This window comes from Juglans microcarpa x Juglans regia, chromosome 2D (assembly GCF_004785595.1).
Source record: "Juglans microcarpa x Juglans regia isolate MS1-56 chromosome 2D, Jm3101_v1.0, whole genome shotgun sequence".
Lineage (NCBI taxonomy): Eukaryota > Viridiplantae > Streptophyta > Magnoliopsida > Fagales > Juglandaceae > Juglans > Juglans microcarpa x Juglans regia.
In genome coordinates this window covers 5,779,695-5,850,061 of record NC_054596.1, presented here as the reverse complement: position 1 = coordinate 5,850,061, position 70,367 = coordinate 5,779,695, and the positions used below count along the sequence as shown (strand labels likewise).

Sequence of the window (70,367 nt, the reverse complement as noted above, 5' to 3'; positions counted from 1 at the left end):
TTCGACAAATCAAAGATGGTGCCAATTGGAAGTGTTCTCAATTTACGACAACTGACCAATACGCTGGGGTGTAAGATAGCCTCACTTCCTATGACTTACCAGGGCCTTTCTTTGGGGGCTCTTTTGAGAGCATCCTCTTTATGAGACATAGTGATTGAGAGAGTAGAGCGGAGATTGACGAGATGGAAAAGGATGTATTTATCGAAAAATGGTAGGATTAATTTGATTAAAAGTACTTTATCTAACCTACCAACTTATTTTTTATCATTGTTCCCTATACCTGCAAGTGTGGAGTTTCGAATCGAGAAACTTCAACGTGATTTCTTGTGGAGTGGAGTGGGGGAGGAGTTCAAGTTTCACCTAGTCGAGTGGGAGACGATATGCTACCCCATTTCTAATTGTGGATTGGGCGTTAGAAATATGAGGATCTTCAACCAAGCGTTACTTGGCAAATGGTTGTGGAGATATCATAAGGAACCAGAAGCCGTGTGGAAGTTGGTGATTGAGAGCAAATATGGAGGTTTATAGGGAGAGATGGTGCACTAAAAAAGTAAGAGGGGCGCATGGAGTAGGGTTGTGGAAACACATTAGAAGAGGATGAGAGGTCTTGACTCGACACACTAGACTTCATTTGGGGGAGGGCTCCAAGATTAAATTCTGGAGAGATATTTGGTGCAGTAATAATACTCTACAAGAGGTATTTCCTTCACTTTTCCATATTGCTAGTGATAAAGATGCATCAGTGGCGGAAGTCATGGAGATATCAGGGGGGCAAATCCGTTGGAACATCATTTTTAGTAGGGCGGCACAAGAGTGGAAAATGAACAGCTTTGCAGATTTTTAAAACCTTTTGTACTCCATAAAACCAAGCAATCAGTAGGAAGATGTATTGTGGTGGATACCTGCTGGTAAAGAGGTATTCTCGGTTCGCTCTTTTTATAAGACTCTCACAAAAGAATCCAAAATTCAGTTTTCATGGAGAAGGCTTTGGAGACATAGGGCGCCCCCCAAAGCTGCTTTTTTTGTGTGGACAGCCTCGTCGGGGAAGATTCTCACAACTGACAACCTGAGGAAACGAAGGGTAATCATTGTAGATTGGTGTTGCATGGGTAAAGAAGGGGGCGAGTCTGTAAATCATCTTCTACTACATTGTGAGATAGCTAGGGTATTATGGAATGAGGTGTTCAGTAGAATAGACTTGGCTTGGATTATGCTGAAGACAATGGTGGCAGTGCTGGACAAATCTAAGAGGCGTGCAAGAGATTAAAACTGTTTGGAAGATGATCCCTATATGCATTATGTGGTGTTTGTGGCAGGAGCGCAATGACCAGACATTTGAAGACAAGAAGAGATCGCTAGAGGAGCTTAAAGATTTATTTTTTAGAACACTATGTACCTGGGCCATTGTTGTTGACTTCAATGGCATGGACCTATATGATTTTCTTGTCTATAATGCACCTACTTAGCTTGGGGCCTGCCTTTGTTTTCTCTTTTAGAGTTCTGCACATGGCTTTGCCTATTCATTGATCAATAAAATTTGTTTACTTATAAAAAAATATATTTAAAATATTCAAAAAGTTCAACATTCCTTTCCCAAACCTCTTTCATTTTTTTGGAAAAGAAAAAAATCCATACTTCTTTGGCATACGAAAAGATTTGTGAGCATCCGGGCATTACTCACAAGTTCCCAACATACATGCATCCCATATATAAGCAACACTTTCCCTCAAATCCAGGGACTTAGAGCTGCCTAATAAGCAAAGGTTCACCAAGTTATTCTAACCTTTTCATATTTCAAGCACCGAGAAAGAAAGCTCAACAAAAATAGGGGGAAGAAGGGGATCAAAGTGTATCTGACTGCCAAACAGTCCACCTTTAGTTTGTGGTTGAGATGTGAGAGAATCATAGAAGGGAAGACAAAGCAAGGAAAGAAATGAGAAATCTTGATTATCTTTTTTTTGATAATGAGGAACCTTGAAGACAGTGAAAGCATAACATGTCCTTTTACCCGGTTTAACCCCAAACCCATGTAACGCGTCCCATCACACAAGGTAGGTAAATCGGCTTTTTACAGATGGGACGTGGCCCCCAAAAATTGTTTGCACCCAAAGGTTCAAAGTTTAGACCTAGAGGGAGCATACTACCAAGATCCAGACCTCACTTGAGCCAACCCTTAGGGATTGAAAAATATTTATTATATAATATATACACTTTTTTGTTCTAATCTTTGGAAAGTTGACATGGCACATCAACACAGTTCACCATCAAATTGCGGTATTAAGGACATACAGGTTATCAGTTTTCCTACAAGAACACCCTTGTGCTACTCAAGAATGACAGCAATATTATCTACCAATCAAATACCATGAAAATAGATTACCTTTTGAACTGGTTTTGTCAACTCCAACCGTTTCCTATAGAATAACAAAGGACAATGTTCAATATGTTATCACATATATATGTATGCAAATACCACATACAAACATACATAATATGCCAATGTTTTTGTGACATGAAAGTGATGAGAGAAATAAGAAAAGCAGACATATTGATGACAAGGACCCATCATAACTTATCCTAAGAAAGAGCCATAACAACACTATTATGATTAAAAATAAAAATGGCACCTTGATAGCAGCATCCTCAGCCGCTCTTTCAGAGCAATGTGATCAAGATCATCATCAACAAAGTCACCGGGGATCTCATTTTGCTCAATGGATACTGACACATCAGCAGCGGCAAGACCATTTATTCCATTACCCGATGAAACCAGCAAGTTGTCAAAATACTCAACCTTAACTTTGGCAGGAGCCACCAGCAGTGTCTGACATTTGGGCAAAGTGCAAGCGTTGACATTGAGTTTATCTTGCCGAGCAACATCAGCCTCAACTCCGGTACATCTAATCTGCTAAGAACAATCATGTGTATTTACTTGAGTCACTTGGCACTTGCAGTCTCCAGGAATACCCATATCACTGCCACTTTCTAAACACTAATCAATCCCAGACACTACCAGAATGCTACAGCACGGATCTTCAGGAGTCGCTCCCCCTGAGATCTTTACCATCACAAATTTGTACCTTTGACAATAGTGTATCTCCTAATCTGGCAGAGCAAGGAGAAGGGAAAGAGAGACCACCTTACAGAATAAGTATACTCTACTGACTAAAGAGAAAAAAAAAAAAAAAAAAAAAAAAAAAAAAAACAAGAAAAGAAAAAGACAGGAACCACATGAAGGTTACAATGGATACAAAACTCAAACTTCTCTGTGAGTAGTAATCCATAATCTCTCTTCTTTCCTCGATTCATCAGTGGTCAATTTATTTCCAAACAAAAAGGTTCCTATCTATCAATGGAGTAAACTATCACCCCCGATTTTCTCCCCTTTAAACAAATTCAGATGAGAAATTTTGAGTAACCACTGTTATCTGACATACAGACACCAATATAATTTTCTTCATATCAATGCATCAATTGCATAATATACGCTAATTTTAATCACAAACTTTTCCAGCCAAAGTGACCATAACCACTCCCACGCTTCATGTCCTAATTGACATCGATAATCAATGAGTAGGTCATTTTTTTCAACTAATATTATGAAGCGCACCAAATAAATGGAAAACAGAATTTCCACGATGCTGAATCACCTGTGACGAATTACAGTGCCCATCTTCTTCTTCTTCTTTAAAGACGACACCAACATGGGGCCTGCATGGCATTCAAAATTGAAGCCTTTATCACTAAGACCAAGAATTAAACGCTAACAGGTAATAGTAAATTTTAAATAATAGTAATGGGATAAAGATAAGATAAATGTCGGAGCTTACATAGATTTGTTTTCACTTCCCTTTTCAAGAACAGGGGGACTAGGATCGGCCGAACCCAAAAGCTGTCTGTTTTCCCGTAACAATTTCCGCCGTTGCGTCAAGGGAACATGGTCGAGCTCATCGATTCCACTCTCGGAATTAGTTGATTGTACATTCGAGCCCCACAATTCAGCCATTCCGGAGCTCTCAATTTCACGAGTTAACGGCCATAATTCTCCCCCTAAAGCAGCGTATAGAATAAATAAAATTTGTCCAATTAAAGAAGTTTCTGAATTTAGGGTTTTGAAAAATTGCAGAATTGGTTTAAACAATCGGATAAAGGGGAGGGAGGATGCGTTTGAAAAGCCGAAGGAAGCTGCGAGAGATGAAACCTGAGCGTATGTGCCCGTGCAACTTGGGCTAGCTAGTCAGTCCATTTAGATGGTTGGACTTGGACATGTATTACAGCTCGATTATCATATTACTAGTGAGGTAAAGGATTGCCCGGGTTCCGTCCCGGATATCCGGACCGCGATCCAGGTTTATCCCAAGTTAAAGGCCACGTTTATACGTCAAGTTAATCTGAGCTGAGCTCAATTATTTATAAATAATAATAAATTTAATAATAGATGGAGTTATATAGAACTCATTTAAACTGAGTTAAAAATATATTTTAATATTAAGATAAGTTTAATATTTTTTATAGAAAGTTAAAAAAGATTGTAGGTTTCACGTATAAATATGTGTTAAGTTGAAAAAAATTACAGGTCCCACGTGTAAAGAGATTTTGAGTTTAGATGAGTTTAGTAATTTAAGAATTATGTGTTTAGATGTTAGATTCATCTTAAAATTAGATTGAGCTCAGCAAAGTCTTGCAACCAAACGTAGTCTTAAAACTAATTGTAACTCAGGTGAAATGAATTTTTGAAATCTGGAAATTCATTTAAGGCTGCGTTTGGATGTTAAGTTGAGCTCAGCTGAGTTAAATTCTTTATGAATAGTAGAAAGTTGAGTAGTTGAGGGAGTTATGTGGGGTTCATCTAAACTGGGTTTAAAGTGTGTTTGGATGTTAAAATAAGTTTAGTACTTTTTATGAGAAATTGAAAAAGGTTGTAGGTCCCACATATAAAGATGTTTTAAGTTGAAAAAGATTATAGGTCCTATATGTAAGAAGGTTTTGAGTTGGGATGAGTTTATTAATTTGAAAATTGTGTGTTTTGATGTTAGATTCAGTTTAAAATTAAACTGAACTTAGCTAAACTCAGTTGAGTTTGAGAACCAAACGCAACCTAAAAGTCTATATTTTAATACAATTTTTTCAAGAAAAAAATGTTGCCCAAAATCATATATATATATTTTTTCTATAAAAGTTTATATTTTATTAAAGTTTTTTTCAAGAAGTCACGTTGAAAACCATAATACTAGAACATTGTCTATAATAATACAGATATATTAAAATAGAAAACTAAATTTATGTCAAAATAAATGGAGCTAGAAACATCTAATTACCTTTTTTTTATTAAATGCATGTCAAAAAAAAAAAAAAAGAAATCCAATATATATTTTTTTTTTTACTTAAAGCTTAAAACTTTTTTTTTTAAATATATAAACTCAGGTACCAGGCTTTAAACCTGTAACTCGTGTTTCATACTCGGTTGGACCGGGTAGGTAATCCGGTATGGAGGAACGGTCTCAAGGCTATTATGGTTGATTTAAAAGGCTATTATGAGTCCATTTCTCTCACCACGGCCAATTTCTGAAACTAAACAACAACATATATCTATGTCACAATGAATACTTCAATGTTGAAAACTTGAAATAATATGAAATCCAAATAATACGTCTCAACGAATATTTCAAGATTGAAACATCTTCATATAGTTTGAGCAACAAATAACAGGTACAGATAAATGCTAACAGAAATCCTAAAATATTTTTTCTATTTGAAAACAATAGAGCTGTCGATTGCCAACTTACCGACGGGGATCTCCAATTCAGCTTGAGGAGACAGAGAGATCTCATAGGGGGGGGGGGGGGGGGGAGAAAATATGAAAACCTTAGTGGCACAAAGAGCATGGATTTCGGCCTGTCGGAGAGAGAGAGAGAGCGAATTGAAGGAAAGATAGTTGAATTGGAGATTATTTTGGTCTAATCACTCCTACAGTAATTATGCTATGCTGAATACATGTCACCCACCTATTGGATGGTATAAATCCTATAAACATACCACGTACGGTCTGGAGGACCTCTTTTGATTTAATTAGTTCTCCTGCTCTAAAAATAAGGTTCTTCCGATTTTGAAAAAATGAAATGATTTTTTGTCCAAAAAAATTGAATAAGGGAAGTATATGGTAACTTGTGAAACTGCTAGAAGTGCTCCGGCGATTCAAGGCGATTTCGAGTAATCGCTATTAACTGCATTTCAACTTTGGTTTGTGTGGTTTCTTCTCTCTTTGCATGAGAGTGTCATTCTCTCTTAATGAGAGTCTATTTATTATTTTTTGAGCGATTGGGTACGGATTTTCGCTAGCGAATCACAATTATTTGATGTTTGTTTCTCTGTTCGATAACAAAATGGTGGAAGATATTTATGAGAAATGGAAGGTATTGTCCTTATCTGAACATGAGAAAACAACGGTTAATCTATCTGATAGTTGAGACTCAAATAATACTTTTGCCACGAATCAATGCTTCCTCTTCGAACTTCTAACTCGGAAGTTCTATAAAAAATAGGCCTTCAAGACAATGATGTAGAATTTATGGCGTCCTTTTACTGGGTTCATAATTTATGATATGGGGGATAATTTATTCTTGACTACATTTGCAAAACAAGGTGAAAAGGAGCTTATTATGAATAATGGTCCATGGATGTTCACATTGTTCAGCAAAAGCTTGGTGGTTTTGGTAGAATATGATGGCTCGTTATAGATCTCAAAGGCTCCTCTTTCTATGGCTTTTTTCTGGGTTCGGTTTTATGATCTCCCAATGGATGGGATAAATGTTAGGGCAATATGGAAGATTGCATAAACTTTGGGTTTTGTTGATGATATTGACTTAAAAGGAGTCTCGGTCAAGGTGAGGAGAATTTGTAAGGGTCACTCATTGGATATTAAAAAGCCATTGTCGCGTGGTAAAAGGGTATCGATAGGAAGCCAAGATTATGTCTGGATTCATTTTAAATACGAGAAGTTACCACAGTTCTGTTATTGTTGTGGTTTACTCGGGCATGGTGATTGAGATTGCTTGTTGTGGATAAAAAATAAAGAGAAGTTTGAAAATGAAGGATTTCCTTACAGTCCTTGGTTACGGGTTGGGGTGCATCAATGCGGAATGGACTTAGAGTGGAAGCTAAAAATAACATGAATAAAGGATCTTTTTCTGGTGAGACAATGCATGTTGAAAATCATGGTACTCCATCTCCAGTGAAGTCTTTGGCCACAATGAACTCTTCAGGTCCTCTATCACAAACGGTTTTTGGTGGGAAGCAATTACAGGATGACCCAAAATAGTTGCTGAAAATTTTTGAAACTGCTGAGAGGCCTTTTGGGCTTATTCCAAGTTCAAGTGGGCCTTGTTTATGGCTTGGCCCATCACTATCTGTTGAAGCCCTAGCAAAAACATAATCACCTGTTACGCCTAAATCGCGAAGGGGGAAAGGAAAGGCTCTGCAGCTTGGCGATTGGGTTCAGCGTGGTGTATCTCAGCGAGTAATGGTGGTTCCATCCAAACGGCACCACAGTCACGGTGAGTCCTTTTTCACAAGCTTCTGTTAGTTTGGGTCATAGTAAGAAACTGAAGTCTATTGATGAGGAAGTTATGGTGGAGATTCTGATTATATTGGCGGAGGTCGAGGCTCAGCCCCCCGGATGTCATGAGGATAATGAGTTGGAGCTCCCTAGGGCTTGGGAACCCTCAGGGAGTTCGTGTACTCCGAGATTTAATTCGGAGGGAAAATCCCAAAGTCGTCTTCATTATGGAGACTCACTGTGATGTTCGTCGCATGGAAAGGCTTAAGTTTTAACTGGAGTTTTCTTACTTTCTTGTTGTGGCTAGAGATGGTAGAAGTGAAGGTCTTTGTCTCTTTTGGCGAAGTGAGATAAATGAGACGGCACGTAGACTGGTCCCTCATGCATGGGTTGTGGCAAATACTTTTCAATGGTGGTTTCATCTTCTTGGCTTTATTCAAACTAGTTTAGAAGTGGATGCTAAGGGCTTTTCAAGGGTGTAATGCAATGACTAAATAGTGTATTTTATTTTTGTATTTTGATGTACCTGCTTCTTTATAGTGAATGAAGCAATATTTGATTCTTAAAAAAAAAAAAAAAAAAAAAGACGTTCTTCCAAAATATATTATTAAATTATTTAAAATTATTTAGTATGTTTTATTTATGAATCAATTATTTATGTCATGAAATGTAAAAATATGATAATTATATTTTACCGCACCACAATACGCGAGGATAGAAAGTGATACAAGTATAATGTTTCCGTATTTTAAAAACATCTAATAATGTTTTTATTAAATAATCTATTATATGGTCCAAATAAAAGCTATTAGGGCTATTTTGGATACTGAAATGCGACGACAAGTTATAGTTTTAGATGAGTTGAATAAAATATTATTAGAATATTATTTTTTAATATTATTATTTTGAGATTTAAAAAAACTAAATTATTTATTATATTTTGTGTGAGAATTTGTAAAAGTTGTAACGATGAGATGATATGAGATGATATTATTTCTGTATCCAAACAAGCCTTTAGACACTATTGGTGAGTTGAGATGAAAGTTAAAAGTTGAATAAAATATTGTTAAAATATTATTTTTTAATATTATTATTGTTTTGAGATTTAAAAAAGTTAAATTGTTTATTATATTTTATATAAAATTTTGAAAAAAAAATATAATAATGAAATGATATGAGATGAACAATTTCACCATCCAACTGGCCTTGATGAAGTTTTGATAATTTAAAAGATAAGTAGTGAAAAATATAATTTGATAAATTCCACCCGATTAGTCTTTGTTCGGTAGCTTATAAAATTTTTTCAAAGACAATAGTCAACCGTCTGATGCGGCTTCTTCCTAATTTGATTTCTATGGAACAATGTGCGTTTGTACCTAGGCAGAGCATATTTTAAAATATTACCCTCACCCAAGAAATGGTTCAGTGTCTTCACAGGAAGACTTGTGGGGGAAATGTTATGGTGAAAATTGATATGGCTAAGGCCTATGATCGGGTGGATTAGGCATTCCTTTTGAGGGTTTTGAAGTGTTTTGGTTTCTCAGCTAATTATTGCATACTGGTGGGGGAGTGTATCGAGTCACCTTGGTTTTCGGTGATGATGCATATGGCTTATAAAGGTTTTTTCAAACCTTCTCGTGGTTTGCATCAGGAAGATCCTTTAGCTCTTTAATTGTTTATTTTAATGGATAAAGTGTTGACTAGACTTTTGCGAAAAAATTTCGATGAGGATCATATTAAAAGTTTTTACTATCCTACGGGTGCTCCTCTTATTTTGCACTTATTATATTATGATGACTTTTGGTCTTTGTCAATGGCAGTAAGAGATCGGTGAAAAGGCTTATGGACACTTTGGAGACTTATGAGCATTGGTCTGGTCAAGTTATGAGCAAAGAAAAATCAGCTTTCTTTCATTCTAAGTTGATTAATGTTTCAAGGGTGCGTAGCCTGGTGAGAGCTACAGGTTTTAATATTGGTCATTTTCCTTTATCTTATTTGTCCTTTGGTTTCTGGTTGAGTTACAGCTCGCATTCTTGAACCTCTTGTGAAAAAAATTTGAAAGAAAATGGCTGGTTGGAAGTTCAATTTACTTTCACAAGGGGGCATCTTATTTTATTGCGTCATGTTTTGTCTTCTATTGCGATCCATATTCTCGCTATGATGAATGTCTCGTTGGTGACTATTCAGAAAATTAATTCCATTTTGTCGACTTTATTTTGGAGTAATGTTGATGATTCACCTAGATCTAAATAGAGAGCTTGGAGTAAGATTTGTAAACCTACTAATGAGTGAGGCCTGGGTATTAGAGATTTAAAAGAGGTCCAATGTGTGTTTCATATGAAAATGGTTTGGAGACTCCCTTCGATGGACAATTTATGGTCGTCCTTTTTTCGTGCGAAGTATATTAAAAGGAAACATGTATCTACCGCTAGTCCGAAGGGATTAAATTTATGGAGGGCTATGATTTCTGTCTTACTTGAGATTTGTGATAATGCTAAAGTGTTGGTTCTAGGCAGAAATTCCTCTTTCTGGTATGATCGCTAGCTAGCTTCCAGGCCTCTCTCGGATATGGTGGATGTTGTCCATAATCAAGATTGTTGGCTAAATAATAATTGGGATTTTGACTTGTTGGTCGATTTGGTTGGGGAGAACATGGTAGCTAACATTACTTCCAATATTGGCCGGTAAGGAGGGGGAGGATATCTTTATTTGGAAGCCTAATACTGACGGTAAATCTTCTTCCTCTAGTGGTTAGGAGATCATTCGGGTTAAGGGTGAGTCAGTTCCTTGGATGGATTGGATATGGCATAATAGTATTTCTAAGAAGATTTCAGTTTATACTTGGAAAGCGAGATTTAAATGTCTTGTCGTTGATGCATGAGTGCAAAATAGGGGAATTGCGTTAGCTTCTAGTTGTGACTGTTGTAAGAGAAAATAGTGTGAAACTTTAGATCATATGCTTTGCTCTAGGGATCTGGCCAGACAAGTTTGGGAGATTGCTAGTATAGCTTTCGGAGTTTCTTGTATGCAGACTGTCACTTGGTGGGCTCGTGTTTTGTCTCGGTTTACTTGTGCAAAAATATTGGTTGGTTTGATGCCATGTCTGATTACTTGGAAACTCTAGCATAACAGGTGTAATGTTAGGATGAAAGGAAAACCACAAAGTGCCCAGAGTCTTTGGGTTGCAGTTAAGTTCTGGCTTCATAGGCTAGCGAGAGATATAAGCAAGACAAAGACTTTGTCTCTGGCTGAGGAGCATTTTCTATCTTCTCTTGACCTAAAGGTTGTGCCAGTTTCGGTTAGGAGCTATAAGTTGGTGGCCTCGGAAAAACCACCTGAGGAGTGCTTTAAGTTAAACTGTGATGATAGTTGTCGTAGTAACTAGGGAATAATGGTAGAGGTGGTGTAATCTGGGATAAGACGAGGAGAGTTAAGGGAGCTTTTTTAGCTTATTTTGGGATTGGCACCAATAATGAAGCAGAAGTTATGGCAGTTAGAAAAGGTATTGCTCTTTGTAAAAAGCTTAACTTAGTAAACATTATTATTGAGAGTGACTCCAAGTTGGTTGTGGATTGGCTCTGTAGCGGAAAGTGCATTGTTTGGTATTTATGAAATTTTTTGGAGGAAATGCTAAAAGATCTTGGGGGGCTAATGTTTTTAATTTTACATCAATTTCGTGAGGGTAATCAAGCTGTAGATCTTCTGGCCCGTCAAGGTGAAGAGGGGCGTAATATTTGTTATGAGGATGATCGGAAGTTACCACGCCTTTTGAAAGGTATCATTCGGCTCGACAAACTGGGTCTTCCACGCATTCGTCTCTAGCCTTTTTCATTTGAATGTTTGTATATACTAACTTTGTTTTGCAGGTGGTTTAGGCTTTTATGTCTTTGCGGTGTATTTTTTGGAGTTTTCCATGGACTTATTTTTTACTGGAGTTTCCATATTTTGATGCCTAGGTTGGGGTATTTTCTATATATTTGTTCAATTTTGCTACATACAAACGCCACTGCTCAATCGGCATATAATCTACGAACGTGGCATAACAATCTATGATCTAAACAGTCTTGGTGAACAATCTGAAGCGAAGAGAGGGGCAACCATACTTGTGCAGTGTGACTCTGACATGGCCACCTCTGCAGCTGCCACAAAAGGCGTCGTAACAGCTTTCCGGTCTGTGCTTCGACGTGCCCATCTAGCCACTGAGCGATCTGGTCGTGGGTTTGACCTTGTCTGAGTGGTGGTTGTGAGCAAGACCAAACCGGTCTCTCTTATCCGCCAAGTCTATGATGTCAGGCATCGGTGTTTCGGAGAAAATTATGTTCAAGAGCTCATCGAGAAAGGTCCTCAGGTTTGTTTCCTTTCTTTCTTCCTCTTCTCTCTAGGATTATTAATTTTCTTTTTAATTATGTGCAATTGGCCCGCAACCAAACAGAGCATGAGTATAAAGGTATATATCTCTGTACGAATTATTCTTTTGGTTTATTTAAAGATCCCAAATTATGAAAATTATAAAAATTTCTTTTTTCTTTAGGTCCTTTTATAATAAGAGTTATTAACTCTAGTAGTTTTTCGTCATTTACAACTTCTAGACGATATCGAATGGCATTTCATTGGGAATTTGCAAAGCAACAAAGCCAAGCCTCTTCTGGGTACGTTACTAATAATAGACCGTGTTGTTTTGGGTGAGAAGGAAGCGAACCATCTTTTCCTAGTAAGTAAATCAATCATATAATAAGGTTTCTCTCTAGAAACTTTAAATTGTTTTAATTTTGCATTTTACTATTCTCTTTGTTGTGAGACACTGGGCAATTGAGTCATTTTCTTTTTCTCAATTTGAAGATTTATATTCTTCAATGTAGCTTAGAAGTTTCTGTAACGATGTGTTATTGTTCATTAATTATCCAATTATGCTAGATACAACTGGCCATATGAAACCAAGATGTAACCAGCTAACACGTCAGCATCTATCTCAAAAGCAATCATGTGGCTTGCCATCCAGTGGGTCAAAAGCAGAGTTTCGATGATCCATGTTTTCAGAAGTCCTCACATCATCTCCATCTCCATCTATTTGGTCCTCTCTCTCATTCTCTCCATCTCCATCTCCATCTCCATCTCCATCTCCGTCAGACCTTTCCCTCACCCTCTCCATTTTGTTTTATTCTCCCTCTTTCTCTCCATATCGTATCCTAAATTCATCCATCTCCATCTCTATATCACCTGCTTTTTCAGCTTTTGGGTGTTTATGGATAAGTTTTTGGACTTTGTTTTCTCTGTTTTTTATGGTGGCATTAACTCTGACTTTGGCCTCTTGAACATGAGAACTTAGAATCTAGGATAAGCTTTTAACAGAACAATCTGGGGCTTGGAGCTGGGCTCAATTCAGAGGATTTTTCTTCTGGAAATACTCCGTTGTTGAATGAGATTTTGGTACTTCTTAATGTTATGGCTACAGTAATTTAAAAGAACAGAGTAGATGTTTTGGGTGAGTGGCAGAGATTTTTTTACAACCATGGCAAGTTATTTTCAACATGATGGAGCTGATTTTCTGGTGGGTGTTTGTTTATAAGGAGAGGGAAATGAAATGGAAAGGGGGGGAGAGAGAGAGAGAGAGAGAGAGATCGGTTGAAGGAGAAAAGAGATGGAGTGAAATCAGAGAGGGATCGAGTTCCTTTCCTTTCGTTCTCTTCTTTTCTTTGATTTCCATTTCCTGTTTGTCATTTCTTTACTTTTTCTATCAATATGATTTGTTGATATGGGCATAGATAAGGTTGATGTTGCATAGGAAGCGAAAGGAATATCCAGTTTGGGACCCAAGATTTCTAGTTGAAAATGGGTCCAATCAACCTCGGTCATTCAAAACATCTAAATTTTATTTTTGTTTTGTTTGAGCTCATCCCATTTATTTTTGCATAAGAGTTGCTTGTCGTATAAATCAAGTTAGGATTTCCTTGAAGTGCCATCATTTTGGATATTCACCATTTAGTGGATGATATTTTCTGGCTCCATGGCTCTGGATCTGAGTTAGAAGAAGAAGAAGAAGAAGAAGATGCAAAGACGAATCTGCAAAGATGAAGGACTCTGTTTGGGAGGGATGCTTGAAGGACGCTAAAGAAATAGCATAGGGAAGTTTGTTCGGGTTTGTGGCTGGGGGAAGAGAAAATGAGAGAGTGTGGAGAAGAAAAAAAAATCGAGAGAGAGAGACAAAGTCTGAAACTAGATAAAATTGAGAAGGAAGATGGTTGTCTGTCAATGGCTGGGAGAAAGAGAAAATGAGAGAGTGGGGAGAAGAAAAAAACATCTGAAGGAGAGAATGAGAACGAAATAATTGAGAGAGAGAAATGAAATGAGAGTGGAAAAAAATAATATTTTTTATGCAACTGATTACGCGGGGTTATTCCAGCCGGTTGCAAGTAAAGTTTTTCCTAATTATCTTCTAATACTATGCAGTTGGTGTACTGAGCCTTGCAATGGTTTTGAGGAGGCTGCGCTTTGTGCGTGGAAGGTGCATAAACAAAAACGTAGAGAGCATGAGAAACTGAGAAAAGCATCAATACGGTGCACTCTAGTTTTTCGAAACGGTGCGTTTGCATTTTTTCATATCAACCGACGTTTACGCACTGCTTACACGAGGCGCTTGTACTCAGCATTTTTCATATTTATAACTTTCAGGCATCAGGTTTTTGTAACCACAGTTTTCATCTATTATAAGTAAAGTTTAATCAATAAATTTAAAGTATCGTTTAAAAGAAAAAAAAAAAAAGTAGTGAAAAATATAGTTTTTCCTAAAGAGAATATATTGGTTATCCGACAGAAGAAAGGGAAAATTACGTTCTGGTTTTGACTTTTTCAAAAAGTGGCATCTGAAATTTAAAAACAATTTAAGTAGTACTGTAATTATGGCGGAACTTCGAAAAATTGATACCTCCATCAAGAAAATACTCACGTGGCAGTTATCTGCCATATCAACACAATAGAAGACGACGCATGAGCATGAATAGTAAAAAATTTAAAAAAATAAAAAACTATAAATAAAAATAGAAAAACTTAATAAATATTTTTAAAAATAAAAAATCAAATAAAAAAATATTTGTTAAATATGATACCTTAATTAAATTTTACAATTATGGAGCATAATAACGGTCTATCAATTTGACTTATTTCCTTACGAATCAATCATTTATTGTTCACCAAAGGAAATTATTATGCTTATAAATACCATACGTCAGTTTACACTATTAAGTACCGAACGTAATAATAACAACAAAATAAAAGGACGGTAAATATGACCGTTTGAGGCAACCTGGGTCATTTCGTTGTCCTCAGTGATGCTGTTCCTTATCAGCCTGTCTGTACACTGTGTGAGCCACTTTCTGAGTCTATCCTCGTAAAAAAAGACAGATATTCAATGCCCAAATGACTACTGTAATGTACCAACAAAACTGAAAAAGCTTGCAAACGGCTATCCAACCACAGATTGTCCGTCCGGGGCCTTCCCTTGCCCCTTGGGTTGGGTACCGCTTTCTAATATACCTATTCCCTTCACTCTTCAGAGCACTGCTTTTGCTTGATTCCCTGAAAAACCCCACTGATAATTGATTCCTTAGCCGGCATCAGATGGAGCAGAAAAACTTTCCACGTGATTTGTGGGCACCACACTTGTCTTTCTTCCTTGCATCTCCCCCACCTTTATTACCCTCACTTATTTCTTTCTTCATTTAAGCGTTTTCCACTCTCATACTCTGACTTCCACTCTCTCTCTCGTTTTATTGTTGGATTTCTTCAGATTCTCTGAACGCTAGCTTCTCTTGTCTTGAGGGTTCCCACTATAGAATCAATGGCAGTGCTTATTCTTCTTCTTTTGCTAGCAGCTTCTGCAGTTGCTGCTGAGGAAGGTGGCTTTCTTTTCTCTGACGCATGCGTGTTTTTTTTTCTTGAATAATCTTTCTCTGTTGATAGTAATTGATTTTGGTATTTTCTCTTTTGATTAGTTCCGATCTTAGATTTCACTTAAAATTTTGGTATCTCGGTCGCTTCTTAGAGGTTGTAATGACTTTGACATTGTCTGTATGTGTTCTCTATGATGTCTTAGTCACCCCACCTTGCATTAAGACTTTGGAGGATTTCATATTAAGGGCATATAAATTGAAGTTATGGGCCAAAATAAGGAAAGAAAATGGTCCCTCTCTCTCTGTATTTACTGAGTAAGTGTATGTTTGTAGGTAGTTTGTTTATTTATCTATTTTTTTTGGTTCCAAAATAAGTCTTCTTGCATATGAGGTTTGGTAGCTCATCATTAATAGTGAAATAAAGGAGGACATAAGGGGGTTGCGGAGTATGAAATGTTACCTGGAGCCATATTGTTGAATTATTTTATACTTCTATTATGAAGCAAGGGGGTTGCTGTTATTTTCTTTTATATTTTATTTTTTAGCAAGTCCGACTAAATATGTTTAGAGAAATGCTTTGGCCACAAAAATATTTCACAAAAATGAACTCACAAAGTGAGGTAGTTTAATATGGTTTAAAGTAGATCTTACCTATTGGATGGAACTGTGTTCTCTATGTTTATGCATATATAAAAACAGATGGACTTATGAGTCTTGCGGTGAATGCATGAATGATTACTTTTTTTTTTTTCATTGTTATCTACTCTCTATTCAAATTGAAGCAATAACACTAGTCTGAGAAGCCCTTAACAACTATAAAGGACTGGGGTTGTTCACCTTTGGAAACTTAGTTGCTTAGGTACTACTCAATACTAACAAGGCGAATGACATTCTATTTTGAAATGAGATGTTTTCCTTTTTTCATTATAAATAATGAATGGTTTTTTTTTTTATGGAAACTATATGCATAGCCCATGTATACAAGATGTATACAATAATAGTATGGGTTGGAGTTGTGGTATTTAATATTACTATGATCTTCTCTAGGTTTTTAACCCATAGCCATAGGAGTTGCATGTTCTGTAAGATTTTGTGCTTACCAATCTTTGTTCTGAACCAAGTTGCATGTGCTTTGCCAAAACATTTTGATTTCTTTAAATCATGTTCTTACTAATGCAGATACTTCAACATTTAGAAGCCCTAGTTCTCTCACCATCTAGGAAAAAAAGAGCAAACATTAATTTAACAGGTTGTTTGGTGCTAATTGTGGGTGTGGTCAGTTCTCAGTACCAGAAAATCCACACATTTGTTGAGCATGAGGATACTTAAGTTTCAATTGATCCATACTAGTGTACGAACATAAATATGGGGACATCATAACTTATTAGTACTATGGATAAATACTAGTTAACTTTTTTTTTGGATAAATAATAGTTAACTTGTTACAAACAAATTAAAAAAAAAAAAAATCAAATTTCCCTCCCAAATGTTCTATGTATTTGTTTCTATGCATGTTACTTGCTACAACCTTTGATTTTGTTTCATTTTTTGCAGATGCGTTTATTGGTGTGAACATAGGAACGGACCTATCAGACATGCCACACCCAACTCAAGTAGTAGCCCTCCTCAAAGCCCAACAAATCCGACATGTCCGCCTATACAATGCCGACCGTGCCATGCTCATTGCACTTGCAAACACAGGCATCCAAGTCATGGTATCCGTCCCCAATGAACAGCTTCTTGGAATTGGCCAATCAAACTCCACTGCAGCTAACTGGGTCTCCCACAATGTCGTAGCACATTACCCAGCCACCAATATCACAGCAATATCTGTTGGTTCTGAGGTGCTAACAGCCATTCCAAATGCCGCGACAGTCCTTGTCAGTGCCCTCAAGTTCATTCATTCCGCTCTCGTGGCATCCAACCTCGACCATCAAATTAAAGTTTCGACACCTCTCTCTTCCTCTATTATCCTTGATTCATTCCCTCCTTTCCAAGCCTTCTTTAATCGCACATGGAATCCAGTTTTGGTTCCCATGTTGAGTTTCTTGCAGTCTACTGGCTCGTTTTTCATGCTCAACATTTACCCTTATTATGACTATATGCAATCCAATGGCGTGATATCCCTAGATTATGCACTCTTCAAGCCTCTCCCTCCAACTAAAGAAGCTGTTGATGCTAATACTCTTCTCCATTACTCTAATGTCTTTGATGCAATGGTTGATGCAGCATACTTTGCCATGGCTTTTCTAAATTTTACTAACATTCCTGTCATAGTGACAGAATCAGGCTGGCCCTCAAAAGGCGATTCTAATGAACCTGATGCAACATTAGAAAATGCCAACTCTTATAACAGTAATTTGATAAGGCATGTTCTGAACAAAACTGGAACTCCCAAGCACCCTGGAATTGCTGTTAGTACCTATCTATATGAGCTCTATAATGAGGATATGAAAAGTGGACCAGTCTCAGAGAAGAACTGGGGATTGTTTGATGCAAATGGGTCGCCCATTTACATCTTACACTTGACAGGATCAGGAATGGTGTTAGCAAATGACACTACGAACCAAACTTACTGTACTGCAAGGAATGGTGCTGATCCGAAGATGCTTCAGGCTGCATTAGATTGGGCTTGTGGAGCAGGCAAGGTGGATTGCTCACCTTTGTTGCAGGGAAAACCATGCTACGAACCAGACAATGTGCTTGCACATGCAACTTATGCTTTTGACACTTACTATCATAAGATGGGGAAGGATTCTGGGTCATGTGACTTCAATGGGGTGGCTGCAATCACCACCACAAATCCAAGTAAGATCGCTTTTGTACCTGTAAAGAAGGCAACGTGTCTTTCTTTCATTTGATTCTCTTATTGGTATTTAATGGGTCTCAGGTAGTGTGACCAATAATGCATTTGCAAGTTTTAACACTGTTATTGGTTCAATGATGTAGGTCATGGTTCTTGCATGTTTCCAGGAAGGTAAAATTCTAATTTCTTGATGACCAACCCTTAACATCTTTTTTAAGTTGATTATAGTAACGAGATTTGTGACAACAATAAAGAAATTTGTGTAGAGCAATGTGCTAGATGATTAATTAATATGTTTTGTTTGTTACATATGTGCATGCAGTGTTGGCAAGGATGGCTCCCTGGTAAATATCACAGCTCCATCCATAAATTCCACAAGTTCGGACTCTTCAGGCTGCAATAGTTACGGTGCTGGTTTACCAAGTATCTTCATCGTTATCAGAGTTTTAATATGGAGTGTTGTATTCTTGTAAATGGTAGTATAGGATGGAGTCTGTCACTTAAAAGTTTCGAGGTAGATGGGTGCTTGGAGGAGCTTTTTGCCCTTGGAGATCGTTCAGGGAGTGGATGATGATCAATTCAATCTTGTACAAAATAAGCTGTATGGCTTGGAATGTAATGTGCTTCATCTCCCCTCGCTCTCAATCTTCGTGATATGACCACCATTATCCTTCTTATATGGCCAGCATACATGTTCCTCCTAAAACATTGCTTCAACTGCTTCTATCTTTTCTTAGTTTATCTTATGAACTGCTGACTCCTGTGAATGATCTCAATTGTCTAGCTCTCTCAGTCTTTATTTCTAAAATTCCAGAGCGTTCTAATCTATTTCGGAGAGAACAGCATTCTCATTTAATAAATATAAAATTTGAATCTTATAAATTAAATCTTGTAAGCGATGTGGATAACACTATCTTTTAAATAGAAGAACTATCTTATAAAATGAATATCTGACTATCTGTTTCAAAATTGAAGGCATAACCAATTCAAATATTCGTATTTAATTCGTTGAGTATCCATATAAAATTTCACAATATCAATTTAGAATTTTTATACTTTTTTTCCTCATGATAGCTTAGATAGAGATAAATATTTTTTTAGGACTAAAGTGTCCCTTTGAAACGGCTGCGGTGCCAAGGAAGGGTTTACACACGTTATATTCCTTGTGCTAGAAAAATTTTACTCATAATTCCTTCATCATACTTATTTTTTATTTATTATTTATTTAAGTAGTCACATGTCTTTCACCAAAATCGAACCAGATATTTTATTTTGTTTGTGGATATTTGGTTTTGTTCAAGAGAGACAGAGTGCGATGATGAGTCTGTGACTTCAATGGAAGACATCAATGAATTTGTACTTTTGATTTGCGATTTTTCAAGCTTGATAGATAGATTTGTGAAAACTTATGAGTGATGAGCGTTAACCCAGAGTAGACATGAACCAACTCGACCTCGGCCTCATCGAAGCAGTTTGTATTTTGTCTTCTGGCCCAAGGCCACGGCAGTCAATCGGAGAAACCCCCCACTTACTCTAGCTCTAAACAACACTAGAAAGAACGTTACTAGAATCTAGCTACGTCTTGTATATTTAGAATTATGCCTATCATCGATACAATCATTTATTTGTATGAAAAATAATTTATATAAATTTCAAATAAACAAATTTCATATAAATCTTTGTAAAAAAATAGATCTCACAAAAATAAAAATATAAAAAAATAATTATTTATTAGTGAGATCCACTTTTTTATAAAAAAAATTTATAAATTTATCTATTTAAAATTTATACTTAACATTATCCTATTTATATAGATATGTAAAAAAAATATTAATAACAATGGCTGTCATGTCCGTTTCACCATCTCTTTTTTCTTTTTTTTAAAAAGTGGATAAAATTGGACAGAAAATGAGAAAATATTGAACTGTTTGCCATCAAACAGTCCAGTCTAGAGACTGGAGGGTTGGGACTGTGAGTTCCCATAAGGTTCTCGATGATTCCGAACTGGTTAGAAGAAAGGGAATAGAGAGGGAAGGGGAGGGTGAAAACTCAGAAGAACAGAGAACCTTGGATTAAATTCGGACAATTAGACCTCTTGTTTTTATTGGATGAGATGGGAAGAGATTAAAATTAAAAAATTGAATAAAATATTATTGAAATATATTTTTTGATATTATATTTATTTTAAATTTTAAAAAAATTAAGTTATTTATTTTATTTTATATAAAAAATTTAAAAAATTATAATAATAAGATAAAGATTTTCAAGATTTTTAAAATTTTCAAAGTGTGGCACAGGAATACTTTGAATTATGTTAGTTGCTTATTTAGTTAGTCACTGTAAACTGGAAAAGGCCGCTACATCTGGTTAGAAGATTTTCTTTTAGACGCTGCTACTGTGCCATCTGTTATTTTTTTATTTTAAATATTTTTAAATATATTTTTTTAATATATTAAATATTTTTAATACATTTTTAAAAAATATATCGATACAATTTTTTTAATTATTAAATAAAAAAATATGAACTGTGAAAATCAAAACACACACTATCATTTTCTTTTCCTCCAGTCACTAGGTTTTATTTAGGTATAGAAACGGTTTTATTTCATCTCATTTTATTATTATAATTTTTTTAAATTTTTATATAAAATATAATAAATAATTTATTTTTTTAATTTTTAAATAAAAATAATATTATCATAATATTTTATTTAATTTTTATTAAAATTATCTTATTGTTTAGTTTCAGTTACAACCAGTGTGCACTGACCGTGTAATTTTGGAGAACATTGTGGTCAGACAATTAGCTTATTTAACAAACCCTAGTTTCCCTTCTATATAAATTAACTGCGATCCTCCCGTTACCAACAGCTCTTCCATTTGATTCCAAATTTCTATCTTCTCAGATCGCAGCCCTTACTCTCACACAACACTGTTTTTCCTTGAATTCCTGCAAAATTTTGTTTACCTTGCGGTTTCCAATATTCATTCCGAGAGAGGCATCTATACTATGATTCCCTGTGCTTAATCGATGGCAACAGGGGATACGAAGAGATGCGAAATCAAAGTTTCCGGGTACCTATGGACTGGCAGATTCTTTATTCTTGGTGGATTCTGACTATTTCTCGTAGGTTTCACACCCTCTCATCTTCTAAACACCGATCCGTCTCGGAAATCGCCAATTATTTTCTCAAATTTGTTTTTTCTGGGTTTGTGCCTGAGTGCTCAATGATGATTGATTTTGCTTTAACCACACCGAAGAGAGGCCGAGTCTGGTTTCGATTCTCTTGGGTATAAGCCCAGGGAAGAACTTTTTGTGCTTGGTAGGTGCCTGATGACTCTCTTTTCTATGACTAGGAGGTTAATGCCCCTTCTTATAGAGAAAAGAGGAAGGCTTTGTCAAGCATTTGAAGTATCTTTGGCTTAGATCGAAGAGGGTTACCTGCTCCAAGTTCTCTCATGTGGAAAACTATGGCCTTTATCTGAGAGCAACCGCAATTGTTTTTACTTCAATAGATCGTGTGCATCTGGAATTTCTTGGGTTGATTATGCGCGAATCAATCTCTAGTTAAATGTTGGGTAGAGTTCTGTCTCAAAATGAGACTTCAATTTTTTTTTTTTTTTTTTTTGCTTTCAATTTTATGTTTTATTGGCTTTACATGGGAAGGAAACCATGATTTTACTTGAAAAACCACATGTTTCTTCTTCTTTTAAGTCATTTTTCAATTCACAAGAACGGTCATGAATACTATTGATTCCTTGTATTTGAATCTATGTTTTTTACACCTCTACATTTTGAATAAAGAGCTAAAAATTTTATATTGAAGGCCATTGGTCGTGCTGTATCTGGTCAAGTTACTTTTGTATCGGCATGATAATGCAATTACAGTGATGTAATTACCGCACGAAAGAGATTTTGCAGTGTCAACAGAGTACAAAGACATGTCAAATACCATCTAGGCATTTTATGTCAAATTCCATCTAGGCATTCAGGAATTCTATAATTAATTTAGTACTATTTCATTTATATTGAGATACGAATCAGGGCGACGGAGCCGGTGCAGGGGAAAGAGCAGCAGAAAATAGGCTGGAAAAAAGTTTTTCAGCAAGCACTGCGTTTGCTGCGTCCGAGGGATGGAATGCATCCCAGAATACATATTCACTGCGATTGCTGCACAACTTGGAGTTAGGCAAGCATAGCCCTCCGATGTTCGAGTCAACATTGCAACACGATGTATTGGAAATCTTAAATCCTGCAAAAGAAAGAGTCACGTTCAAGACATTGCTTTGTTTAACCTTGTTGATTATTCTGAATTGAGGCTTTTGGGTTTTACCATATGTGGTGGGATTATCGATCAAATCCAGAACTGCTGGATATGTATCTGCAAATATTAGTTTTGCATTTGGGAGGCGCTCGTTTAGAGAGGCTACTAGCTTTTGTGTTTCGGAGTTGAATTCCTGAATCCATTGATTTACTCTCTTTAAGCATTGGCCGTTCTTTGATTTTACCCTCTGAGAGGGAATGCAGCCGAGTGGGCCAAGACCATGCATGACCATCTTTCGCGCACCGAGTTGATACAGCCTCTGGCATTTGTAAAATCCGAATCATCACATTTTTGGAACAAATAAAGAGTGAGAGGGTGTTAACTGTCTTACAGATAATTGTTGGTCTAAGGTGGAGAGCAATAGATCCATAAATTCGTCATGTGTGTACTGCTGACCGTCTGGTAAAAAGGGTTGCAAGAAATTGTTGACATAATCATTGCTTCCTACAAAAATAAATACAAAGAAACAAGTAAGCATGGAAGATGGGAAGATGATGTCTTTTTCTTCCAAAAAATTTGGAAAAAAGTAGAGGATTTTCTTAATGGGCCAACGGTCGGGTATTGGTTGCGTTTTTATGAGAATGAATTTGAAAATTCAAACATGGGAGACTTCAAGTACCGATTCCAATGAAGTACGTGGCTTCATTGCAAAGCTTGTTGGCAGCCACTTCTCCTATTTTTGACTGGATTCTCTTCTTGGTCTTTGCGAAGTTATTTATTTGATCATCGAAGGACAATCTCTGTATCTACAACACCCGTAATAAATCGAGAAGAGGGAAAGTTGAGAAAGATTATCAGTAATGTATGCATGTACTAGTGCTCGAATCAAAAAAACAAATTAAATTGGATGGGTTATTACAAAATAAAGTCCAGTGTCATTGAGAATTCCGGCTCCACCGGATGCATAATTCACCCCTTCAAGGAGAGCATCATCGTTTTGTGACAGAGACAGATAAGGTGGTGGTGATGAAGTCCCAAGCTTTTCCGCTGCAAATTTATAACAAAAAGAGTTTTGCTTGAACCATGAAAACAATTCATCAGTACACAACAAAGATAATAATACAAGTTTAAGATAAATAAAGTACATATAATGTCACCAATTGTCCTCCCATTTGTGAACCTCCCGGAGGCCTGCCCACCAACGTAATCAACACCATACCAAGGGTAATTTGATTTTGCAAGAGAATATTGCAGATAATTGTTGTTTCCAACTTCTGTTAAGGAGTCACCAAAGACAAATGTCACTGGTGCCGCTGCTGATGCGGCGGACGATGCAGCTGCCAAGACCAATGCGGCAAAAGCCAGCCCTGGTAATGCTATGGCCATTTTTTTTCCTCTTACTTGTGGGTTCTAAAAGGAGAGGCCCTTTTGTGAGGAAGATTTCATATGTTTTCCAATTCTAGGCAGTGACACAGAATTTATAGTATGGTTTAGAAACAGTACAGGATCACTGTTTTAGGTCTTGCCCAATTCTCCAAGTTTGCACATATTAGGTGATGCAAAGTGGTGTGAGCCTTTTTTTCCACTTTGTTCAGTGTAGCCTGTTGGAAATTTCAGGATCTAAGTAGTCTCCCTTTCTAGGTGTTGGCCAACTCACCTCGTTAGGTCAGCATGGTTAGCTTTGTTAGGTTTTGCGACGTGAAAATGGCAATGATAATCAACGACTTCAAGCTACTCAACGGGCAAAACAGATGCACGTGCATGTTCAGTTCATCCCCTATTTTCTTTTTCTTTTTCTATTTTTATAATCAATGATGCACTAAAAGCAAGTCAAGAAGATGCTGTGGCGCTCCATACATAAAACAAAATTTACATCATCATAGATAATAATGCATTTTAATTATAATGTCCTGCAATAAAATAATTTTATAATTTTATGTATCACATCAAGCCAATTTAATTTATAGATTTATTTTTATAGAATCTATTTATGGTTAAAATAAATCTTTTTAATATAATATTCCTAAAAATCCTATTATATTTGAAGAATAATACAAGATACGATTATGTATTATAAAACAATTATGCTAGGGGCAGTCGGCCCTTGCAAACAATGGGCAGTCGGCCCGACATGGAAATTGCCACATCAATTAAAAAAAAAAAAACAAGAACAAGAAATGCGGGAAATATACTATTTTAGCTTCTTCTTCAAGTTTTTTTTTTTTCTCCTGAAATATTCTGAGCTCTGGGTTGGAGTGGAAAAAACTTTCACATTATGCTTGATTTGATTGTTGAAAGAAAGTGAAAAAAAAAACTAGGAAAAATGCTGAGTTCAATCGCATGGGGTAAATGTCATCATCTTCTTCTTCTTCTGCGTTTAGTCTTCGGCATCGTCGTCTTTAAACAAACCGGTAAGAAATCACGGTGGGTCTTTATCTTCTTTTTCACATACTCTACTATGTGGGTCTTCGTCTTCTTCCTCTCGGAGACAACTAAAGATGGAAGTTGGATCAACAATGGCACACCTACTCCCTCCCCGTGTGAGTCTGTTAGGGACCTTGGTCAAGTCCTTAAACACTATGTTCTTCACGCCAATAATAGTAGTCTTGTAATGACCGAAACTTTGTTCCTCTCTTGCTTGGTTCTCGAGCAATGGTGGTCAATGTGACAACTTGGGTATGGTGAAGTTAGGTGTTTAGGCTAAGATGGATGTATGGAGTGGTGGAAAAGGTCAATGAATTGTATGAGGTACAATGCGGGAAGGGCGCACGACACTAGAGTGGGTTAGGGTTGGCGCCACTTGGATGATAGGATTTAGGGTTTGGAAGATGGGTGATGGACGGCTAGGATTTAGGTTTAGTGTTTTGGAGTGGAGCGGCTAGGGTTGGTCGAGTATGGCTAGTGAGAGATTTTAGGAAGTTTCCTAAAATCTTGGAAGATAAGGGTGATGTGTATGGCCGGCTATGGAAGTAAGACTTTGGTCAATTAGGATTCCTAGATTATAGGAACCTTAATTAGGCAAGTAGAGTGTTCGGCTAGGACCATTCAAATTAGGCAAGGAGTGTTGGAATTTGAATTCAAATTCAAATGGAAGTAGGGTTCGGCTAGGGCAACAAGGATGAGCAAACAATTTATGGAAAGTTGACTAACACAAGTGTTGGTCGACTTTATGGATTGGATGGATTAGGAAGAGCAAAAATATGAAGAACTTCAAAAACAATGAAGAACACTCAAGAACAAAAGTAAAGTACTTATGAACTTGAATGAACAAAAGCACAAACAATAATAACCCAATACTTGATTCACTAATTGCACAAGAATTGAATAAACCTCATATATTGATAAACTCAACTTGGATTCACGAATTGTACCAAGTTGCAAATAACAAGATAAATGAATCACACTTATTCAAAGAATTGTAAAGTATGATTTTCTCTTTGGGATTCACGAATTTCTCCAAAAAAGCCCAAATGCAATGGCATCGGTTTGTGATCTCTCAAACAATAGTCTTCTCTTTAGGAATTTGCCAAAAGATTCTAAAACAAATGAAAGATGTTCTATTTATAAGCAATACAAATTGGAAACCCCCAATAGGTCCCTTGAAAATAAATAAATAAATCAAATCAAATAAATAACATGATAGTGGTCATGGACCAAGGCTAGCTGTGGCATGCATGGCTCATGGTGGGCTAAGTTGGTGCACGGTGGTCTTCGGGCTGGTCTTTGGTTAGGTGGTGCGGCATGGCTTGCTGATGGTGAGTCATGGTGGTGCACGGCATGGCCCAGGCTGGTGGCCTAGGCGCTGAGTCTGCAGGGTATGGGCTGAAGCCATGCGCTGGATGGCATGCCTGGTGGGCATGCCACTGACCTGCTTTGCAAGGCACGGGCTGGAGCCGTGCGCTGGATGGCAAGTCGTGAGGCATGCCACTAACCTCGCTGGTGTGCGACAGGGCTGGACAGGTGTGTGCACGCACACTTGGGTTGGCTGGAAGTGTCGTGCATGGCCTTGCGGCACATGGGCGGGCGTAAGGGCCACACGGCCCATCAAGGTGCACATGGGCCTACGCACTGCGACTCGCAAGCGCGTGCGGCTCGCTGCTACTTGCAATGTCATGCGCGTCCAGGGTTGCGTGCATGGCTGTGCGCATGGGCACGCGACGCATGGCTACGCGCGCAGGCAGGCTCTCACTAGCCTCGCTAGCCCGCATGCTAGGCGTCCCGTGTGTGCCAACACGTGAGCCAAGGCATGCATGCATGTTAGGTGCCCCGTGCGTGTCACCCCATGAGCCAAGGCATGCTTGTGGGCTAGCCGAGGTGCTTGTCCCCACCATGATTAGGACATGTGCAGCGTCTCTAGAGGCAACTCGACATGGGGGTCTAACAGAGTCTCCCTGCAGCTGAGAGTCACAAAGTTTCTTCGAAGCCACTAAAATTTTCCAAGAGAACACGGGAGTCCAAGACACCTATTTACAATCCTAGAAAAGGTGAAAATGAAGAACTTCTTACTTGGTTCCTGAGAATTTAAGAAAATGAACAATTGGGTTCCCTTTGGAAATTTAAAAAAAAAAAAAACATTCACTTCAATGAGTGTTATAATTACCATTGTGAGAAGTTTAAGGTCATATTTACTTTTTTTTTCCCAGCAGCCTTAAGATGGTGTTTTTTAGTAATTGGTTTCGTTTAAAGCTAACGAAGAAAATGAAAACTTCTTATTTGGAAAGAAAATCGTAAAGAAGGAAATAAATTTGGTCTGAAAAGTCGTAAAGAAATGAGAATGCGGGAAAGTTTGGAAGAATAAAAACAATTCAAAACGGTGCGTTTAGTCATGTTTGCCACATCAACAGCCGTTTACCTTACTCGACTTAACTCAGCGTTTTTTATTATAAAACACTCTTTTTGAAAAAGAGTGAGATCTACTATTAAAAAACAATAATGCTAGATACAGTCAGTCATGTGTTGTAAAACACTATTTTTGAAAAATAGTGAGGTCTACCATTAAAAAATTAACTTTTTCATGTAAGTTCCATATTAAAAGGAGTACGTGACGCTTACGGACTCTATAATTGTAAATATCATTACTCTATTTGAATATAATGGAGAAGATTTCAGTGATTTTTTTAAGGAAAAATGTCATCATCCATTCATCAGATAAACTTACATCCATGATCGGATACATTCTAGGATGTCCTCATGTTAAATATGACATCATAACCAAAATAATACATTTGGGGCTCTATTAGTATACTATTTCCTTTTGTGATTGGTCTAGTCTTCAATATTGCTGAAACTCTCTACAAAGAAACGTCCAAGAGACAATATTCTCTGAATAAAGTGAGACTCAATCTCAGTCTTCATAGAAAGAGATGACTCAACCTATACAGACAAACATCCAATAGACGAACTCTTTTTTTTTTAATTTTAATTAACAATAAGGAAAAAAAATGAAAACAGTAAGATAGATGCAAAAAAGAACGGATTACAATTTGGATCAACTCCGATAGACTTTGAAATCTGTGACGGCCCTTAAAGGCAACACACTTGTCTCTTTTCAACTATAAAGGTCAGATCTGAAAAGTTTGGTGAGGGCGAGTCTGGTGATCTGGCGTGTGTTTCGAGGAGAGCTGTCGAAAAGAGTGGCGTGCGAGGACCACACGCAAATGTGGACGGAGCATGAGAACCACGCACGGTGATTTTTGCAAAACCACCACTTTTCTCCGAATAAGTTTTAACCTGCGAATCTGCTTATGCCGCGTGTGTCTCTCGAATTACTGAAAATTTGTAAATCTGTCTTTTTCAGTTTTGAAGAAAATAAAATATAACTAATCAAAAGAAACGTTGATAGATAATGTGGATGAATGGAGGAATGAATGAATGATAAGGATGAGAACGAGGAAGTCGATGCCTCATTTCTTTATGGCAAAAAGCAAATTTGAAACTCTTGAATTTTTTAAGAGAGAGAGAGAGAGAGAGAGAGAGGGAGGCAACTAGGATTTTCACTAACAATACTGACCATTCTCAGTGAGAAAGACTACGAAAATGAATTATGAATTTGTCACGTCTCCTCAATGAAAATAAATAAATATAATCCTTAGATTAATAAAAATAATGTGATACGATTTTGATTATCAACTAAGTAGGTATAAATTATAAAGAAAAATCTCAAAGTGGGTATAAATTATAAAGAAAATACTAGTTTGATACTAAAATGAAAATTTTGATATTTATTGTATGTTCAACAAGAGTAAATATATTATATTTTCTAAAATATTTATAACTCTCTTTTTTTCTTTCGAAAATATTTGTTAAGTTTCCGTGTGCGCGTGACAATTTACAAGTAAAATAAAATTATCCAAAAAAAATTAAAAAAAAGTAGAGATTCTTCGATTTGTATTCGCAAGTCATCTCAATTCATTTTAATTTATCTCAATTTATCTCACTACTATTTATTATTATTCATTAACTTTAACTCACAAATCTCATTATTATTCACAATCTATCTTATTACTATTCACAATCTATCTCAATTCATCAACGAATCCAAACGACACCTTAAGAGGGATTTTAACTTTTCCAAGCCGGGCTTGGGTACACTATTCTCACAGGACTCGTCTGATAAGCTTTTATTCTTACCTTTGATTTTTTTTATAGCAAGTACGCGTATGAATCTGTGATGGTGTATATCAAAACCGTGCTGTCAAATTAGCAGTGCTCAATCCTTATTCCTTGCAACTACTGCCTGCAGAGTGACGAGTGATTATTTGAGAGACAGAGAGGGGGGAGACTTGGGGCCTAAGTTTAGTGATCTTTTTATTTGATGAGTTAAGCCTAGAGATTTATAAGAAAAACCCTCTTCTCGACGGTCCGCGAGTTTTCTGCATTCGCAAACTCTGGTGGTGAGTTTAACGTTCTTTTCGATAACTGGTTAGTATTCTGATTCGATTTCTCTACGATTTTGTGTCCATAATTGTTATATAGTGATCTGTGTGTGTAATCGTCGTTGCTTTTGATAATACTCGATTTTAGCAGTGAATAAAGGTTCTCTTGGTTTTGGGGGCGGTAATAGTCTTTGCCATCCTAACTAAGGTTTTCTATATAAGATGACGTGATAGTTTTGGATTTTTAATTTCAATATGTGTAAGGTTCTTGATACTTCCCTGCAACTCAAACCAGACACAGAGCCCAGAAAGTAACAAGAATTCAGAGAACTAACGACACAAAGAAGATACCAAGAATTCAGAATCTAAGGCATCTTGGTACCACACCAATGCCTCCCCTTCCATGTGATAAGAAGCCACCAACAGTTTTTGATGAAAAGGTTTTGATTATGGTCAAAGTACTGAGTGGCTTTAGAGATCCACCCAGCAGGGTCACTACCCCCCAAAACGTGGAAATTCCAAATGAAAACCCCTCTGAACAACACTTCTATCATCATGACCCATCCCAGGCCTAGGTTCATTAGTATTAACATGCGAAGATTCAACTAAAGAACGTAGCATATCAGTAAGTCAATCTAATCTTTCTAATATACCAGTAATCGCTTGTTGGTGATTCTCCAGTTGCCTCTGAACTACTTCTTGCTGCTTTTGTGACCCATCTTGCTGACCCTTCAAAGCACCTTTGTTAAAGACTCAACCATTGATCCAAAAGCTCTAGGACTGTTGGATATTAATTTAGTTAAACGTTTAACCCTCAGGATCATAACATTTCATCATGCTTCCGAATCCGACGTCCACGGCGACCCACTCTATCGACACTGACTTGGTGGTAACCATTTCCTTTTTGGCTGCTTCACTCATCTATCAGTATTTAGTGACTTAACACTATGTCCATACATAGTACCAAAATTTTTCAATCCAGTCTATAGGTCAGTCACCCCTTCCGTGACTTGAACCCATGACGTGGTCCTCGCTCTGATACCAATTGTTAAAGACCCAACCATTGATCCAAAAGTTATAGGACTATTGGATATTAATTTGGTTAAACGTTTAACCCTCAAGATCATAGCAACCTCTCGTACCTTCTGCCATCGTAGGATCGACCACTGCCGATACCACTTGTAAGGTTCTTGATACTTTCCTGCAACTCAAACCAGACATAGAGCGCAGAAAGTAACAAGAATTCAGAGAACTATCGACACAAAGAAGATACCAAATGACCAAGATTTCATTGCAAATCTTGTAGGGAATTTTCGAGGAATTCTCAACCTCCAAGAAACTCCAACTGATCTCACAGATTGATTTCCTCAAGGATCACCGTCTCTGCTTATAAACTCGCAGAAATGAATCCCAGAACATCAAAACACACTGTTTAATGCAAAACGCTAGCTAAAACAACCAAAACGCAAATTAAAACAATCAACTCAACACAGTCTCTTACAAAACGAACCGTTTCATTAAACCCCTTCACCCCAAAATGCACGAAGCAACACACAAAACGCTCACTCCCTTTTCTACAAAACTCACTGTTTCACTAACCCCCTTCGTGACAGTTATTCTCGTTACTTCCTTCCCTTAACGGCAACCCAACAACCTTCTCACTCAGCAACCCTCTCCTCTTCAAGGCCTTGCCCAAGCACCCGTGACAATATTGTTCAAAGCAATAGCAATGGTGTGGTAGTGTGCAGTGCTAATTGTAGCCGTAGCTGTTATGATAATTTGTTAATTTTTTTTTCTTTTGTTGTCTTTTGCAGTTTTTATTCCTTACACTGCACTTTTGATTGACAGGCACTTGAATTTGATTGAGGGGGAAGGTGCGTTGTAATATTTTGGTTACTGATTAATCGGGCTAATTGGATTGAGTGAGTCTTTTGAAGGATAATTCAAGAGATATGGCAATGATAACCAATGGACAGAGGCACAAAAATGGTTTTGAGGACAATGGAATAGAGTGTAGGCCATGGTCTGATCTTCCCATTGATATTTTAGATATAATTGCCAGACAACTTGATATTGTTGACCGTGTATCATTTCGTGCTGCCTGTAAGAATTGGCGAGAAATTCAGGGCTTCCACTTGTCAAATCACCATGGATAATGGGACACTGTTGGGCTATGGACGAAAATGTCTACAGTTTATGCAGCTTCTCCCTCCTAACTGCCAAATGGAGTCATGTTACCCGTAACAAATTTGAGAGAGAAGGGTTTAGGGATTTATATGGTGCAGCCATATGTGCTTCAAAACATGGCTGGTTGCTTCTACAGAAATCTAACTTGTCGTTCTTCTACAATCCTTATACCAACAGTATAATCAAACTACCCGATCTTAACATCAGCTTCAATCGAACAACATTCTCCTCTGTTCCATCTTCTCCCGATTGTTTTTGCTTTGCAATACAAAGTTCCAAAGACAGTATAAAAATCTACATACACGTGTGTCAGCCTGGTGACCATAAATGGAAAACATTTGAGTCGTATGGTATTGGGAAGGCAGTTGAGGACGTGGTTTACAGTAATGGAACTTTTTATTGTGTCTTTAGTGGAGGAGTGTTGGGGGCCTTTGATCTTGCAGGCTGTGAATGGAGTTTTCTGAATATATTATCGATTCCCGAGGTCTCGTTTTGGAATAGGGCTCATATGATTGAGTCTCATGGGCAGCTCTGGTTGGTGTGTCCTTCTAACTGCTTTGAAGTTTTTAAATTCAACTGGTTATCACAGATTTGGGTGAAGACACGTACATTGGGATGTCGAGCTTTATTTCTTGGCTGTACCTCATTCTTGGTCTCAGCGGAAGGAGAAACTTCCAGTTTTGCAGATAAGATTTATTATCATTCTGATTCTTTCAGTTTCTATTATTCAATGGAGACTAAACGGAGTTATCGATGTGAGACTACTCCAACTCAATTGGGGACTGAGAGAATTTGGATTCAGCCTCCTGAGCAGGTCTAGCCATTTAGCTGTCTTTGTGCGCACTATGAAATAGTCCACTGTTTACTATTTGAATAATGCGCTTTGGGCACTTGCTTGAGTTCTGGTGCTACGAAGTTATAGGATTTATTGCTCTTGGCTCCAGTAACAAGTGCCTGAATTACAGAAAATTAACTGCATCATTGTAATGATGTGACCTTACGAGAATATTTACTAGTCCTTAGATGTTTATTATTTATTTTTTCATCTTTTGAAGTTACGTCATATGCATGTTTATGGTGTACGCCATGTTCTTATATAATTTTTTCATCATATTCAAGTTCTTTTATCATTTTCCTTTGTTTTTTTCCTCTTTTGAAGATATGCCATGTCCATGTGATTGATAAAAGAGCTTTGCTACTCATCATTTTTATACGCCACACACCACATTTAAAAAAAAAAAATTATTATGGTTTTATTCATCTTAAACTGATTGATTTCTTCTACTTATCATTCATATATTACATATTTGATAACAGGAAAAAAAAAGTAAGGTGTGCGGTGTGTGGGAATGATGAATAAAATTTTTCTTGATAAAATCTTGGTCCCCGCCGAAAGGGAAAGATATTTCCTTTAACATTATCTCTGCTACTGAATAATGCTGACAGTGATATTTTTCTGATGCTCGTTCTTTTAGAATTTGCTACCAATCTGATCAAACATGGTTGTTTAATTGGAAAAATGTGCATAAAAGGTTAAATTATTATTATACATGAAACAGTAGACTCGTTTTAAGGATCTTTTATATGTTTTAACTTTAGAGCGGGTTCACGGGGTTGTGAGGCACTGAGGCCGGGATGTTTCTCTACAACCGGATTAGCTGAAAGATTACTGGTTCTAACCTAGAAATAGAATTTAAAGTTACAATGGATAGTTAAATATAATGAGATCGGTTACGATAGAAAAGAATACATGGTGGTTCTTTATCTGTGGGTCGAATTGTTGGTACACTAAGGTATTTGCTTGCATTACAGTTTTTGGAATAGAGAACTATAAATATAAGATTCGTAGATGTAGAATTTATACATATAATCCTGTGGGATTTGTAATCGGTCTGTCATGATCATCATGTTCTTCTATCAAATATATTTTGAGAATGTGTTTCCTAATTGTGTAGTACTGATTGCTTGTAAAGCAACATATTGCTGGTGGATTTCACCTTCTTTTCTTTAGTTCTTCTTGGTATACTGGCCTACTGGATGTTTCTCTTGTTCCACCAAGTTGTCATGATCAATATGGAGCATGATTATATTACTATACTAACCCATGCTATAAACTTTTTAAGAGATCTTTAGCATTAGTTCCTTGTCACAAGATCAAATCAATTATTGATCACTTGGGACAAAACGCCCTTCTGTTATCAGTTGTCATTCACAAATGGCCAATGGCTAAGAAGTGGGTGTCACCTGCCACAGATATGACTGACTTAGACGATAACATCAATATGTTAAGCTGTACAAGTCAAGTCTTGTAACTTTTTTATAAATACTCCATTCGCTCTAAAAGTGGTAAAATCTTGGGCACAAGAAGAATAGGTTGCTCCTTTTAAACTCTAGCAACTGCCACAATGGTAATATCTTAGGCACAAGAAGATTACATTGATGCGTATCATCTTTGACTTGGGTTCTAATTTCTCTGTTTTTTTTTTTTTAAGAATACCTAGTTGGGTTGTTGTTCAACATATATATAAAATCCTTGTATATCCCTTGCAATGCAATAAAAAAAACAACAATATTCTGATCAGTCGTTGACTATGGTATGGTAAGGTTGGACAAAAATAAACTTACAATATCAATCAGAAGATTGGAATTATTTTATGTACCAAACTAATCTGTCAAGTTGTAGATTATTTATATTTTTGATGCACTCGAAAACGTTAACAGGAAAGAACAAACTCGGAGAACTGGACGGTTGGAATTAAATAAGGGGAGTATTGTCAGAAGTGCTTTGTCTTTATATTAACAAGGAACAGCAAGAGAAGGAAACATCAAGCCACAGAGCAACTCTGGGTAGCTGGCTATTTGTGGGATTGATTTCTAATTTCTTTTGTTTAATAAGGTGAGAAACAAGAAGGAGAAGATTCTCAAATCCCAAGCCCTGAACGTATCCCTAAGAATTTCTAGAATTAACATTGGGTGCCAAATCAGTCACGTACTCTTCATCTTTCTTCCCATCGCAAATGAAACCTGACTTGTCCGATCTATATACGCGGTTTTATAAAATTTCCACTTAAAATTCTATGGGGAATGTTCTGTGAATGGAATGTTCTGCCCAACTTGGTTGAACCCCTCGTTTTCTCTCTTTTTCTTTCAAAACACCAATTCATTGAAACACATTTTACAACATATTTCACATTTCACAACACATATTGAATAATGATATCTACACAACACATTTCACAACACATATTGTAAAATAAGAATATTTTGATAAAATGATGTTACTTTTATAAATTAATTTACAAAAATAAAAAATTTTTTAAAATATTATTATATAAAATATTATAAAAAATGATGTGTATTTATCCTTTTTTTTTTTTTAAATGAAAAGCCTCTCTTTTCACATGTTTTATGCCGAGGGCAAGGAGCAAGGCATGTAGAATTTAGACAGGTGCCACATTCCTTGTCAAACTTGCCTTGGCATTTCTTAATAATTTACTTTATTTTTTGTTAATAGTTGTCAGAAGATACGCAGCGCAGGCAAGGCATTAGACATTGAGAATCCCCCCACCGCTTTCGCAACATCTAAAGCAATCTTAAGGCTTCTTTGAAAGTTCAATTCACCTAGATATATCTCAATTTATTGTTATAAATTTTTTAAATTTTAATATAAAATATAATAAATAATTCAATTTTTTTAAATTTTAAAATAATAATAATATTAAAAAATAATATTTTAATAATATTTTATCATTTTAATTCAACTTAATTCAATATATAAACACACCTTAAATTGTAATAAAGTAGGTAAATAATAAATATTAAAAAGAAAAACAAATAACGGAGTTGTGATCAGAAACTGAGTTCATTCCTCTCCTCAATCCATCAATCAAAAGAACAAGGCACGCATTTGAGTGTCAGTCACTTCAACAACGCCCACATAACTACCACAGCCTGGCTTAGCTCCACAGCCTCTTTCCCTCTCCCACGTCAACTTCTCTGTCTCTATATCTACATACAATTCGTACAATCCCCATCTTTCTTTCCTATCTTCGTCTTTTTCTCGCTCTTCTGAATTGAACCGAACAATCCAGAAAGAAATGTCCTTCTCATGCGGTGTCGAATGCGTGCTTTTACTCGGCTGCACCCGTTGGGCTTGGAAGCGCTGCACCTACGTCGGTTCCGACGATAGCGCCACCTGGACTTTAGCTACACCTGAGGAGTTCGAGCGTGTGCCCGCATCTGCCGCCTCATCCTCGCCGTCTACGAGCCTGACCTCCGCAACCCCCAGTTCCCCCCCTCCGGCGGCTACCGACTCAACCCTGACTGGGTCGTCAAGCGCGTCACCTACGAGCAAACCCTTGGTAATGCGCCCCCTTACCTCATTTACTGCGACCGCGACCGCCGTGAGATCGTCATCGCCATCCGTGGCCTTAATCTCTCCAAAGAGAGCGACTACAAACTTCTTTTGGACAACCGCTTGGGTATGCAGATGTTCGACGGCGGCTACGTCCACCACGGCCTCTTGAATTCGGCGATCTGGATTCTCAACCAGGAGTCCGACACCCTCAGCCGGCTCTGGAAAGAGACTGACTGCGACTACGATATGATATTCACCGGGCATTCGCTCGGCTCTGGAGTGGCCGCTCTTTTGACCGTGATCGTGGTGAACCACAGGGACCGCCTCGCCGGCATCCCGAGGAGTAAGATCCGCTGCTACGCGGTTGCACCCGCCAGGTGTATGTCGCTCAATCTGGCTGTCAAGTATGCGGATGTGATATACTCCATCGTCTTGCAGGTCAAGTATTTTCGATGCCCTGTTTTTTTTTTCGTTAAATTGCTTCTATATTTGTCTGTTATATTGTAATGCTCACTGGCATCTCCTGCTAATTTCCGTTCTGAAAACTTCTGATTACAATTGGTTTGAGAATTTTTATAAATATCTGTAATTATTGCCCCTGAAGCTGCCTGTATCTCTGTAACTTGCTTTAGTTTAGATCGCCATATTCAACTGGACTGAGAGTGCCACCTCTTTAAATTATTCTTGTCCAGGATGATTTCTTACCAAGAACAGCCACACCCTTGGAAGATATATTCAAGTCTATCTTCTGGTTAGTATTCGTCTCCCAATATTTCGAAAGATAAACCATTCTGAGTGGTCAAGTTAGTGGAGTGATAATCTCTTAATCCAGGCCTTGATGCTTTCGACAGCTTGCCCTGCTTGTTATTTTTGGTATGCTTGAGGGATACCTTCATCCCAGAAGGTAGAAAGCTTAAGGATCCAAGAAGACTATATGCACCTGGAAGAATGTACCATATCGTAGAGAGAAAATTTTGCAGGTACCATTGGCTTCAACTACAGTGGAGTTTTAATCTTATGTTTTAATTAGGGATTGTAGATATTTTACCCTTTTTATGCAAAGCGATGATTTTTGTGTTCCATAGAATCAGCTGAGGAGGGTAATGGTAGTCATAAGGGTTATGATTGAGCAATGTTCATGGCGAATGTGCTCAACCTGTCTTGCATGCGTCTTTACCCATGACAGCAATCAATAAATTCATACTTGACATTTTTCATAATTTTCATTTAAGATCATGATTTCTATGAAATGAAAATCTCATCTTCATATAATCAACTCATGTCATACTAGGATGGAAGCCAGTCCTAACATTTAGATATCTATATTTTGTCCCTTAAGGTGGGATTTCCCCTCTTACAAGAAAATGGGGAAGGCGGTTGGCAGCTTTAACTCTTGGACTATTGTTTCAGGTATCAATGCATATTGTTCTCATGCCACTTTAAACCTATGTATTCGCCACCCCCACCCCCCCCCCACCAACATCAAAACCTCTACTTCTAGAGCACGTTTTACAATATGCTATTGATATGTCTGGTTATATGTGGTTGGCATCTGATGAAAGAAGTAAATCATCTGGGCTATGAAATTTACTGTGGTCTGATGCAAATCCAATTTTAAAAGTGAGCTTACCCTGCTAGTTTGTAAACCTTGAAAAAGTTGAATGAGGAAGGCCTCCTATTATTCTGTTTAGAGTTCAGTTAATTTTCACAAATTTATGTTTTCCAAATATATGTATTAACCATTGTCAACTCTTCTCCTCTTTGGGGACTGTAGCACCATATTTCGGGCAATATTGTTGCTCTTGTTTTGAGTTCCCGATCACTTGGTAAATTGCAGATGCGGGAGGTTTCCTCCAGAGGTCAGAACAGCCATTCCTGTTGAAGGGAGATTTGAACATATTGTCTTGTCCTGTAATGCAACATCTGATCATGGAATTGTTTGGATAGAAAGAGAAGCAGAAAAGGCTCTACAAGTATGTAAGAAGCAGCCATTGACATTCTCTTACTCTTTGCTCATATTTTTGTCATTCTTGCTAAATGCTTTATTTAAAAACTATTGAAATTCATGTTCCCTATTCCTTCATGATCATGAAATTTCGATAAGCAGCAGAGTAAAAGAAAACAACAAAAACAATAAAATATACAACTGTGTGCTTTGGGAAGCAGTTTGAGAGTTTTTTTTATTGGATGATGTGGAACCTCACCAAGTTAAGACTCTTCGAACCCAACCCTGGGGAGTAAACCTTGGGTACACGATAAAAACTGTGCATAATGTAATCCAGGAAAATTCCTAGTGCAGAATCAAATCCAGGAAGGATCTTATTCTTGTTTATCTATGGATCCATTCAAATTCATTTCGTTGATATGGATCCCTTAATTTTTTCCTAGTTAATGATCAGATGTTAGTTTATTAGCATGAAGATGGTTGATGAACTTGAGCTCTGTTTCAATGATTAGCACGTCTGAGACACATCTTACTGACTTGTGTCCTTGTCATGTACGGCACCAAAATATCCTTCTACCACCTTTTTTAGGGAGAAGAAAAAGAAGTCTTGAAATCTTCATCTAATTCTGTTAACAAAGTAGCACATATGACAGATCAAATAAGTTATCACCGCTTATATGATTGGAAGTACTCAAGATTAAGTTTTCCTTATATGTTCTGCCTTACTATTGATCATAGAAGTAGCCAAGGACTTTGCATCAGATAGAATTAGTTGACCATGCTGTTGATGGCTGTCTTGTGCATCCAATAGACAGCCATTAACGGTTTAGTCTTAATAAAACTCCGCAGGACCTGTTGAGTATCTCTGAGATTATAAGCTAGTGCCTCTATTGCTCTTTTACTCGAGAATGTCAAGCTAACCATTAGACTACTAGTGTTTCAGTTGTCTTTTGAACAAGTTACTAACTATATATAGCATTCTTCCTATAGAGAATGAGAGAAAGCATTCCCCAGACGGTAACAACTGCTCCAAAAATACAGAAACTCGAGAGGTTGCAGACCATTGAAAAAGAACACAAAGATGCGCTGGAAAGAGCTGTCAGTTTGAATGTGCCTCACGCCGTGACCGCCCCTGAGGAGGAGGAGGAGGAGGTACCATCTCAGGACAACGAAGAAGCAGAGTCTTCGGGGAGTCAGAATGAAGATGCCTTAAAAACCAAGTCAAAGTCTACTGGTGAAGGGACTAAATGGGATGAAGTGGTTGAAAAGCTTTTCAAGAAGAATGAATCGGGAGAACTGCATCCAAAAAGAGAAGCACATGCGCCACAATAACAGCAATTATTTGTTCTCCGCTCATTTTTTTGTCTTTGTTGTAAGTTAGAGATTAGGTGTCCGTATTTGTTTTGCGTTCTCGTACACATTTGTACGTCTCTCTTGCAGAAGAGAATTTTCGCGATGATTTATATAACCCCCCGGTTTCACCAGCCATAAGGGGAAAATAATTACCAACTTGGAATTCTCGTGAATTGTTTTAATCTTATTGTATATGGTTTTATTTAAATTGGAATGTAGGGAAGTTTTGATTCTGTAATGTTTTATTTCTTCATTACTCATAAAATCAAATAATAACCTACATGTCTTTTTTCTACTTTTGCAATCTCTCCTACATGCCAATCCAAACGAGCATTTTGATTTCACGTGCAACGTCACGTCCCAAGCGAAATCGAGAAACTGTAAAGGATAGTGATAGATTTACTATCTATTTATTACTCATTTATTATTTATAGTGTTTTTATTTTTTTATTTTTCTATTTTAAATATTTTTTTAACATATTTAATTATTAAGAAAAAATTAAAAAAATATATAAACTTACTACTAGTTACTTTCTTAACTATTAAGTAAAATTAAAAAATTAAAAAAAATCAAATATAAAAAAAGTAATAAATAAATAGTAAGAGGATAATAACTTTATTATTTTCCAACTATAAATATTTATGGAGGAGGGCTGTGGGACGAACGGGCTATTAAAAGTAAAAGAGCAGCCCTTCACTGAGATGGTGACACGTAGGAAAAAAATACAATATACTAGTTAAACCTCACCACCCAAAATCACCACACGCAAGACCAAACTCTCTCATTTTGTCTCGCCCAGCCTCGTCCTCATTTCTCCGAATTATCCACGAGACTCCTGGACGGACAAGAAAAATGCAGAATCAAACATATGTAAAAGAGTAAAGAGAAGTCACTGCAGTGTACACTTTATACTCATTACATAGTTATTTTTAATTTTCTATTTTTTTATTTTAAACTTGAAAGATATGTAGTCTAGATGATATCACATCATGTATACAAAATAGTTATTCCCAAAAGTAGCTTCTATCTATCTTACACATATGATGTAACATCATCTAGACTACATATCTTTCAAGTCTAAAATAAAAAAATAAAAAATTAAAAATAACTATGTAGTGAGTACAAAGTGTACACTACTGCAGTAACTTCTCTCTAGCGTTACTCGTGTAAAAATTACTAAAGTTTGCTCGACCCCAATTTTTTTCCTTTTACCAGAGCATTCCATATTTAAACAATAATTAAACAACTTTTATGTTTAGATTGTGTTTGGATGTTGAAGTGAGTTGAGTTGAGTTGAGTTGAAATGATAAAATATTATTAGAATATTATTTTTTAATATTATTATTATTTTAAAATTTAAAAAAGTTAAATTATTTATTATATTTTATATTAGGATTTGAAAAAGTTGTAATGATGAATTGAAATGAGTTGAGATGACTTATACTTCCAAACGAAATCTTCCACACTCTTCTCGGTCCTTTGTTCTCAGTTCTCAAGCTTTTCTATTGAGAGCAATTCCTAGCTTTCCGTTTGGAATAACCAGGCAAAACACGAAACCCCTCCCTTCCCTTGCAATGCGAAACGCATCCCGAAGCTTGTGGTTTTTGGTCTGCTTGAGCACTAGTTCAAGTATCTTGAATCATTATATAGGAAGAAGATAAAAAAAATACAACGAATCAAATTACCAAGAAGAAAAGGAATTTCAAAGACGGAGAGAGAGAGATTACCATCTGGGTCGAGCTTCGTCACCGTCTCGAGCTCTGTCCTTGCCACCATCTGGGTCAAGCGTTGGGATGAATGTGGGGTGGCATTTCATTTGGGTTGGGATCTCCTGGAAGATGGAGTGAGGAAGGGGCTCTATGGGTCTCTCATCAGATGCATGCAAGTGCAGACTAAACACTATATAAACTGCTTACATGGTTACAACCATTGGAGGTCTGCTCTTCCACCTTTAATAGCCCGACTACTCCCCAACTTTTCTCATATTCATGAAGACCCCAACATTAAACTACGTTTGGTTAGTGGGTCATATTCAGACTGCCTCACTATTATTCATTATTTTTTTATAATTATTTATTATTTTTTCACAACTATTCACAAATGGTATGAGATCACACATCTAGCAAATGCTAGATCAACCCGAGGAAATACCATATCCCTTTCAATTCTTGTTTAGTTTTTCCCAGTTACAGCATTCGGAACAACCTCACACGTTAGGAACGGTATATAATAAACTCAAATTCATTCATTACCCAAAACTTGAAAATTTATAAGTAATTAATAACGAGAGGAAGCATAAAAATTAAACTAACTAATGAGAATCGTCATACAGCTTCATTAACGCCAGGGCATGCAAATATCTAAAGCATTAAGCAACAAAACGGACGTAAGTCGCAAAAGAAATAAACCAATTTGTACAGCTCACATAAGCTAATATTGACTTTCCTACTCATAAGTTTAATTCCTGAGCAGTTCACAGCTTGAAGATTCAAGTGTGCTTGGCTTCAGCATGGTAACTATCCAGGTCATCGTTAAGATCATCAACAGACATCTCAACAGCTTGATTATTTTCACGACCACGGCCCCGGCCTCGGCCTCGGCCTCTGCCACGGCCCCCACCCCGACCCCGAGCTGGACCCTGACCTTGACCCCAAGCACGGCCACGAGCACTCATACCCCCACGACGGTTTCGACTACAAGAACAAACAGAAACCTGTAAATTAGTTGCAAATAACTATACTACATGCTGAATGGCAATAGCCAAACACTTGATGCCAGCAAGAAAATAACTAACATCAAAATGAGACCCATCTCAGCTATTATTCCAAGAAAAGAAGCTCAACAATTGGAATAATTCCTTCACACCCATTATGCTGTTATGCATGACAAACTTCCATCTTCAGCACACACAGTATCGTAGCATACCTGAGTTCCAATCATCCATATCAACAACTCTTACCATGCAAAGACAAAATATGAGGGGTGAACAGTGGAGATCATGACTCTTTACTAAGTCCCGACTCTTTACGACATTCAAATTTCTAATCTTGAATAGATTCTTTTCCTCACAGACATTTTGCTACATATACCCAAAAAGCAAAAGCACAAAGTAAAAACTAAAAACCATTCCAGCAAAGCATCCACCATGCCCAACATAAATCAGGTTCCGTTGCAATCGCAATACACTACTGAATAAAGTCCAGTCCTAAAACCAGCTGGCTCCATTAAAAGGCTTCAATCACGTTCAAGACCCAATTTGAGCTCAGCCACATGTGGAAAACAATAACTTGGTTGGAGTCAATTATCAAGCTTAGGCCCAGGTCACACTTGACCCAACTTTTTTTTTTTGATAAGTAAAAAATTATATATATCAAAAGGAAAAACCAAGTACACTGAATGTATACAAGAAAACACCTGACCCAACTTCACAAAGCAAAGCTCAAAAATTCCGCACTCGACTTCAGCTAAGCTAATCTTCTTCACACATTTTAGTCGAGAAGTTTCAAACACAAACAACATACCCCATGATATATTCTTCGAATATGCACAAGATCATGTAGACTGACATCTAAGTTAGGGTCAAAACTCAAGTTTAGCCGCAACTGATCCGACTTAAACTAGCTAACATCCCGGCACTCAGCTCGGCTAGGGCTTATTTTCTTTCCAGAGATCATTGGCCTGGCTGAGCTAGAAAAATTTCTAAGATAGTTCTTAAACAAGAAGCAACATTAACACATGATAATTCCTTCCAATTTGAGCAATGAATACAAGAATAATGTATGCAAAGCGGTTTGACATATAAAAAGTAAATTAGCCGGTCAAACAAGATGAAAGAATATGAAAGGATCTTGATATTTATGAAACACAGTTATATTAGCAGCCAAAAAGGGGTATGTAAGACAGAAAAATGTAGCAGCACACAAAAGATTTACCCAGAGCCACGGTTAACAGCAGCAGAGCCTCCAATCGGACCACCTCCAGGCCTGCATAACTCAAAGCATCAGTACGGTACTTATAACTGCGTTAAAACATAATCACTAAATGGAAAGATGCAACTATAGAGCCAGGGAAAATTTTATTTATCATGGCCCACTTAAAAAAAAATAGCACCTCGAATGCAAAATATATATGGTACAAGACAAAATTACAACACAGTATCAACAAGTTCAGAGACGTGATATGATATTCAGACAGCAAACTCCACAATATCTGGACGAAGAATATCTTTAAGAAATCATTGAATGTTTGATAATTCTACTCAATTTCCAATAACACAACACAATTAACACTAACAGGGGATAAAAAGAAAATATCCAACTCTGAGATCATTAAAGAAAAATATTTGAAACAACAATCCTTGATCCTTGGATAACCAGTCAGAAACCCTTAAAAAAAAAAAAAAATTGACAAATTCGAAACTTAGTAATGTAATTTCAGTCACTTCTGCAAACAAATTCAAAAGTGATAGACATCATATGATAGGTTGTTGAGATGGAGGGGGGGAAACAATAAATGCAAAAGATACTTGCAAATGAATGAGGATAGCTTGAGAGAGGGCATATAAATAACATACGTCATAACAACCGTTCTCTTCCTCCTTCCATTTACTCCAGTCACATTCACACGAGCTGAAACAGGCATTTCTGGATTTGCACCTACAATTTCAATCCTCATGGGTTTACCATCCAAGAGAACATTATTATACCGCTTAAGAGCTGCAAATGCATCACTTCTTCTGGTATACACAACTTCAGCCGAGCCCTGTAACCAAGCAAAAAAATAATAATTGCACTTTATCCAATTAATTATATATGATCTCAAAAGTCTGATAAAATACCATAAACAAAGTTAACCATATAACCGGAGTATATCACACAAACCATATATATGATACTTGGCGATACATGATGCATTTATTGCAGCACAGAATGAAACTAGTATGCTTTTCAGCAAACGAGGAATGCATTATGGTTCATCCTGATTATTTTACTGGAAGGCATAGACTCATAAGACTTATTTTTTTATCAGTGAATAAGAATTTTATTAAAATAGGCATAGCCAAGAATACGGGACATACAAGAGCAACACTTATGCATGAGGGTCTAAAGAAACAAGGAAATCATGTACGTTCATGCTATTAAAGTCTATTTACCTCATAAGACTTAAGTAATGGAACCATGAAAAAATTACAAAATACAGCCAAGGTAAAGCTAAGCAGCCTGAAAAAGTCATATATTTTATTTATAACATGGAAAAGGCTAGGGGTTGCAAACCGGCAAGTATCAGATGGGAAGCGTAAAGCATTCCAAAGACTGGACTGGACCAAGAGATAATAGCAGGTAAAAAAAAAATATATTTGTAATATGCACTCTGAGCGTGATATTGCATTGATTGTGTCTCATCATTATATAATTTTCTGCACCAACCTACAGAAAATATTGATTTCAAAGGAGTTGGTAACTTGGTCATGTAATATGGGTCCAACTTATGAATTGAAGTCTAACAGTCTGCAAAAAGCCAGGAAACCTAAATGCAAAAAGAACATCCCTCAGCCAATAGACAAGTAGTAGGACTAAAATTCTTGTTCCACTATATGTTAAAGATATACCATACACATTCCAAATTTAGCACACAAAAAAATGACATGTACTTTGCATAAATACTCACACTTGGGCGACCACTTTTGTCATAATGAACCGCATATCGTTTCAGGTCTCCAATCTCGCAGAACAGTTCCTGAGTTGCACATCAAGTTTCAAGTGAACTTCAAGAAAATTTCTCTACAGATAGCCCTTAAGATGAAAGTGTATGGCTTGATCTGTACCCTTATATCTTCATTAGTTACTCCGTAATCCAAGTTGGAAACATACAATTTTGTGCCAATTTCTATCCCTGGTATTCCTGCAGCTCTAAGGCTCTCTTCAAACAGATCATGCTGCCATGGAAAAGTCCTGGTTCTGCGGATAGACTGATTGAAAGCACACAGAAAAAGAATCCAGATGGGAAATAGGACACGTCAGCTGATTACCAGAATATACGACTCACCATTCTTCAACCTCAATAGATCAGAAAATTCCCAGTAAACATAAAAGAAACTGCTAATAAAGTAGAATTGAGTTACAGTTAACATACTCAACAACCCCATAATCAGAATTCAGCAAATTAAATTAGTGGATGGTAGATGGGAGTAAAGGATTTAACCCACTGCATATAAACCGGTGCTATGATAAGATTGAGAGCTCCAGTTCTGAAGTTAAGCGAAGGAGGCTCCTTTGCAAAAAACCATGAACTAGGAAATATCTGAATCTTTCACTGAAGACATTCCCCGCATAGCAAGAGGTCCATCACAAACTCCCGGTCAAAAGAACCATTCATCAAACACAAAAGTGACTGAAAGTATATAATATGAGTCATTGATGGTTCTAGTGAACTCAACCCCAGTAAGTGTTAAGTTATTTTATGCTACCGGTGCGAGCTCCATTTCAAAAGTTCACCTAATGAAGCTCCTTTGCATACAATGCTAGGACGTAGCATTATAACTTATGGACACCATCATAGAGATTCCACACATAATCATCGTGATCTGTAGCAAAGCCCCCAATGCATAACCCAACAACCCACAAGTACATATAAATTGCAGAGATAATGGTTCAGATGCAACAGAGCGCGAGTACTTTAGTGGCTGAGTCATAATGAACTTCTCCATGAATAAATATAACAGTATAGATCCTCTTGTTTTTGAGTCTCTAATTCTGAACTAGAGAACCTCTTGTATTTGGGTTGTTTAAGTATGTCAGATTCTCAAGCATATGTATAGACATCCACAGTTTTGAGCTTGCCTTGGCAATTGTATTAGATGATGGCCGAGCATTCACTCCGAGAGGACCTCTACGAACTGGACCAGGCATTCTTCCATTAGATGCCCTGCCTGGTCCACGGCCACGGCGAGCCCTACCTCGTCCTCTACCTCTCTCACGGGAACCTCTGTTCTTTATAAGATCATCAAGTGACATATCCAAAGCAGTAGCCATAATATCTGTGGAATTATATATTCTTGTAGAGAGAAATTTGAACCTGCAATTTCAGGACCAATCAAGGAAGAAAAAAATAGCATCAATATAAAATGTTACCGAAAAATTTGGCACATGCATTCCGAAGACTAAAGTTCAATATGCCTGTCAGATTTTGTTGTAAAGATCATTATGCAACATGCCAATTTTCTTAACAATTAATTTGCCTCCTGAAAGCTATTTTAGATTTGTTAAAACTTAATTAACCACTTACTATTACAAGTGTGTGCCATGTAAAAATAAACTTATCAGAAAAAAAAATAATAGTAAAAAATTTTGACAAGTAGAAGTTAGACCGGAGCTGAATTGGTCAAACAAGTCATTCTTTGGATCCATCCCATGTACAGTAATGCAAACCAGAAATCACTTCCTAGTCTATACGAACTGTTCGTTTTGGAAGTGATCTCATCCTGAACTCATATTGTGCAAACCAAACAAAGCCGTAAACTATTGCCAACCAAATAGTGTGAAGAAATAATTCTAAAACCAAACCATAATCATAGCCCAAAATATTTCGATGCAACCACAATTCACCGGTCGGTTCCAAAGAGAAAGTGGAATATAAAAAATCCAGATACAACTTTGGCTCAGTCGACCCCAATTCTAAAGTTCAGAAAATCAAAACACAAAACAATTGATAGAAAATAACACTTATTTTCTTTTTCCCCTCTTTTATCAGCATCCAACAATAAAGCAAACGTTAAAGAAATATAAATGGATAGAAAAAGCCATTGAAAGATCGAACACGGGTATTTCATCATTATCTTGTAATGCGGTAATTGAAACCAGAAGGCGACAAACACATAGACGTATGTATTCGTGTGTGTACTCATGCATATGAATATACACAGACGAATGCATATATTTAAGAAAGAGAATCAGATCAAGCATGAACCACCAAGGAAAAAGTTATCTTCCATTAAAAAACTAAATCTGGAGCTTTTTTTAAAGTTCCAACAGTAAAGAAAGAGAACAGGGACACCTTGACATTGAATTTTCTATCTCATACTTAAATCTAGCGCTCAATAACACAGAACACCGCTCTATCCGACAGATCAAAGCCAGAACACAAATCAATAATCCTAAAAACTCACAGTAACAGGTAAAAAGATAGGGAGAAAGATACCTAGAGATTATCACGAAAACCAGGTGGACGAATAAGAAGAAAATGATCACGGAACAATTAGGGTTTCGGATAAATTGACAGAGGGAGAGAGAGATAGAGAGATAGAAAGAGATACGGTGTGAGAGGGCAAAGAGCCAAACACCTGTGAGATTTGTAGGGTTATGAAGGGGGGCGAAGATGGAGAGATCCACGAAGAAAATCAGAAGGAAGAGGGAAGGGGACCTTAGGGCTTCTTTCGGGGAAAAGCATGGAAGAGCTTTTATTTGCTCGTGTGGAGTGCCGTTATCAAATGTCGTCACGTGGCGGTCGGCCAATGGCAATATTCTTCTTTAGTTTTTATTTATTTGTTTATTTATTTTAGAGAAATCTTATCTTAGTCCCTAAGTTATATAATCCATATTCACCCTTATCATTGACAAATTTTATGGGAATAATCTTTAAATCAGCCCCTTGTATATGGGCGCACATCCTACACTTGAGCTGGCAAATTGGGTTTACTAACAAGTGAACCGGTTCCTACTCTTTCACCCCTCTTAATCTAGGTGTCATCTCCTCTTCTTTCGTCTCCTCTTCTCAAGCTTCCTTCTCTGCAAATAGCTCCCCGAGCGAATCAAGCTATCCCGCGTGAATCAAGACGATTTTCTCGTGCACAAAGTTAGCCAACTTCTTCTCTCAAGCCGATCTCTCATGTTCCTTTCTCGTACCATCTTTACTCATTAGGGCTCGTCTTTGTGTGATTCTAGGGCATACCCATGCGTGCTTCTCTCTCTCTCTCTCTCTCTCTCTCTCTCTCTCACACACACACACACACATCCTCCCATTTTTATCTCTCCCTCTTTACTCCATCTCTTTGTTTCTCTGTAAATCTAGGACAAACACGGAAGGCCATTCGAGTTTAAGGGGTAATGCATCCATATCTATCAAAGAGAACCCACGTCGAAGTCTAGATTTGCACCACGGTAGTATAATTTTCCGTCCAAATAATCTTCTATTCAATTTGTTTTTACAATTTCATTATGTTTTTTTTTTCTATATTTGTGTTAGGGTTAAGAAAAAGATGTTGTAATTGTGTATTTTGTTCCATTGTTAGTTGGTTTGGTCAATGTGAGTCTACAGTTTCTCTTTGTCAATTCTACTTATTCGAGTTTGAAGATTCGACTGGAACCCATTTCCTTGCTTTTATATGTACAAGAAAAAAGTTAATCTTTTCTTCTATTCCAATTCAGCAGAGTTCACTAATTTAAATATTTTGAGAATTTTTTTGTTCATACTGGGTTTCTCTAACTTAAGAGTCTAAGACGAACACAAGCTTTGAGTTTGGATTGTAAAAAAATCATTGGTTTAGGTTACTTTTTCTTCTTAGAGATTTTGAAATAGATAAGGGTTGTTGGAAATTAGGTTTTATCTCAAGTTTATGAGATAAGCAAACTCCAATACTGGTGCGTAGCCTTAGAAGTAACGATTAGAGCTTGAATTATCTTTCGAAGCTCGATGATTGAAAGCTTTAGTTTTTGTACTATGAGAGATAGTGTGGTTTGCTTGCATATTTTAAGCAGATCCTTCAATTAAAATATTGTGAAGATCCTTAAAACATTGTTGTGCATTCCCTCGTGTCATCTTTAATGCAATTTCATTCTCCGAAAACAATGAATTGGTAGTAGGAGGTTCACTCATTTTGTGTAGAAAGGCATTCATGCTTTTATCCTTTAATTGAAACTAATGTTTATGTTTTTGAACTATATGTTCAAGAGTCGCTTCATAAAGAGTTCTCTCAAATACATCTACACTCTAGGCATGACATTATGACATTACATTAGTTTTCTTATAGTCTGATATATGGTTAGTGTACGGAATCTTGGTCTTCTATACCTATTTGACATAATTATGCTTGCTAAAAAATGTCAAATTAAAAGATGGATAAAATCACAGGGCAATGAATGATTTCAACTTTTTTCTATGAAATATTGGGTTGCTTTAATTTGGACCTGAAATCAAAGAGACAAAATTAAAAGATGGATAAAAAGTTGCTTTAATTTAGAATTGCAATCAATTACTAGTACATAAATCTTATAATTGGTGTATCAAGCCAATTGGTGCAAGAGAAAATCTAGAGACCAGCACATCTGGTTATCTCAGAAAACCAACCCTCCAATCAAAATGTGACACGTCAGCATATTAGCATCATTACCATGCATCCCACTACACCCAAACAACACACTATATTCCTTCTAAACCCCTTTCTTCCTATTCGAACCCACACCAGGTGGCACCCCACTCCATCCCAACCCCACTAATATGATATTTGGGATATTAAACATGGATTCACAATCCCCATAACTGCATATTTGGTGGTTTCTTGAGATTTTTCGATTTGGACTAAATAAACCCTAAATGGTGTGCATTAAGTGAGAAATTAGAATCCTTCATAAAATCCATTTTCTTGACTTGGGGCTTTTCGGTTTGACTTAGTTTCCTAAAAGCGTAAATTGCCAAGAACATGTTTTGATTTTAAGATCTGCAAAGACAATCGAAAAGTCTATTTCAAACAAGAAAGTTGTAAAAAAAGTCTCTTATTCCATAAATAGTACCTTTTGATTTCTTTCCTGGTTTCTAAGAAAAATTAGGGTTTAGAAATTAGAGAGAGAAATGTATGGATGAGAAAGGTGATGCTGATAAACTGGATGAAATCTTGCTTCCAAGGTTTCGATTCCATCCAACTAACGTGGAGCTTATTGGATTTTATCTGAAGAGAAAGATTCAGCAGCGGCCTTTCTCTATCGAGCTCATTAAGCAGCTGGATATCTATAAATTTGATCCATGCCTTTCAAGTAAGATCGATCAACTAAACTCTTCAAAGCTTGTGATGCTATTGCTATTTATGATTTTGTTTACCTAGTTTTCATACCTGAGCTAGCATGCAAAGATGAAGAAGCTCATTAATATTCAATTTTTGAGTTTTTCTAATCCATCTTTGAGCCTGGAACGCATTCGGTGTAGGGGAAGGGGAAGGGAACGTAATCAGTTGCTTTCCTTTTATTGTGCTACACACACTCCATCTTACGTGTAGGCAGCCCGTTGGTGGGCTGTTTTTCGCCCAACAGCAACAGGGCTATTGCAAATCGTTTCTCTTGGTGTAATTAACTATTACAATTGATATCATAATATAGACTAATTTGTTGGTGTGGTTCAAAAGCACCATTAAAGACGTCGCGCACACTGAAAAATCCCTAAAGGAAATTTTTTGCTTGGCCAGAGTATAATGCGGTAAAACAACTTATCATGTTAAATATTGATTTTGATTTTGCGAAGTCTACTTTATCATGTTAATTAAATGTTCTTACTATATGCAGGGAGAATCGAGATGTGAGTTTTTCATTTGGGCGGATATGCTTCATTTGCTAGAGATGAACATTTAGTTGGGAAGAGGTGGAATGATGTGTTGCGATGCAAGTATGAAGTTCAGAAAAAAGAAGATGAGAGAGAGAGAGGGGCAAATCTTCAAATGGAAAATTGAAAATTATTGTGTTTGTACTGGGTTGTATCAATTGTGATACTTTTTGCATGGTTTGGATAAATTTAGGGTCTATTTTGTATGGATCAAATGTAATGGTACAATCCACCCACTATATATTCTGTTAACACTTGGACATCAATTAACTTTTAATGTTTTGATGCTTTTTTCACTAGCAAAATTAATATTAAGCATTAATTTGTTTAATTTATAAGCATTAGTTTAATTTTCTCTTTCCTTGCTTGATTTTTACGGTTCCCTCATGGCCCATGCTTTAATAAATGTCCATATACACGAAAACCCGAAACAAGTGTCATAGACCCCATCGGTGAATTAGGACTTATTGCAAAGAGAGTGAATTCTGGAATATGCAATGTTTATCACAAATTCAATGATGAGATTCTGCCATTGTACATTACTTCACAACATAACAACAAGAAGGTTGTGTTTGTCATCACTGAATATCGTAAGTGGTGGAAACATCTCAACCTTCAGCTATAAACTACTAACTAACGTCCACTTTCAATATAATTAGTTGGAAATGAATAACAACCTACTCATATAACAACCATTACATATAATTAATTGCTCCAGCCCTCCACATAATAGTACAAAAGGTTACAACATCGACACAATAAAATGGGCCAACTTATAGCAAGTGTTTGTACACAAAACTCCTAGCCTACAATCTACACAAGCAACACCAAGTGCATCTCCACAACATATAAGGTTGAACCATCTCCAACAAAACATATACAAGCCGAAAAGTGATTGGTCACATATAAGATGGAACAAGCTCCATGTGTAACACTCCATATTTTAGTGTATTTTTATTAATTCAAAAATTTATTCTCTTGTTTTAAAATTACCGGATATTTTAAATGGTTTATTTTATGATCTTTAAATTGTGAAAATTAATTTGATATGTTTTTTTAATATTTATTATTGTGATGCATTTTAATTATTCTTCTTTTAAATTAATTGATTGTTGGATTTAATTATTTTATTTGCATTGTATCATTACGTTTAAATTATTTTAATTGACTTGCGGTTTTAAAATTTTTTCCGTTAGATCATTTTTGTGACCCAAGATGTGAGGATTGTACCTCATTTCTTTTCTCCATTTTTCTTTTTCTCTTTTTCTTTCCTTTTTTCTTTTCTTTTCCGCTGCATTCCCCCCCCCCCCCGTGCGCGACAGCCCTTCTCTCCCTCTCTTCCCGTGCATCCGCGTCTCCCTCACCCAACCCACCGCCGTCGCGCTGCCGTGCGTGACACCGCCCTTCCCGTTCGCTCCCCCACCGGCTGGCGACCCTTCCTCGTAAATCTCAGCCTCTATCTTGCTGCCGATAGCCCTCACGCCCAACACCAAGTTGTGGCGTTCCTTGAGCTCGCACGCCGCCGTCGCGCCACCTCCAGCCACCATTTCTTCACCACTTCATCATTGACCTCCCAGCAACCCAATGGACTCAACCCTAGCTCTAATCCGTCACCGATGAAGCCTATCTATCTCGATTTCCGATTAAGGTATTTTTGTCCTAAAACCACCATTTGCGCCGCCACCCACGGCAAACCACCACCACCATTGGCTTCACCAACCTCTCTAGGCCCTACCCTATCAATTTCGGGTCTTAGTTTGTCTCTGTTGAAAAGTGAGTTTTTGAGACCCACGGCCACAGTGTATTTTACACTGTTACATTGCTGAGCCGCCACTTCTTGCAGTTTCGTGATCCTTCAAAAATTATTATATAGCACTGTAAGTATTTTTTCAAAGAACTTTCGTGATTTAAATGTATTTTTGCACTAACACATATTATTGTGATCTGGTTGGACATGCCGGACTGAGTCCGAGGAGTTCGGGGGTCAGATGGATTATGGATGGAGTTATGTGTTTGGTTGGTATTGTGAATTGTTGGTTGTTGTGGTGTTGTTTCATGTATATGGCATATTTGCACGCATGTTCATATTTATAAATGAAAACTGGGTTTTCACATAATTGCATACATGTTCATGTGTTTATCTGAAAATTAGATTTTCATGCAAAATGATTTGAGTGTGTTTGAAATGACTAGATTAACTGGTTTGAGAAAAAGGAAAAGAGACTGTAGGGACGGTGGTAAGCAGGGATGGTGGTAGAGTCCCGCCTGTGATTCCCGCCTATGGTGCACGCGGTAGGGATGGTAATAAGCAGGGATGGTGGTTGTGTCCCGCCTGTGATTCCCGCTTACGGTGCATGCGGTAGAGATGGTGGTAAGCAAGGATAGTGGTATAGTCCCGCCTGTGATTCCCGCCTACAGTGCTCTGATAAGTATTCATGGTGTGTGATAAGTATTCATTGTGTGGAAATGAACTGTAGGGATGGTGGTAAGCAGAGATAGTGGTAGAGTCCCGCCTGTGATTCCCGCCTACGGTGCACGCGGTAGGTATGGTGGTAAGCAGAGATGTGGTTGTGTCCCGCTTGTGATTCACTCCTACGGTGCACGCGGTAGGGATGGTGGTAAGCAGGGACGGTGGTAGAGTCTCGCCTACGATTTCCGCCTACAGCATCCGATAAATGATTTGTTTTGTGTGAATCATTTTCTGAGAAAATGACGGACTATATTTTGGCCCAAAATGGGATTTTAGCGTGTGTTGGAAATAATCATTTTTCTAGGAAAAATGGTATTTTATAGCTAAGTGTATTTTGTCATATAAATGCATGTTGGTTGCATTAATATATTTTTATCTCGAGAGTTGTTTGGTTTATACTTACCTGTGGTACTATTTTATGGTATCGCAGATTTTGATGCAGATGTAGATGACGAGCCTTAAGCTTGGTTCCGTTGGCGGAGTGATCTGGGATTACTCTTGTTTATCGAGATTCGCTTTATCAATTATTTATGTATTTGTTTTGTAATATATTTTGGGATGACTGTATAACTTTTAAAGATGATTTGTTTTGAATATTTGTATTTAAAATTCTGGTACTTAGTAGACTTATTTATATTATCCGCTGCCATTTTTATTGTGCACTATTGCATGTTGCACACATTTGAGCACATTCCGTTGGGATGCGTGACCCGTGTTATCATCATCCCGACGTCACGATTCCCTTGTTTTTGTACGTGGGAGTCGAGGCGTCACACCATGACTTTAGCATGTCTTCACTAACTTGTTTCACAACACAACCAACTTGTTTCACAACACATCTCCATGACTTTGCAAAGTCTCCATGGAGTTACACAACATCAATATGATCCCGGGATGTCACTCAATGCTGATTCATCATCAAAGATTTTCCTACAAGTCTAGATCCCAAGACAACCAAACAAATATTAGAAAGGATGCTAGAGGGCCATTACAACTCGCCTCAAGTCCTCCAGATTACTCGACAGAGAGTAGGTCATATTTGCTTCAAAATGATGTTGCAATTACACACGGTGTTAGATTCAAAAGGACGTCAACAAACTTAAAATAAAAAAATATAAGCCATCAACCTACATGGTACAAATTTGGATTTCCATATGTATTTTGAGGCCTCATAAATGGCCAGTAGTATGGATTTATCGGATTATAATATCCCTATGTCTGTGAAATGAGCGTCCAAGGCCTGGGTGGCATTCCATCTTCGTCTTCCCCCATCACACTATTGAAACTGAAAATGTTAATGAGAGGACTAGTCAAGCCAAAATTTGAGTTTCATGAAATCATTAAAAACTCGATGAAACTTGGAGACTTCAAAGGCCAACTCCAAGACAATGCACTAAACACATTCGCAAGCACAAGAATAAAGCCATACTTGGAGTAGAAATTAATTAAATCAAAATGGGATTTCCCTAAACAAACTACTCACAAATGATCATACTAGGCGCCATGTGAATAATGGGACAATGAATCTTAGATCTCATAAACAAAAGAAATACAAACAAGATTTCATGATCATATGATTGGTTTAGTATTACATAAAGAATAATGAAGAATCAAACCATGGTCCAGTTCTTCTGTGTAATGATCAACTCCAACAAAACTTAATAGCTAAAATCATTTGTGGGAAGGATCACAAGAATAAAGCCATACTTTATGCAGAAATAATTAAGCCAAAACACGATTTCTCTGAACAAACTATTCATAAGATCATATTAGGTGCCAAGTGAAGAGAGGGGAGTTGAAGCTTAGATCTCAGAAACAAAAGAAATAGAAACAACAGTCACAATCAATTAATTGATTAAGTATTAGGACATCTAGTACCCCCATTTAATGGCAAAAGTTGTCTGCACTATATTTTCTTGAAGTTCATAGTAACATTTATTATGAAACACAATGACCATACAATTAAAAACACAGTGACTCCACACATTTAGAAAGCCTAATAAAGGAACATAATGTAACAAAAACATTCATTGACTACTAAAACGAAAAGCACATAAATAATTGAGAATAACAAGGATGTCTTGCAAGAGGGGTAAAGAGACATTTTACCTCTGAAGACTTCTCTTTAGGATCCTTTAAAGATTTTGATACGTATGTTTACAACATTTAAACCAACATACCAAACCAAAAGCAAACCAAGTTGGTATCCAATGTCTCCATCAAAGTCTATGAAATATTTTTAAAAAGAATGTATTGGAAAAGAAAAAATGAATTTCAAGAAAGCAAAATAAAAAACTCATACAAAATCAATAATGACATATTTTGATGCCCATTCTCAAGCACTGATGCCTTAGGAGGAGAACCTTATTCGGATCCTTTAGGGTGATGGGGGATTTGCAGGAATGTAAATGACGCTCAACTTGAACTCTTTTACAGCCTTGCCATCTTCTTTGCTAAACTACAAGAGCAATACACCACGTCTAAATTCATGGAATAAAAAAAAATAAACTGCAAAACACATAACAACAAAAAACAATAGCTGCATCAAAATCAACACCATATTCGGAGTAATGTCTTTTGTAGTTGCACCATCTGCTGCAATAACACTTTGGAGGAAAAATTTGTCCCTACACTGCAAATCAAGAGGTAACTCTTTTGGAGCTTGCAATTGTTACTACTAGAATACATGCCAAAAAAATAGATGGATTGGCAGAAAAGGTACAACTTAAAACCTAGCAACAATAATTTCAAAATAAAGATTCAACTAACGTTTTCTGTAAACACACACACACACACACTATTCAAGTTACTAGTAAGCATTTACCTGTAACATTGCATGTGCTTTGGGGCAAAACAATACCAGCATTGGGACGGGTACAATATTTTTTGGGATTGCACACACTATTCAAGTTACTAGTAAGCATTTAGCTGTAACATTGCATATGCTTTAGGGCAAAACAATACCAACATTGGGACGGGTACAATATTTTTTGGGATTTGTTGTTTTGACCTATTCCATTACAATGTCAAGTAAATTAAATAGAATATAGACATAGTTAATTGATGGCATATAGTACATCAAATGAATAAACAAAAACCAGTGATGAAAATTTAGAAGGCAACTACCTTGAATGCCACATATGTATCTGTTTTATTGGTCAATTGCAAAGAACATGAACTTTGTTTCTTCAATTCAACTTTTCCATCATGTTTCAGCCAAACAAAAAAGACCCATTATATAAAAAAAAAAAAATACAATGCAAGAGTTCCAAAGAGTAAAATAAACATCACAAAGTTACAAACAATTGGGCCAAACAGAAATAACAACTCATCATGCTTAGAGATACCAAAAGAAACCTCAAACAAGTATTTGGCTCTATTTAGGTGGTTACATATCTTTAAAAAAAAATCATTTCAATTTATTTTTCTCAACTCTCTCACCAAACGAACCCAGGACGAAGTAACCAAAAACACCTCGCTCAATAAAGTAGATAATCTCACTGTGATAAAGAAGAAAAACACCGCAAATTATACAATTCATGATTTTATCTTCCCTCAATTTCTCAACCGACAAAAAACTCAGGCTAATGATTGCTGAGAAACAACGATAATCTACGCCATATCGAACAACTTGCTGAATAATAAAAGTGCGTTCTTACTTACGTATAAAAATGTGCACTATCAGTATTTTTATTAACAGCTCCTTTAGCGGCTCCTCCGTTATGAACCTCCTGTTGCGCCATTGAATTTCCGAAGGACAAAAAATAAGAACCAAGCCTCAGAGAGAGATATAGAGTGTGTGAAACCCTAACCCTAGGAGAGAGAAAGAACCAAGCCTCTCGGGGAGTGGCGATGCTGGGTAGACGGAGGAGCGTAGCTCGGTGTCGCTGGACAGAGAGACGGTGTCGCCAGGTAGCATTGGACAGAGGAAGGTGATGCGATGCGGGCGAGGGAGGAGGTATTTCGCAGGGCTCTGAAATTTGAATGGGGCTCTAGAGAAAATCAACTGAAAATCAAAACGCACGTTTTGGTTAAAAAAAAAAAAAAAAAGAGCAACTATGTAGGGTGTGCAATGTGTGCACCGCTACAATAGCTGCTCCCTAGAAGAACTCAATTTTAAGTGATCACTATCTATGAGATGATACGTGAATCTACTTAAAAATATATCAAATAATAAAATATAATTAAATATGAAAAAATTTAGAATTAAAATTAGTTTTATTTTTATTTTATTTTATTCATGATATTTCAATTAAACAATATTCATAAAATTTCTCTTAGGAAATTATAGATAACACAACTCTTGGGTTTTTTTAGCAAGCCCGTGCTTATTATTTGATTGGAAGAACAAAGAATATTTATTTTTATTTTTTGAGAAATTCTAAGTTGTATCTCAAAATTATAACTTTTTTCTTAAAATTTTACCCCGTATTATTAAAACCCTTAATTTACACTTTAAAAATAACATTTCCTCAATTTTCACTCCAAGTGGCAAGTCCATATGCATGGTTGAGCATACAAGAAGTTTATAATCTTGAGCAATCATTTAAAATATCCTTGATGCAAATTGAAAAAGCAGTGGTTCTACCAATCACTACACCTAGAGGGGGGTGAATAGGTGTATTCCAATTTTGATCGTCTTTTCAATATTAGAAACAAATAAACAGTTAATCAATGGACAAAAACAATTAACACAATGATTTTGGTCACGAAGTGGAAACTCATTTGAAGAACTTCTTCAAATTCTAAAACCACTCCGGGTGTAAGGCACCACCTAAAATCCACTATAGAAAAAGTTTATTACAACCAATTTAGAGACACTCACAAAACCTTTGTAGTTCCTAAACCTGGCTTGCAACATCACGAATGACCCACTCGATCTCTACACGCATGTAATGTTGGAACTCCGACCTTCTATAGCTTTCCACGAGAATCTCTCGATCTCTGCATCACAGCAGCTCCGGAAACCTTCCGGCCAACAACACGTCCATTTCAATGGACTTTGAATGAGATTTTATCTTGAGTGTGGTGTGGTGGATATGTGTTTGTCCAAGAGAGATTCGCAAGGTGAGGAATAGGTTTCTCTCTTTGGCTTTTGAAACACTTAGGATTTTTCTCTATTTTTCCACACCTTAGAACAGAAATGATCTGTTCTATTTATAGTTCCAGCAAGTCACGGCGCTCAAAACATGAATCTTTAGGTTGTCTTGAACATTGGCTCGAGCGAGGTGTCGAGCGAAGGTCGAGCGCACGTTATCTTCTGAAACCGCTCGAGCGAGGTTTCGAGCGAAGGTCGAGCGAAGGTCTCTGGATGAGTTCAGCTCGCGCGCAACATCGAGCGCACATCGAGCAAACCACTCTGGATGAGTTCCGCTCGAGCGCTGAGTCGAGCGCACATCGAGCGAACCACTCTGCCTGGGTTCCGCTCGAGCGCTTAGTCGAGCGCACATCGAGCGAACCACTCTGGATGGGTTCTACTCGAGCGTTACGTCAAGCTCACCTCGAGCAAACCACTCTGCCTGGTTTCCGCTCGAGCGCTTAGTCGAGCTCACCTCGAGTGAACCACTCTGCCTGGTTCCGCTCGAGCGCCAGGTCGAGCGCCCATCGAGCGAACCTCTCTGGAAGGTTCCGCTCGAGCGCCAGTCGAGCGCCAGTCAAGCCATGTTGAGCACACTTCAATCTTTTTTATTTACCAATCCATCAACACTTGTTACAACTCAACTTTACATAGGTTTTCACAAGAATATGCCAATTAACTCATTTTTCCCTCAACAATCTCCCCCTTTGGCATTTCTGTGACAAAACCTCTAACCTATACATAGGACCTAATCCTAACACACCCAAATCAGGATTCCCATTTTTCAGGCAAAAAGTCTTGAGCACATTGAGATATTTCTGCAAACACTTAGCAAACGGTTAAACGTACCAATAACAATATGCAAGAAATAATCATAAGCATAAACATCTGTAGCACAGTTTTCAGAAAAGACTTTTCATTAAGAATTAATTCAGACATTGTTTTCAATTTAGACAAACAATATTAGCACGAGCAGCATGTGATACAAATAAAAATAGCTGCTCCCCCACAAAACAAAAACACAAGCTGCTCCAACAGCTTTCTTGCTACTCCCCCTAAATCTCTATACCACTCCCCCTTAATCTATACTCCCCCTTTTTGTCACAAACGCCAAGGGTCTCAAGTATCACCATGAGGCTGACTGCCATCATCATCACCATCAGGCTGACTTCCATCATCATCAAAGCGCTCCTCTATATCGTTGAAGCGTTGAGTCACAAGCTGCTGCAGGTTGTTAACTTTAGCATCAAGGCTATCAAACCGTGCATCAAACCGGACTTCAAGACGGGCAAGATACTCAATGACCCGCTGAAGGCTGGGTTCGGTCAAACCAGGTGCCGAGCTATGAGGCTGTGAGCTTGAAGGCTAAGAGGTCGATGGCTGAGACGTGGATGGCTGGGAGGAGGATGCAGGAGGATGCTCAACATTCAGTGGGTGAGGGGTAATGTGAGCACGACTCAGCTGCATGGTCCTACGCCCAATAGGAGCCTTAAGAGGAACTCTAGGCTCATTAGGAAGAAGCATAACAGCCTGAGAGAGGGCTATCCTAGTGATTAGGCAGGCGAGAGGCAAGCCAGTCCGTAATTTCGGGGAATTAAATGCCTCAAGCATAACCCGACAGAGATGACCCCCAGATCAATGGAGACATCATTTATCAATGCATACAAAAAAGTGGCGCGGTCAGGACCGACATCACTTTGATGACCAGTAGGATATAGGTTTGTAAGGACTATCCTACTGAGAATGAGAAACTCGGGTGTAAAACGTGAGGTGAGAATGGGTGATTTACCATCCCAACTCGAAAATGGACCGATTAAACATTCAACAATGACAGTCGGACTGGGAGGAGAAGTTCGTGTATATGGATATGTGGGGTTTGCCACTCGCGGGGCATTTAGCAAATCCGCAACCATGCCCGGAGTCACCCGGAAGACAATGTTCCGGAGACTGACTTCAAAAGAGCCATCATCAGAGATGGCAGCAATATTGGAGTAAAACTTCTTAACCAACTCCACAGAAGGAGTGGGATGACCAATGGTCAAAGCCAGCCACTGGCGAGACTCAAAAATGCGGGGAATAACAGTCTCAGAAAGCTCACCAAGGAGAACTTCCCGCTCAACAATAGGAGAACAGGTAGAAAAATTTTGAGTGTAAAGTTCTCTTGCACGAGGATTGCGGAAATGTGCTTGAGCGGGGGCTGGAGGATTTTGGCGTGAACGAACTCTTCGAGACATGACAGAAGCTGGACAAAATCAGTGACCGTTAGACAAGGCTAAAGGTAATGTGAAATGCCCAATGCTTGATGAATGCACATGCCTAATTTTGAACCAAGCCAAACTTAGGTAAAAAAAAAAATTTTAAAACAAGTCATGAATGTTGTCAAAAACCATTTTAAAATGCACAATGCACATGCCCAAAAACACAATTGAACAACCCATTTGGCATTTTGAGCACTTCAAGTGCAACTAAGCCAATGTTGGGTTTTAAACCCAATGGAGGTCCCAAGCCTCAATGCCAAACACTATCCCTACACTTAGAATAGACAAAAATGACCATGGGGACAAGGCAATACCAAAGCATGATGAAAATAGGAAATCAAACTTCATTGAAGCAATTCATCGAGCACTTGGAGTGCATCCAAGTACACACAAAATGAAAAACCTCTTGGGGGTTCTAAGAACCTCCTAGATACAAAGAGAATAGGAATGGACAACCAAGAGGTCCATTCAAACACCAAACAAACCAACCAATGTGTTCCATTTCGGAATCCCCAAATCTAAAGCCCTAATTTCCGAAATGTATATGCATGGAGATGTATGTTGTAAAATGAAAAAACAAATGTCCAAAAATGATTGAGAAGAGGGAGAAATAAGAGACTTACCGTGATTGAAGCAAGATTTTGGGAGAAAATGAAGGAAACCACACGGAGAGAAGAGGAGAGGTTATCGCACGGGGTGGGGAGAGGAAACGGTGCAGGGGGGAAATACGGGCTGGGGAAAAAGAAAAGGGAGGGGGGCGGTTTTAAAACACGTTCGCTCGAGCGGCTGTTAAGTTCGCTCGAGCGGCTGCCCAGAAATTTTCAGCCTTCTCTTTTCTTACATAAATTCAGTGTGATCCAACTATTAATGAAGTTAATTTTTAAATCATTCACACACACATCAAATGTAGAAAGGCATCATGTCCTTATAAAACACGCAGGTAATAAACACAAAGTATCACAAGTAATAAAGACAGCCGTGTTAACAAATTCCTTGCTCAATCAAGAAATTTCAACCAAAAGGTGTGAGTGGGGTTGGGCTGTACAAGAAACCACAAGTGTTTGAGAAACTCTTCCAAGATGCAGAAAGTCAAACCCAATGCTGCTAGAACCTAGATGCTTCTGTTTGATTATCTGTATCTATGTTAAGATACTTGTTTACCCTTTTTTTTTTTTTTTTTAATAAATATATATATGCAACAACAGCCATTTTTCTTTTCAATGACATACAATATCATCTTCTTTTCTTTTTCTTTGCACAAGGGAACAATAATGAGGTTGTCTAGCCCGTGGTCAATTCTGTGTGTAGGTAGAGTTTTCTAACACTTTTGATTGCCTCCCCAAAAACTCACGGTGGTGAAACGTCGATTGACTAAGCATGGAGTGAAGTGTGTGAAGCTAGTCACAGATTACAACTGATACTCATGTTTCAAACCTTTGTAAGCCATAGAAATATGATACAATTCTCAAAAGACACATGCACCTAGATTTTTAGAATTAACAACACCAATAACTAATATCACAACCAAGGAGAGCATGTAAAGGCAGTAATACCAAAAAAAATACGAGGAGGAATAATCACAAAATAACAAAGACAAAAACAAAACAAAAAACAATGCAGGTAAAGCATGCAATGCATGTTATGCATGTTTCAACCCTCAGGTCAATGCACAAATACCAATAGCCTTTCGAAGTAATTCAAACCGAAGCCCATCCAAAGGTTTAGTAAAAAGGTCGGCTAGTTGGTGTTCGGTGGGAATGTACTCAAGAGTCACCACACGTGTTTCTACCAGCTCTCGAATAAGATGATGTCTAATGTCAATGTGCTTGGTCCTAGAGTGTTGGACAGGATTTTTTGAAATGTTTATGGCACTAGTATTGTCACAATAAATGCTCATCATACCTTGAGTAATACCATAGTCACACAACATTTGCTTCATCCACAACAATTGCGTGCAACAGCTGCCTGCAGCAATATATTTAGCCTCAGCCGTGGACAGCGATATGGAATTTTGCTTCTTGCTCATCCAGGCAACAAGGTTTGTGCCGACATAAAAACACCCACCAGAAGTACTTTTTCTATCATCTGCATTACCTGCCCAATCAGCATCGGAATAGCCTGCAAGCTCAGTATTAGAGTCTCTAGAATACCAGATCCCATAATTGACTGTCTCATTTACATAACGAAGTATGCGTTTGACAGCTACTAAATGAGATTCCTTAGGATTAGCTTGAAATCTAGCACAGACCCCAACACTAAAAGCAATGTCTGGTCTACTTGCAGTGAGATACAGTAGACTCCCAATTATGCTCCTATACAAGGATTGCTCAACATTCTTGCTTGACCCATCAGTACTAAGCTTAACACTCGTGCTCATAGGGGTTCTGGCATGGCTTTTCCCATCTAATCCAAATTTTTTGATTAATTCCTTTGCATATTTGGATTGAGATATAAACAGCCCATTGTCTAACTGTTTCACCTGGAGTCCTAAGAAAAAGGTTAGTTCACCTACCATGCTCATTTCAAATTCATTTTTCATTTCTTCAGCAAACTCAAGAGCCAAGGCGTCAACCGATGATCCAAAGACAATGTCATCCACATAGATTTGAGCAACTGTTATGTCTTCTCCAACTTTTCTGATAAACAGTGTTCTGTCAACACTTCTTCTCAGAAAATTGTGATCTTCAAGATATGAAGTAAGCCTCTCATACCAAGCTCTAGGAGCTTGTTTCAAACCATATAAGGCTTTCTTCAACCTATAGACATGATTAGGATATTTTGGATCATTAAAGCCTTTTGGTTGTTCGACGTACACTTCTTCTTGGAGGATCCCATTCAGAAATGCACTCTTGACATCCATTTGATACAGCTTGAAACACATGTGGCATGCAATGCTTAATAATATCCGGATAAATTCAAGTCTGGCAACTGGAGCAAAGGTCTCGTCAAAGTCTATTCCTTCCATCTGTGCATACCCTTGAGCAACCAATCTTGCTTTATTTCTCACTATTGTACCATTCTCATCCGACTTATTCTTAAATATCCACTTAGTACCCACGACATTGTGATTCTCTGGTCTTGGCACCAAGTACCACACATTATTCCTCACAAATTGGTTTATTTCTTCATGCATAGCATTCAACCAATTCTCATCATTTAAGGCTTCTTCGATTCTTTTTGGTTCAATTTGTGAGATGTAGCTTGAGTAAGCCAATTGATTTATCACTTTCCTCCTCAGCCTCATTCCTTCATCAATGTGTCCTATGATGTTATCCTGATGATGATTTAACTTTACTCTTGACGAGGGCTCCTTTTGGTAACTCACTTTCTCATTTGATGAGGTCTCTAAGCTCTCATTTAGAGTACCAAAATCTTCTTGCCCAGTTTCACTCGGTGTGTGAGTTTGCTCTTCCTTGTTCAACTCCTCTCTAGGAGCATCATTGACCACCACATTTATGGATTCCATGACGGTTTGGGTGCGTAGATTGTAGCTCCTATACGCACGACTGTTTCTGGAATATTCAAGAAAAATTCCCTCATCACTCTTAGGGTCAAACTTAACTAAGTTTTCCCTATCTCTCAAAATGTAGCATTTACTACCAAACACTCTAAAGTATTTCACATTTGGTTTCTTTCCTTTCCACATCTCATATGGTGTTTTGGAAGTGTTTGGTCGTGGATAGACTCTATTCACAATATGACATGCTGTGTTCACAGCTTCTCCCCAGAAGTGAGTAGGTACATTTTTACTGTGAATCATGACCCGTGCCATTTCTTGAATAACTCTGTTCTTTCTTTCGACCACTCCATTTTGTTGTGGAGTGATAGGAGCAGAAAATTCATGACTGATACCTTCTTCATCATAGAAACTCTCAAGATTTGAGTTTTCAAACTCTCTTCCATGATCACTCCTAATTCTGACTATTGCTTTCCCTTGCTCATTTTGAAGTTTCTTGCACAAAGTTCTAATCACATTAGGAGCTTCACATTTTTCTCTCAGAAATTCTACCCAGGAGTATCTGGTGAAATCATCTACCATTACCAGTATGTATTTCTTTCCCCCCAGGCTCTCAGTTCTAGAGGGTCCCATAAGATCAATGTGCAGCAACTCTAATGGTCGTTCGGTCAGAATAGCCGTTGTGTACTTGTGAGCTGTTCTAACTTGTTTTCCCAACTGACATGACCCACAAACAGGAGTCTCTACTTTACCCAGCTCAGGCAATCCTACCACCATCTCTTTCTTGGCAATCTTAGACAGATTTTTGTGATTCACATGTCCAAGTCTTTGATGCCAGAGGTCAGTAGCCTCATTCTTAGCACTATTGCAACTATGCTGAGGAATAGGGGCAATGCCATAACAATTATCAGATGTCCTTGTTCCTTGCATCATGCAATTTCCATTATTATCTGAAACAATACACATATCTTTTGAAAAACGGACTTCTGCACCATTGTCACACATTTGGCTTATACTGAGGAGATTGGCTTTTAATCCATCAACAAATAGGACTTCTCTCAAGATGGGCAGTCCAGGTATTTCAATTTCACCCATTCCTATTATATCAGCTTTACCGCCATCTCCAAATGTTACTGTTCCACACTTGTACTCTTCAACTGTTTTAAATAGACTTTTATCACCTGACATGTGGCGAGAACATCCGCTATCAAGGTACCACATGTAGGTGTCTCTGGTCTTTAGAGCAATGTGTGCCACATGGCAAGTGTGTATTTTTCCAGTTCTGACCCACATTTTTCTAACTTTTGGAGAGATGTCCTTTTTGCTAGTTGACAGTTGGTCTATCTTGACATTTAGCATCTCATTTTGTCTGGTTAGGGCCCTGACTTGACTCCAAAGATTCAAATGCTCTCTTCTTGATTTACTATTTCCATCTCTCATAGGATTCCTCTTAAGCTCATAGCAATTTGGTCGAATGTGACCAAACTTACCACAATTATGGCACACATAATTCTCCTTCCGATCTCTTTGTCCCCTGAAGAATGAGGCATACTTAGGAGCAGTTATGGGATTTTTATCCATTTTTGGTGAGTACACACTTCTACTTTGAGAGCGTGTATGATCATACATGGTGTATCTCTTCAATTTAAAACAGTCTCCTACAACATGACCAGTCTTACCACAGTGGTGACACACAGGACTTGTATTTCGAACTCTTGACTTATCATGAGACTGAACACCCATATTTACATGAGAGGATTTCTTACCCTTGTCAGATGGGTTAGCATTCCCTTTTGCAATTGACTCACGAACAAACACAGTTTTCCTCTCATTCTTATAGGAGACTTTTGAGGTAGTAGCTGCATCAAATTTCTCTGTATTATATCCTAGTCCACTCTTGTCACCAGGAGGCTTTCCTGACTCCAGGATTTCATCCAGCTTTTCTTTCCTAGTGGACAAGGATTTCAGTTCATCCTTCAACAGAATCATCTCACTTTCTTGATTTTTTAATTCCTCTTCTAGAGAAACATTTCTTATTTTCAACTGATCAGTTAAACCAATGGCTTCATTTAATTTGCTTTGAAGCTCTTCATTTTCTCGTTTGCTGAAGTCTATCTCCTCAATGTGCGCTTTGTTGCGCTTTCTCAATTTAACACATTCATTGTACAGCTTCTCGTAGACTTCTTGCAACTGATCTTCATACCCAGATTCATTTCCAGATATGCTCCCATCATCAGACACTGATTCACTACATTGACTTTTGCTGCTGACAGAGGTAGTGAATGCCATGTAGTTAAGATTTCTTTTTGGAGAAGAGTTATCTGATGATTCACTCGACTCTGATTCACTCTCACTTAGAGATGCAATCTTAGCTCTTTCTTTTGCCTTTTTGTAATTTGCACATTCCAGACGAATGTGTCCAAATCCATGACATTCATGACACTGCACCCTTGATTGTACCTTGTCTTTATTTGTTCTAGTGTACTTCTCAGTGCTTCTCTCTTTGTTCCCTGAACTTGAGCCTCTATTATATCTTTCAAACTTTTTCTTCTCTGGCCTCTGGTTCTTATTGTTTCTAGCCACAAACATTTTCCTGAACTTCTTAGCATAAAATGTTATTTCTCTGTCACTCATAGCCGACTCATCGGATGACTCATCTGACTCTTCTCTAATGGTATTGAGGGCTATGGACTTGTGTTTCTTATCCACAGGAAAAGTGTGTTCATATGTTTGTAGAGAGCCTACCAATTCTTCAATTCTCATACTGTCTAGATCTTTGCTTTCTTCAATAGCAGTAACTTTAGGACGAAACCTCTCAGGGAGTGATCTGAGAACTTTTCTCACAATTCTGTTCTCAGGAATTCTGTCCCCTAGATTAAAACGAGAATTGACAACATCATTTAGTTTGGCATAAAAGGCATCGAAGGTTTCATCATCCTTCATTCTAAGTTCTTCAAAACTTGTGGTCAGCATTTGAAGTTTAGAATTCTTTACAGCCTTGGTACCCTCATGGGTGACCTCAAGAATGTCCCAAGCTTCTTTGCAATTCTCACACATGGAGATTCGCTTGAACTCCTCCTGGGACACGGCCATGAAAATCGCATTCAGGCCTTTGCTATTCCAACCACACTCACTAATTTCCTCCCTAGAGTAATTATCCACACCTTTGGGAGTTTGAACTCCTTCAATAATAGTGACTGGTTCTCTCCATCCCTTTGTTATAGAAACCCACACTCGTTCATCCACAGATTTTAGAAAAGCTCTCATTCGAACTTTCCAATAAGCATAGTTGTTTCCATCAAAATAAGGTGGCGATGTGAGAGATTGAGACTTATCCATTTTAACCACTACAGCAGGATCACACTCAGGAATTTAATCCCAGCGGAGTGAACCCGCTCTGATACCAATTGAAAAAGCAGTGGTTCTACCAATCACTACACCTAGAGGGGGTGAATAGGTGTATTCCAATTTTGATCGTCTTTTCAATATTAGAAACAAATAAACAGTTAATCAATGGACAAAAACAATTAACACAATGATTTTGGTCACGAAGTGGAAACTCATTTGAAGAACTTCTTCAAATTCTAAAACCACTCCGGGTGTAAGGCACCACCTAAAATCCACTATAGAAAAAGTTTATTACAACCAATTTAGAGACACTCACAAAACCTTTGTAGTTCCTAAACCTGGTTTGCAACATCACGAATGACCCACTCGATCTCTACACGCATGTAATGTCGGAACTCCGACCTTCTATAGCTTTCCACGAGAATCTCTCGATCTCTGCATCACAGCAGCTCCGGAAACCTTCCGGCCAACAACACGTCCATTTCAGTGGACTTTGAATGAGATTTTATCTTGAGTGTGGTGTGGTGGATATGTGTTTGTCCAAGAGAGATTCACAAGGTGAGGAATAGGTTTCTCTCTTTGGCTTTTGAAACACTTAGGGTTTTTCTCTATTTTTCCACACCTTAGAACAGAAATGATCTGTTCTATTTATAGTTCCAGCAAGTCACGGCGCTCAAAACATGAATCTTTAGGTTGTCTTGAACATTGGCTCGAGCGAGGTGTCGAGCGAAGGTCGAGCGCACGTTATCTTCTGAAACCGCTCGAGCGAGGTTTCGAGCGAAGGTCGAGCGAAGGTCTCTGGATGAGTTCAGCTCGCGCGCAACATCGAGCGCACATCGAGCGAACCACTCTGGATGAGTTCTGCTCGAGCGCTGAGTCGAGCGCACATCGAGCGAACCACTCTGGATGGGTTCTGCTCGAGCGTTACGTCAAGCTCACCTCGAGCGAACCACTCTGCCTGGGTTCCGCTCGAGCGCTTAGTCGAGCGCACATCGAGCGAACCACTCTGGATGGGTTCTGCTCGAGCGTTACGTCAAGCTCACCTCGAGCAAACCACTCTGCCTGGTTTCCGCTCGAGCGCTTAGTCGAGCTCACCTCGAGCGAACCACTCTGCCTGGTTCCGCTCGAGCGCCAGGTCGAGCGCCCATCGAGCGAACCTCTCTGGAAGGTTCCGCTCGAGCGCCAGTCGAGCCATGTTGAGCACACTTCAATCTTTTTCATTTACCAATCCATCAACACTTGTTACAACTCAACTTTACATAAGTTTTCACAAGAATATGCCAATTAACTCATTTTTCCCTCAACACAAATATTAAGTTTATATGATTACTTTTAAGTTTGAATATAGGCAACAAGACAAAAAAACATCAACAATAATAAAAACTAAAAAAAATGTACAAGAAAGGATGGTCAGGTAAAGGCAAAGGTAAGACTCCATAGTGGCCTCGCAAGCTTTCTTCGCTTTTTATAATTTACTTACATTTCTTTTACTTTTTATTGTTTTATTAAATTTTAATGACTTATTATTAAGAAACTTTATTCCGTCCACCAATATTATTTTAAAAGAAATTCTATACATTAGTCATTATTTATTTTTATATTTTATACTTATAATTTTTTTATAAGATGTGAAATATCTTTCATAAAATATAAAGTGTAAAATAATAAATAGTAACTGATGAGAAGGATTTTTCTTATTTTAAATAGAAAACGTTGTTATAATTTAAATTATTTAATAAAATCATCCTTTATTTAAAGAAAAAAATAATATTTTTTTTAGAATAAATATAGATAGAAGTTACTATTAGGAGTATCTATTTTGTACACATGATGTGATATTATTTAGACCACACATCTCTTCAAGTGAGTGTTGAAAACAATCAATTAGAAGTAACCATATAGTGAGTATAAAGTGTACACTTTTACAATAAATTCTCTCTAATATTACTTATTTTTTTTAATCTATTTCCATGAGTCCGTGCTGATCACAAAGATATATCTATCTACCCTCCTCTTCTGACGTTGAGAACCTCTCCTCCTTGATTTATTTTGGCTTCAAGCCTCAAGGTATCTTCTGCGTCGGTTGCACGTGCGGCTAACTCGCACGGGACTCTCTGTACATAACATAAAAGTTGTTAAGGCGTGCTTCTATGTTTCGCCACAGCTCTCCTCTGTGAACAACTCAGAAAAAATGCGAACCAGGGCCGAGTCGAAGCGACGGAAACAATCTCCAGGTACCTATTTCCCCATGTAATAATATATCTTCGTGTTTTCTTCTCTGGGATATGCTAAAATAAAGGACAATAGAAGAAATTGCAGAGAAATTTATATTTACTTATGTTTATTGTTGGTTTGGTTTCCGGAAAGTGAAGAAAGCCGAATTCACCTGAACCAATTTGTTGTCTTATGTTTTCTTGAACGAGAGTCGATTGGCTTCCCCCAGGAATGAGTTCGAAATTAAAAACAAAAAAGACGTTACTTTTTATTTTTTATTTCCCTATACCATTGTGCATCCGAACCATTTATAATGCTTGTATTCTGGAGTGATTTGGGAGTAAAAAAATTGCTGGATTCGTGCGAAGAGATAAAGCTTTCGGGTTGGTTGAGATTGCTTTATGGCATTATTGAGTTTTTAATGCTATCGATGGTGGCTAAGAAAAAAAAATTGTGGGGAATGAAATGAGACTGAAGTTTTACATTTGCACTATTGAGACTCGAAACAAGACAAAACAAAATATTTAGTCGGGCTTTTGAGTTGGAAAGTATAAGTTTATTTTCTTCTCCTATCTCGGCAACTAGACTGTTAAACATAAAGGTTTTAAGAAATGATTTTTTTGATTAGGAAATAAAGGTTTTAAAGAATGAGAACTGCATGTGCATTGATACTTGTGTACATTTTCATGGATTTCTTTGCCTCTTTATACAGTAACTTTGTTAGCTACTT

At 37.6% G+C, this 70,367-nt stretch overlaps 7 protein-coding genes and 2 long non-coding RNA genes across 14 annotated transcripts in view; 3 read left to right on the top strand and 6 right to left on the bottom strand.

Moving 5' to 3' along the window:
- Positions 1 to 4,228, bottom strand: part of LOC121248708 — a 12,866-nt gene extending 8,638 nt beyond the window's left edge. Inside the window, exons 1-5 of one of the 3 annotated variants that reach the window (XM_041147248.1) lie at positions 3,831 to 3,914; positions 3,651 to 3,711; positions 3,014 to 3,105; positions 2,628 to 2,908; positions 2,381 to 2,414 (exon numbers count right to left, since the gene is read on the bottom strand). In XM_041147248.1, coding sequence (XP_041003182.1) covers positions 2,381 to 2,414; positions 2,628 to 2,908; positions 3,014 to 3,067 — 369 coding nt within the window. In that variant the 5' untranslated portion in view covers positions 3,068 to 3,105; positions 3,651 to 3,711; positions 3,831 to 3,914. Of the gene's footprint in view, positions 1 to 2,380; positions 2,415 to 2,627; positions 2,909 to 3,013; positions 3,106 to 3,650; positions 3,712 to 3,830 lie in introns of all 3 variants that reach the window. The other 2 variants (XM_041147245.1, XM_041147247.1) reach the window with 2 other exon arrangements.
- Positions 4,229 to 6,495: 2,267 nt separating this feature from the next.
- Positions 6,496 to 16,340, bottom strand: LOC121248710. The gene is made up of 3 exons (XR_005937502.1): positions 16,231 to 16,340; positions 7,222 to 7,226; positions 6,496 to 6,505 (listed from the first exon to the last, which is right to left on the bottom strand). It is a non-coding gene; the product is annotated as an uncharacterized LOC121248710 (long non-coding RNA).
- On the top strand, positions 14,869 to 19,023 carry LOC121248709 (glucan endo-1,3-beta-glucosidase 2-like). The gene is made up of 4 exons (XM_041147249.1): positions 14,869 to 15,447; positions 16,996 to 18,249; positions 18,391 to 18,418; positions 18,570 to 19,023. Exons 1-4 carry the CDS (start codon positions 15,390 to 15,392, stop codon positions 18,718 to 18,720), a joined length of 1,491 nt encoding a protein of 496 aa, XP_041003183.1. The 5' UTR covers positions 14,869 to 15,389; the 3' UTR covers positions 18,721 to 19,023.
- Positions 19,024 to 21,296: 2,273 nt separating this feature from the next.
- LOC121250368 (GDSL esterase/lipase At5g37690) lies at positions 21,297 to 23,970 on the bottom strand. 2 transcript variants are annotated; one of them, XM_041149484.1, is made up of 6 exons: positions 23,658 to 23,970; positions 23,432 to 23,559; positions 23,192 to 23,318; positions 22,904 to 23,016; positions 22,582 to 22,831; positions 22,072 to 22,500 (listed from the first exon to the last, which is right to left on the bottom strand). In XM_041149484.1, the coding sequence occupies exons 1-6, from the start codon at positions 23,896 to 23,898 to the stop codon at positions 22,289 to 22,291; spliced, it is 1,071 nt and encodes a 356-aa protein (XP_041005418.1). In that variant the 5' UTR covers positions 23,899 to 23,970; the 3' UTR covers positions 22,072 to 22,288. The 2 variants fall into 2 exon arrangements, with proteins under 2 accessions (XP_041005417.1, XP_041005418.1); XM_041149483.1 differs by having other exon boundaries at positions 21,297 to 22,831; positions 23,658 to 23,969.
- Positions 23,971 to 35,392: 11,422 nt separating this feature from the next.
- LOC121250555 (diacylglycerol lipase-alpha) lies at positions 35,393 to 39,431 on the top strand. Its single transcript, XM_041149691.1, is given in 6 exon segments — positions 35,393 to 35,807; positions 35,810 to 36,369; positions 36,624 to 36,682; positions 36,783 to 36,911; positions 37,769 to 37,904; positions 38,867 to 39,431. Coding segments are annotated over 6 exon segments (1,362 nt in total). The 5' UTR covers positions 35,393 to 35,671; the 3' UTR covers positions 39,209 to 39,431.
- A 2,073-nt stretch (positions 39,432 to 41,504) lies between these two features.
- Positions 41,505 to 47,683, bottom strand: LOC121249119 (THO complex subunit 4D). Its single transcript, XM_041147791.1, has 7 exons — positions 47,427 to 47,683; positions 46,070 to 46,304; positions 45,055 to 45,198; positions 44,898 to 44,966; positions 43,804 to 43,991; positions 43,163 to 43,213; positions 41,505 to 41,923 (listed from the first exon to the last, which is right to left on the bottom strand). The coding sequence occupies exons 2-7, from the start codon at positions 46,259 to 46,261 to the stop codon at positions 41,719 to 41,721; spliced, it is 849 nt and encodes a 282-aa protein (XP_041003725.1). The 5' UTR covers positions 46,262 to 46,304; positions 47,427 to 47,683; the 3' UTR covers positions 41,505 to 41,718.
- A 6,409-nt stretch (positions 47,684 to 54,092) lies between these two features.
- On the bottom strand, positions 54,093 to 55,571 carry LOC121249120. The gene is made up of 2 exons (XR_005937595.1): positions 55,393 to 55,571; positions 54,093 to 54,221 (listed from the first exon to the last, which is right to left on the bottom strand). It is a non-coding gene; the product is annotated as an uncharacterized LOC121249120 (long non-coding RNA).
- Positions 55,572 to 59,479: 3,908 nt separating this feature from the next.
- On the bottom strand, positions 59,480 to 67,414 carry LOC121248465. The gene is made up of 4 exons (XM_041146936.1): positions 66,120 to 67,414; positions 62,521 to 66,023; positions 59,975 to 60,602; positions 59,480 to 59,675 (listed from the first exon to the last, which is right to left on the bottom strand). The coding sequence occupies exons 1-4, from the start codon at positions 67,412 to 67,414 to the stop codon at positions 59,480 to 59,482; spliced, it is 5,622 nt and encodes a 1,873-aa protein (XP_041002870.1).
- A 2,082-nt stretch (positions 67,415 to 69,496) lies between these two features.
- The window catches only part of LOC121248848 (DNA repair protein RAD4), an 11,626-nt gene continuing 10,755 nt past the window's right edge, over positions 69,497 to 70,367 (top strand). Inside the window, exon 1 of one of the 3 annotated variants that reach the window (XM_041147444.1) lies at positions 69,497 to 69,657. In XM_041147444.1, coding sequence (XP_041003378.1) covers positions 69,615 to 69,657 — 43 coding nt within the window. In that variant the 5' untranslated portion in view covers positions 69,497 to 69,614. Of the gene's footprint in view, positions 69,658 to 70,324 lie in introns of those variants that run through there. The other 2 variants (XM_041147443.1, XM_041147445.1) reach the window with 2 other exon arrangements.

What these genes read in the sequence shown, in the direction of transcription:
- LOC121248709 (XM_041147249.1), top strand. Translation starts at nt 15,390, where the DNA reads ATGGCAGTGCTTATTCTTCTTCTTTTGCTAGCAGCTTCTGCAGTTGCT. An exon ending in AATCACCACCACAAATCCAA is followed by an intron (nt 18,250 to 18,390) that starts GTAAGATCGCTT and finishes TCAATGATGTAG; the next exon opens with GTCATGGTTCTTGCATGTTT. An exon ending in TCTTGCATGTTTCCAGGAAG is followed by an intron (nt 18,419 to 18,569) that starts GTAAAATTCTAA and finishes ATGTGCATGCAG; the next exon opens with TGTTGGCAAGGATGGCTCCC.
- LOC121250368 (XM_041149483.1), bottom strand. Translation starts at nt 23,898, where the DNA reads ATGGCCATAGCATTACCAGGGCTGGCTTTTGCCGCATTGGTCTTGGCA. An exon ending in ATGACACTGGACTTTATTTT is followed by an intron (nt 23,319 to 23,431) that starts GTAATAACCCAT and finishes CGGGTGTTGTAG; the next exon opens with ATACAGAGATTGTCCTTCGA. An exon ending in CACGTACTTCATTGGAATCG is followed by an intron (nt 23,017 to 23,191) that starts GTACTTGAAGTC and finishes TTATTTTTGTAG; the next exon opens with GAAGCAATGATTATGTCAAC.
- LOC121249119 (XM_041147791.1), bottom strand. Translation starts at nt 46,261, where the DNA reads ATGGCTACTGCTTTGGATATGTCACTTGATGATCTTATAAAGAACAGA. An exon ending in AAGAGAACGGTTGTTATGAC is followed by an intron (nt 43,214 to 43,803) that starts GTATGTTATTTA and finishes TGAGTTATGCAG; the next exon opens with GCCTGGAGGTGGTCCGATTG. An exon ending in GCTGTTAACCGTGGCTCTGG is followed by an intron (nt 41,924 to 43,162) that starts GTAAATCTTTTG and finishes TTGTTCTTGTAG; the next exon opens with TCGAAACCGTCGTGGGGGTA.
- LOC121248465 (XM_041146936.1), bottom strand. Translation starts at nt 67,414, where the DNA reads ATGGATAAGTCTCAATCTCTCACATCGCCACCTTATTTTGATGGAAAC. An exon ending in TGACTATGGTATTACTCAAG is followed by an intron (nt 60,603 to 62,520) that starts GTATGATGAGCA and finishes GATTTTGTCCAG; the next exon opens with CTTCTGTCATGTCTCGAAGA. An exon ending in CTGGGGGTCATCTCTGTCGG is followed by an intron (nt 59,676 to 59,974) that starts GTTATGCTTGAG and finishes GACCGAACCCAG; the next exon opens with CCTTCAGCGGGTCATTGAGT.